At 30.7% G+C, this 72,089-nt stretch overlaps 5 protein-coding genes across 5 annotated transcripts; 1 reads left to right on the top strand and 4 right to left on the bottom strand.

Annotated features, from left to right (window-relative positions):
* Window positions 1-21,816: 21,816 nt before the first annotated feature.
* Window positions 21,817-22,605, top strand: LOC123897857 (50S ribosomal protein L7/L12-like). The gene has a single exon (XM_045948651.1). The coding sequence runs from the start codon at window positions 21,862-21,864 to the stop codon at window positions 22,327-22,329; it is 468 nt and encodes a 155-aa protein (XP_045804607.1). The 5' UTR covers window positions 21,817-21,861; the 3' UTR covers window positions 22,330-22,605.
* A 1,850-nt stretch (window positions 22,606-24,455) lies between these two features.
* Window positions 24,456-26,993, bottom strand: LOC123896227 (annexin D8-like). Its single transcript, XM_045946642.1, has 6 exons — window positions 26,921-26,993; window positions 25,687-25,832; window positions 25,337-25,555; window positions 24,999-25,211; window positions 24,751-24,840; window positions 24,456-24,656 (listed from the first exon to the last, which is right to left on the bottom strand). Exons 1-6 carry the CDS (start codon window positions 26,991-26,993, stop codon window positions 24,456-24,458), a joined length of 942 nt encoding a protein of 313 aa, XP_045802598.1.
* A 2,191-nt stretch (window positions 26,994-29,184) lies between these two features.
* On the bottom strand, window positions 29,185-33,163 carry LOC123898472 (C-factor-like). Its single transcript, XM_045949441.1, has 6 exons — window positions 32,933-33,163; window positions 32,636-32,788; window positions 30,943-31,036; window positions 30,750-30,832; window positions 30,373-30,526; window positions 29,185-29,550 (listed from the first exon to the last, which is right to left on the bottom strand). Exons 1-6 carry the CDS (start codon window positions 33,134-33,136, stop codon window positions 29,315-29,317), a joined length of 924 nt encoding a protein of 307 aa, XP_045805397.1. The 5' UTR covers window positions 33,137-33,163; the 3' UTR covers window positions 29,185-29,314.
* A 6,611-nt stretch (window positions 33,164-39,774) lies between these two features.
* LOC123898471 (C-factor-like) lies at window positions 39,775-43,899 on the bottom strand. Its single transcript, XM_045949440.1, has 7 exons — window positions 43,656-43,899; window positions 43,353-43,505; window positions 41,516-41,609; window positions 41,220-41,302; window positions 40,858-41,011; window positions 40,218-40,529; window positions 39,775-39,991 (listed from the first exon to the last, which is right to left on the bottom strand). Exons 1-6 carry the CDS (start codon window positions 43,860-43,862, stop codon window positions 40,294-40,296), a joined length of 927 nt encoding a protein of 308 aa, XP_045805396.1. The 5' UTR covers window positions 43,863-43,899; the 3' UTR covers window positions 39,775-39,991; window positions 40,218-40,293.
* Window positions 43,900-51,498: 7,599 nt separating this feature from the next.
* LOC123899744 (probable WRKY transcription factor 35) lies at window positions 51,499-56,133 on the bottom strand. The gene is made up of 3 exons (XM_045950955.1): window positions 55,052-56,133; window positions 53,865-54,005; window positions 51,499-53,015 (listed from the first exon to the last, which is right to left on the bottom strand). The coding sequence occupies exons 1-3, from the start codon at window positions 55,861-55,863 to the stop codon at window positions 52,436-52,438; spliced, it is 1,533 nt and encodes a 510-aa protein (XP_045806911.1). The 5' UTR covers window positions 55,864-56,133; the 3' UTR covers window positions 51,499-52,435.
* Window positions 56,134-72,089: the final 15,956 nt, after the last annotated feature.

Raw genomic sequence — 72,089 nt, 5'->3', positions numbered from 1 at the left:
GATCAATTTATTAATTATTAAGAATTATAATTACCTTTTATTTTGTGTGTGACTATAGATATGTTTGAGATTCCTTTCAATTGTTAGTGTAAAAGTAAAAATTGATGGGCTAGTAGGACCCTTTTGCTGTGTTTCAGGTGGTAAGGTTGCACAATCATGTCTTAGTGGGATTCATTTTTGCCCTTTTGTATGAAATCTTTCGTCGACAAAATTCCGCACATAAGATAGAGCTTCGAGACATCATCTGTTCTCTGAAAGAACGAAAGAGGACTCTCATTCGAAAACGCGAATTGTTGATTATCAGGGCGGCCTCCATCATCCATAGGACTCTCATTTAAAACATGTTATTGTGATCTCGACCCAATAGTTATTGATGTGATTACCGTTACCGCATGAATAATTTTTTTTAACCCCATGAAATTAGATTTCCTTTTGTACTTATCACAATTTCTATTAGTATTATGTTCTTTTTCTATGGTCTTATGAAAGTCAAACTCATTAAGTCCTTCATTTGGAGGAGAATATGGAATGAATTATGAATATCAAGTATGGAGGAGTGCTAGCAACACACTCTTTAACAAACACACTCCAACACACTCTCTTTTTTATTGGTTGAAATTCACATGGGTCCCATAAAAGTTATATGGGTCCACATTTTTTTATGGGTCCCATGTGAATTTCAACCAATAAAAAGAGAGTGTGTTAGAGTGTGTTTGTTAAAGAGTGTGTTGCTAGCATTATTCATCAAGTATGAACTAATAAAGGGTTCAAAGAAGATATTTTCTAGTGCTTATTAGAATCATGCCATCATGTTTACTTTACAACCATTTTGGATTTCGACCACCACAATGAGAGGTTATATCGGTCAATATTAATAAGGGCTTACAATGTAGTCTGGCTCAAGTTTAGGCCAAACTTTTATTTTAAATAGAACAGAGAATATTAAGATATTTTAGAAATTTATTTTAGCTAAAAATGTCCGATTATAAGTCATTAAAAAAAAAAACTTCTAAGTTTTGTAAATCATCATACTTAATTAAGTAAACTATTAAAATATATGTTGTATGAGTTTGTTGACTTTTATTAAATGGCGGAGCCAAGATAGGTTCGGGGATGCACAGTTGGTTTACAAGCGAAGTTTGAAGATCGTTAATATTGAATTTAGAACAATTATATTATGATACAAGTAAATTAGACACAACATCTTAATTCAAAAATTATAAAGTCTTCCACTATTAAAAAGAAACTTTAATCTTATCAACCCATTGATCCTTAGACAACATTGATGTACTAAAAATACGGTTATGTTTTCCTTCCATAAATTCCCGCAACAAGCCATCAAATCCAAAATAAATATTTCTAGGAAAATGCTAACTAGTGCCCCTGGACACTGGTTAAGGAGCTAAATAAGGTATGAATGTATTGGAAATTGTGTAATCTATTTTTTATAAGTATAAAAAATGTTCTTTTCAATGCAAAAATTACTCCTTTTGTATCCTTAACTAGTGCCCCGGGGTATTGATTAGCATGACTCATATTTCTAACATCTTTTCGAACAAAGCAGAGTCACAAAATTATGGCATGATCAATAGTTTTATTCGACAAGACAAAAGAAATTTATAGCGAATTAAGAACATCATACCAAATACTCCCTCTGTCCCAAAATATAAGGGAAAATTGGTCAACCAAAATTGATGTATTTAGTCCAAATTCTTAACCAAATACATCAACTTTCTTTGACCAATTTTCCCTTATAATTTGGGACGGAGTGAGTACTTTCAAAGAAATCACAGTAAAAAAAAAGTGATCAACAATTTCTTTTGTCCCACACCTGTTATAGAACACAAAATCGAACCTAAATTTAAGATACCATGCCGAGTTAAATTATTCTTCATCGCTAACCAATTTTAAAATTTGTTTATTTACTATACTCCCTCCGTCCCAAATTATTTTTTCTCAAATTATTAGGGAAAAACTTTAAATTTGACCAATCTAATCTATATAAGAAAATTGATTGTTCTGGAAAATCCAAAAATAACATTGCTTAAAAATCTGTCATGTGTTCAAAGTAAGGGTAATTGGTATCCAAAAATTTGATAACTGAATTGAAAATACACAATTAACCAAGTCATCTAAGCCATATTCTATCTTGTGAGTGCAAATGTTACTTTATTTGCATTTTAACCAAGCCACAGAGAAATACTTGTGTGGTCTCTTAAAATTTGGTCTCAATTTGGTTCACACACATAATAATACATATCATTTAATTATAATAAAAACATGTTATTTAATTATATTTTCTTTGTACTTTTTTCTCAACAATGTGTGTGTGACCAAATTGATGTTGTAAAAATTGGACCTAATCACAATAATAAATCACATATAAATTTAAATAATCCAATAAACATTTAACAAAATAAAATAAAATAGAGATTAGTAAAACTTATCTTATGATTGTTGTATATTGTTGTCAGCACCATAGTGAAATAAACAATCACCGAGTCTCAAATAGGGAGAATAGTAAACCATGAAATAATAATACCTGAGGCATGCTGATCGCACTGTTCTTAACGATTTATCCGCCTCATAAGCGCAAATCCCCCAGGATTCAACAGGTCCTTCTCAGATATAAATTATATCCGAGGTAACAGAACTAACAAGAATTATTAGACACCGGTGATTTAATCCAGGAAGATAACACTCAATTTTATATTTTATAAGAAAGAATAAAAGGAGCTCATGCTAAGAACTGTATTTTTCCATTGAAGGATATATATCTCTCCTCCGCTTGCTTAAGCCACGTCTATATATATATACTATCACTTAAGGTTACCAAAAAACATTTTTATCAATTAAATAATTAATCCTATTAAGTAGGAATAATTGGGTAAGATAGTAACAGAAAAAATATGTGTATTGACCAAGTAATTATAGCCACATTTAACAAATCATTATTATTAATAATAATGATAATTATATAATATTAAAATAACTTTAAAATAAATTATTAAGATCAAAATATCCAACAATTGAGACCAAATTTTAAGATGGCAATGGGTAGGGTATGGGTAGGGTACTATAGTACCCATCCCCATACCCGCGGATTGAAAAAATACCCGTACCCATCCTCATACCCGCGTGGGTAACAACTTTTGCCCCCGTCCCTATATCCTATGGGTACCTAGGTACCCATACCCGTACCTGTACCCGTTACCCGCATTTTTACTAAAATTAAATTGATCAATTATAAAATATCATATAATTTTAATAGAATTAAAAAAATTTCAAAGATTTTAATATTGACTAATGAAAATTATAAACAAAATTATTACTAACTTTATGTTAAAGTTCATATTTATGTTAAATATTCACATTATTTTTATATTATGTTATAAATAAATATTTTTATTAAAAATATGTAATAGTTTAGTAGAGTTGTATTGTTTTAAATTGATTTACATATATTATAATATTATAATATAATAATATAAATAAAATAAATAAATATATATTATGCGGGTATGGGGCGGGTTGGGTACTAAGGTACCCGTACCCGCACCCATACCCGTTCATTTTTGCGGGTAATTACCCATACCCGTGCCCGTACCCAAAATGCGGGTTTTTACCCTACCCGTTGTGGGTAATTTTTGCGGGTACCCTCTGGGTATGGATCAAATTGTCATCCCTATCACACAAGTATTTCTCCCAAGCCACAAGTCACTTAGTTACTTTTGAAAACAAATGCATGTGACAATGTCATTTATTTTGCAAGTTGTCATGAGTTATCTTTTGGGGGCAAACTATGATATTCAAATTTCAAATTAAACATATTTATATATTACTCAATCCCTCACTCAACATCATCACTTACTAATAAAAATTTCAAAAAAACTATTTTACATGGGGTAAATTCTAACTGATATATAATTTTTAACTTTCATATACGGGATAAATTATCACCGATAAAAAATTCAAAATAATTATCATATGTGAGACAAGTTCTAACTAATAAAAATTTCAAAAATACTATTTTACACGGGGTAAATTTTAACTGATATATAAATTTTAACTATCATATACGGGATAAATTATCACTGATAAAAAAAATTCAAAATAATTATCATATGTGAGACAAGTTCTTACTAATAAAAATTTCAAAAAAACAATTTTACAGGGGGTAAATTCTAACTGATATATAAATTTTAACTATCATATACAGGATAAATTATCACTGATAAAACATTCAAAATAATTATCATATGTAAGACAAGTTCTAACTAAATTTTTTTCAAAAAAACTATTTTACACGGGGTAAATTCTAATTTTGGACCAACCCTTGGTCTGATGACACTAATTTTGGAATGCAATACAACATTTATACATCTACGACAAGTATAAAGAAAGGGGAATATGAAAAGCATATCACTGATGGGTGGTACGATTTTAAGATTTGACACAGACCAGAGAACTCAATGTCCATATTGAACGTAAGGATTAATATCATCTAACATGTGCTGTGTAATATTCCTGCATCCTTTTGCTATCGAAAACTAATCTAACTTAACTTAGTTGTTTTGAATTCCTAATATTTGAAATCTCTTTTGAACTTCGTCAAAAAAACTGCTCAATATGTATAATATCGTATCTTATTGTGAAATGAACTTCTTATTATGAATGTAATGTATTTGACTATCAAGTTTGGACAATGATGGGGAACTTTTTGTCGTCTCAACAACAAAAAACAATATCGTTATCTTTTATTTTGTTCATTTTTTTAAAATTTTTTAATTAACAAAGTATAACTTCAAAAAATATCGGCGTAACGTTACATAGCACGAGTCTATTACTAGTTTAATTTTAAAATTCCAGAAATACCCTTATGTTTTCCAAAACAATTCAATTTATTACTTTCAATGGATGATTTACTGTTATCGGAATTTGAGTAATGTCAAGAACTTCTTGGTATTGAAATTGGAATGAATGGAGATATGGAGCTTCTTGGTATTGAACGAATAAATGAATTAATGGACCGTAAGTATTCCAATCGGTTCAATAACAACATTTATTTCTTTGAAAGAATAGTGATATGACACTTTTGATTGTTCATGCAAATCAGTTAATAAGTGTTTAATATAGGTCATGGGTCGATCCCAAAGTTCATTGTAAACAAAACAAACAAAAAAGTATTTTTGGAAAATAAAATAATGTTTTTGACAAATTTTAGATTATTAAATAATTTTTTTAATAAGTTTATTTTTTGTTTTTTCTCTTATAATTTAGGACGGATGAATCATATCCTGTAGTTCAGTATTTACTATTTAGTTTCTTAAATAGTGTTAATCATTTTCTATGAATAATAATATTAATCTCCTCATTATTGTCAGGGATGGAACTAAGTACTAGCGAAAAGGGGCGGCCGCCACCCTTCATATATATATATATATATATATATATATATATATATATATATATATATATATATATATATATATATATAGCACTCCTATAAGAATAATGCTAGCAACACACTCTTTAACAAACACACTCTAACACACTCTCTTTTATTGGTTGAAAACTTGAAATTCACGTGGGTCCCATAAAAAAATGTGGACCCATATAACTTTTATGGGACCCATGTGAATTTCAACCAATAAAAGAGAGTGTGTTGGAGTGTGTTTGTTAAAGAGTGTGTTGCTAGCACTCCTCCTCCTATAATATCCCTGTATACATATATATAGCCACCCCCGGTGTTAAAAAAAATATTATAGTCTGCGACCCTTATATATTTGGTCCACTCATTCTTTATAAAGATATGCTTATAAAATAATACTCCCTTAATTATTTTAAGATTAAATTGGACAATTGATCCCCTAACTTATTTATTGGTTTTACATTGGTCCCTTAACTAATTAATGTTACAAATTGATCCCTTAACTTTTATTTTGTTTGTCGTATTGATTCCTTTTCGTTAGTTTTTCTAGAAAAATGGTAACTTTATTTTCAATTATTTGTTATATGTATGCATAAATGATTTATTTATAAGTAATATTGTTAGCGTGCTAGGGAATTTGATTATGAGTAATATTATAAAGTTAGCGATTATTAAGAAAAACTAACGAAAAGAACCAATATGACAAACATAATTAAAGTTAAGTGATCAATTTGTAATGATAATTAGTTAAGGGACCAACCGATAATTAGTTAAGGGACCAATTTATAATGTTAATTAATTAATGGACCAATATGAAACCAATAAATAATTAAATGACCAATTATCTAATTTAGCCTTATTTTAATTTAACCCACTAACTAGTAAAATAAATAAATAACCAACTTTGTTCACCAAGTCTATTCATTTTCCCAATAAATCTAGTTTCTTTTACGGCAAATGCTAAATAGTGCCCCCGGAGCACTAGTTAAGAATCTAAATTTAGAAAGTTTATTTTAAGTATAGTTAACACATGAAAAGTCTAAATTTTGATTATTTCACTGCATAACTTTTCCTTTATTTCTTTTTTTAGCTCCTTAATTAGTTCCCCGGAGACACTAGTTAATTAGCAAAACCCAAACACTTATATATTCCGCCACCCCCGATGATTTTTTCTGATTTCGTCCCTGATTGTTGTAAGAAGCCGACAATATATGATCATTATGAATGAAGCATCTTGACTATACAAATAGTCAAATCTTCACAAAAAATTGATTTTTCTTTTGACGGCAAACAAAAAAATTGATCCTTTTTCTTTGACGGTAAACAAAAAATTGATCTTGTATTTAGCTTTCCAACGATGCAATTAGTGATTATGCTGACTTTGATTATTATAGTCATGCTTTCAATGAATACTCTCCTGTTATGGAATTTGACAATCTACATTTCCTGATCTCGTGAGTTAATGAAGCTTTTTTATTTGAAGAATCTCGAGTCAGTGTCTGTCTATTTTACTTTCTCGTTTTAATCATATGATTCATGAATCTTCTTTTAATCATGTTTTTTTTTTTGCTTTTGGTTACTTGTTTTAATCATGATCCATGAAGTTAAATAGTAGTATTTCTTTAGTCTAAAATAATTGATTTAATGGTCTTGTTTACCGGTGTTGTCGGACCATTCTTTAAATATTTTATTTTAAAACACGTTTAAATTTTCAATGTGTTCACTTCACACGTTTCTATAAATATTTTACCAAAATTTACTATTTAAGATGTTTAAAAAGTACTCCAAGAATATTATTTAGCATTTTAATTTATTGATTCACATATTAAAAAAAATTAATTGAAAGAAAAATAATATTACTATTAATAAATGTGTCAAAAAATATTATGTTTTATCATATGTATAAACATTTATCATAGATGTAAATCAGAAAATATTAAATCATCAAAAAACAAAAATAGAAAATATTAAAATGAGGGTGATACACAAATACTATTATTAATTAGATAGCATAATTGAAAAGAAAATTAAGATAAATTATTTTAATTTTATTTTTGCGTTAACTCTCTGATTAGATTAAGGGAGATCTGATAATTTATAGGATTTTACTGCGAAGTAAGTAAAATATAACAAAAAATTATTTTCATTGAGAACAATTTATTTAGAGAGAAATTATTAATAACTTGAGGTTAATATTTTGATTAATAGATCAATTATTTTGAGAAAGAAATAATACATGAATAATGTTAGGAACACACTCTTTAACAAACACACTCCAACACACTCTCTTTTATTGGTTGAAATTCACATGAGTCTCATAAAAAAATATGGACCCATATAATTTTTATGAGACCCATATAAATTTTAACCAATAGAAGAGAGTGTGTTAGAGTGTGTTTGTTAAAGAGTGCGTTGTTAGCACTCCTCGTAATGCATATATGTAAGGTGGTAGTCCTTCTCTAAAGTGAGAGTCCCACACCAATTAATTAACAGAAAAGCCTATGTGTGTGGGAGATATAAAGGGAATTAAATCCAAAGTTGCAAAAGGAATAGTAGCCGTGAAAAGTACAAAAGTGCACAAGAGAATAAACAAATAGTATAGCAATTAGCAGCTGTGCGAAGATGAGGAAGAAAAGAGACATTGGTCTTTATCGATAGTTAGTATCAGACACAAATAATAGGGAATTAGATTTTCTGCTGTAACTGTGTTATGAAATTATGATATTCGGTTGTCTGATTTAAAATGTGGAGATCATTTGACTGTATAATTAGATTGTATAATCTAAATTGTCGTCTGATCTGAAATCAACGATTGATATTCCATAAAGCGTGACATTGTGTGGTAACTTAACTGCAGCCAGTCTGCAGGCAATGATGATCATAAGTAATAGATTAGTTAAATCTCTTCCCTCTCATGGAGAGAGACTCATGCATAGGGATGCTAATGAATATTCATGAACGCAGATAGTTTGATATATGTGTCTACTCCATTAGATAAATATGATATCTGTATCCGCTCCATATCCGTGCGGGTATCTACTAAGTAGGTAATCTGCGAGTTTTGAGGTATCCGCGAATATTAACATATATCCATGGATGATAATTTTAAAAAAAATTTCTTTTAATTATACCTAAAATTTCTTAAAAGAAGTAAACAAACATATTTACACATAATAATATTCATACATTTTACTTTCAATTTACAATGTCACCACATTCATTTTTCTTCTTTTTACCGAAACTTAATATAATATCCATATATTTCTCTTTAAAAAAATAGTATACATACATTTCTAATTAAACTAAGGATATTTAAGTAATTTTCTTATTTATTAGCGAGTATGGATATCCGCGGGCGTGGATACCATTAAATCAATATTCATATCCATTAAATATCGGGTAATTATAATATCCATTTATTTCATCCGTGGATATCCATTAAGTTATCCGCCCCGTATCCGTGGCGGGTTTTATCCGCGAATATTTGTGGGTATGAATATTTTTCATGGGAGCACAGTTAATATATTTGATCGAATTGATTTTTTTTTTTAAAAAACGGTCGATGTTATAATGTTAGTGATTAATATTGTTAATTTCGAGGTTAGATTACCTGTCACATTCTGAACAACACAGATGATCAGAAAGTTAAAGTCGACAATTAACTCCATCATTTGGATATATATATATATATATATATATATATATATATATATATATATATATATATATATATATATATATATATATATATATATTGAAGAACTTTTTTCACCCTTTAGACTATAATTTATATACTATACCTGACAAAGGTAATCACGTGTGTGAAAGCATCAGTGTCATCAAAGAATTACTTGCACACGGGGTGGGTGGGGTAGCTCAGTTGGCACTTGCTGACTGAGCAGGTGTAGGCTGTTGGTCAGGGGTTCGATCCTTGGCAGCAGCAATTGTAGTATTTTCTTTGTAAATAAGTTGGTGGTACTTATTAACCATCAACTTTTTTTAAAAAAAAAAAAAAAGAATTACTTGCACACAAAGAATGTTTTCAAGCAACGGTCTAACAAGAAAGCCTTAATTGAAAGACATGAAATCTACTATTATACATAGATAGGGTCTTAGTGTCTTTGTAATCTATGAGATTATAGTGAAAATCTTTCAAGTGTAAAGGAATTGTACATTAACATTGTTTTATAATGTGAAGTGTGAACTATCTTTATCTTTTTACCTTAACACTTGTCCGTTATTTTTAAAAAGACTTTCAAAAATCCAAAACACAATTCAAATATTCATTTCTTGTATAGTTTTTTTTTTTTTTTTGCTTATGTTGAAGTCCTACTCAACTAAAGAGATTAGTCTCTATTATTGCAAATATAAGAATATTCAATTCACACCTAAAAAGTGAAAGTAGCATATTGCATTAATTTCGAGAAATGAAGATCACATAGAAAAATATGAAAGAGACATGGAGAACCATGATAATTGATAAGTCTCTACTTTGAACAGTATCAAACAGGATTGAATAATACCTTCGATGAAGATAAGTTTTTAAAAAGAAATGGCAGGAGACGAAACCCTCCCCACTTTACAGTGACATCGTGTCAACAAATGATAGGATTATTAAATAGGCCAATTCTAACATGAAAGAGGGAAAGAAGTGGTGTATGGTGCACAAGTTCCCAATAACACCATAATGAATACGAATTTTACAAAATCTACTGTTGGATTGAAAGATTATATCATATAGATCATCCATAATTTTTTTTAGAAAAATTGAAAATTATTTGATATGTTATTGAGACCCGTCGAGATTAACGGTTTATAAGTTTTTATTGAATACCGTTAATTTTGATGGGTCTCAATAACATATTAAATTATTTTCAATTTCTCTAAAAAAAACTATGAATGATCTATATAATATAATCTTTCAAACCAACGATAAATTTTATAAAATTCGTATTCGTTATAATATTATTCGGAACTTATGCACCATGCACCACTTTCTTCACTGTTTCATGATAGAAAATGCCTATGAAATAATGAATCTTTTGATTTGAAAGACAACTAATAATTAATTATTAGTCAACAATATCCTCGAACAAAAATGGTACTTTGTAATCACTTATATGACATGTCTTAGGCAATGAACAGGAGTGTCGATAAGGGTGAGTGTCATACGGTATCAAATTCCATAGGAGTATTGGTGGGCAAGACATGCCCTAGTGAACAAAAGAATTGGTCATGGAGCAATCAATGCTAAAGCATGGTGTGTGATCAAAGATATAGATTTTGTGGACATATGTTAACGATTTTATTTAAACTAGCGGGCCAGACAAGCGCGTTCTGCGCCTGTCTGTGTCTAACTTATGTCTAAAAAAATAAAATTTATGTTATGAAATTAAAAATCAGAGATTAATAAAGTTTTGCAATTAAAAAATGTACCTTATTTAAATTTCTGCAAGAATTGTGATAGTTGGAAGACCTTATTTTATAAAAAGAACCATTGTGTTATTTGAATTTAAAATTTGAATTTAAAATGAAGGGTAATTTGGACAATATAAAAAATTCAGCCCAAACTCACCTATTTCTTTTATATATTGTTATAGATTTTGACAATATAAAAAATTCAGCCCAAACTCACCTATTTCTTTTATATATTGTTATAGATGACTGAAGATTAATTTTAATTCCTCATATTTTTCTGACAATTCAATTTATTTATTTTTTGTTTTTACCACTGGTTTAATCTGTTTCGGGAGTCGGTTTTAATATCAAGTGGTTTCAGTCCTCTCTCGATCGCAGTTGCGGGAGATCGAACTGTGATCATCCCTACCAAATTCAAGGTCAATCACCACTGAACAAACTAAAGATTGGTATCCAATTTTTATGATGAAAATAAAATTTAAATTAGTCATTGACATTTTTAAATCAATGATAATGAATCAGAAATTAATTTGTCTTTAATATAAAAACGTTATAGAGTAATTTAAGTTTTTATTTCTGTCAACGAGTAAATTGATCCGTCAAAAGATGATAAGAGATTAATACAGTCACTACGAAATAGAAGAAAAAGAAGTAGAAAGAAATTATTTTAAATTTTAGTTGTTAGATTCTATTTTATTTTTCAAAGAGAAGAGGTGGAGAGAAAAATAACTCTTAAGCCAAGAACAATGCTATTTTGCACACAATTTTTGTTCACCGTATCGGGCAACCGATGCAATATAAGCAATTAAAATATTGTAAAAAAAATAAATCAAAGTGTTCCACCGACGGTATAAAAATACGGTGCGGTTATCATGGTTTGTGTTCTCTTATGCTTTCTCTAAGCCAATTATATCCTCCTTTGCAAAAATGAGAGGATTTGAAAACGATAGAATGTGTTGTAAATAATCTTACAACTATCAACTAAAATATTGATCTTAAATTAAATGAAATGTTCTGGGTTATAAATATTTAAGATGCAAATTAGAATCACTCGTCTCAATCGGTAAGTGCTTGGTTTAAATGCTAAGAGATTCATGTACTTTAAGAAAATTGCCAAATGTTTGACTCTAGGGTCTTGTTTATAGAAACTTTGGTTAGGAAGAGAGAACCTACACTATGGTAAACTGGTCCAACCCGATTACATGTCTCAAGTAGTTTTATGGGAGTTCATCTACTTGCCATAACCTAAAGTGACTTAGCTATTATTAAGCATATTGAACAATAAAGAAAACATGCATAAAAATAACATCGATTCCTTGAGGAGAAAGTTTGTCTCCCGATGGTGGGGGAGAGTCTCCCTCTCTTGAGAGCTCCTTAGCCCTCCTTGCCTCCTCCTCCTTTGCTCCTTAGAGAGCTTATAATTCTCTGAACTTCTGAATGAATAATTGTGAAGGAGGAGAGCTCTATTTATAGTTTTTAGTGGATTTGAGTTTTTTCCATCGTGGTGAGATGGATCCATCGTAACTACGATGTGTGTATTTCTTTGCTTGATCAGCACGCAGACTTGGTGGCCAAGTTTTCCCTTCATCGTGGCCACGATGTATCCCATCGTAGCCAAACTGGTACCGAAATTGGATCAATAATTCACCAAACTGGTACCGAAATGATCGTAATCGAGTTAGCTTTCCATATAATCAAACCCCACTAAATTTGGAGTTACAAAGAGAGAGTATTTATCGATTTAGTGAAGATCTGTCCAATTACTAATTCTGCAAAAATCTGCTTCTGACGTTCAAATTCAACATCGTCTTTCGAACGCATCGTAACTCCAAATTTGATGAAATTGAAATTCCAACAAGGTTAATTTCATTAGCTTTCCAGACATGTAAATACTATTCAAAACGGAGCTACAGGGTGAGAGACATGACGAAATACCTGTAGTAGGTCCATACGATAATTAATTTGGACAGACCTTCACTAAAATGATAATTAAAATCTCTCTGTAACTCCAAATTTAGTGGGGTTTGATTTTTTGGAAAACTAACTCGATTACGGTCAGTTCGGTATCATTTAGTGAATTATTGATCCAAATTGAGTTTTGTGAGAAACTTTGAAGTTGAGGCTCAAAAGCAGATTTTGTGCAGAATTTTGGGAGGCAAAATCCAAAAAATTATAAAACAGGGGGGTAAAATTCCGGATTTTAAAATAGGGGGTAAATTTTCGATTTATTCAAAATAGGGGGGTAAAACTGCATTTAAGCCTTAATAATTTATGTAGGACCTATATTTATATTCATATATTAATTTGAGAACCTATTTTATTTTATTTTGTGATTTATACGAGACTTATATTTTTAATCATATATTAATAAAAAAAATTATAATTTTACAAGTTATACTAGATCATATATTAATATATGGCCTAATTATTTTGTTGATTTTTACGAGACATATGTTTTTTATTAATATGTTAATAAGGTTGCTCATTCTTTCATAATTTCTACATGACATATATTTGTACTCATAATATTAATACAAGCTAATCTTTCATAATTTTTAATCATATATTAATAAAGTTATTTTATTTTTTATGATTTTACGGGTTATACTAGATCATATATATTAATACAGGGACCTAATTATTTCGTTGATTTTTTCGAGACCTATGCTTTTTATAACATTTGCGGTACCTATATTTATACTCATATATTAATATGGAAACCTATTTTTTGTGTTGTCTATTTTTTTTATAATTTTACGGATTATACTCATATTTAATATGGTGACCTAATTATTTTAATAATTTTTGTGAGACCTATATTTTCACTAACATGGTTGCCTATTTTTTAATAATTATAAGGGACTATATTTATACTCATATATTTAATGCAGGGACCTAAGTTTTTGGTGATTTTTACAAGACCTATATTTTTACTAATATATTAATAAGGTAGTCTATTTTTTCATATTTTCTATATTATCTATATTTATATTCATATATTAATACGGAGACCTAACATTTTTTGGTGATGGTTTTACCATTGTTCTTTTTCTATTTTTTACCAAATATTATATTCTCTCTATTTTTTTTAATCTTTTAATCTACTTTTCAATAAATTACTATTTCATGATATCAAGTGAAGAGCGGCAACGCTGCGACTCCCGTGGGGACGCACGAGTGTTCAGCTAGTTGTAAATAATCTTACAAGTATCAACTAAAATATTGATCTTAAATTAAATGAAATGTTCTGGGTTATAAATATTTAAGATGCAAATTAGAATCACTCGTCTCAATCGGTAAGTGCTTGGTTCAAATGCTAAGCGATTCATGTACTTTAAGAAAATTGCCAAATGTTTGACTCTATGGTCTTGTTTATAGAAATTTTGGTTAGGAAGAGAGAACCTACACTATGGTAAACTGGTCCAACCCGTCTTATTCCGTCCTGCCACTAACTCGTCTAAAATTGTGACGATTGGAATCAGACAACTAGAGGTAACCTATTGAAAATACCACCAACACCGTTCTATGGCCCGTTGGCAGCCTACCCCATCAATTTTTTTATAAATAAAAGTTATTATCTTCGTCCTTATGTCCATAAGACCCTTTTGAAAAAATCACAAAGATTAAGAAAGTTGATTGTGGTATTAAATTTGTTGATAATTGATATTATTCTTACAATTCTATACACTTCAAAAGAGAGAATGAGTTAATGTTTTCCTTCGAACATTTATAACAGATTCTAGGAAAATATGTATTATAATTATGGAAAATAAAAGTGTGTCAAAAAAAATTAAGGAAAATAAAATATGTAACTTATGAATCTATTAAAAAATATGAAAATTATCAAGGCATCTTAAATACTCCCATCGTCCCAAATTATAAGGGAAAATTGGTCAAAAAAGTTGATGTATTTAGTAAGAATTTGGACTAAATACATCAATTTTGGTTGACTAATTTTCCCTTATATTTTGGGAACGGAGGGAGTAATAAGTAACCAAGACATCTAAAATAATAAGTTCATGAGTTCACAAATTGACAAATTATTAGAAACATGGGCTAAAACCACAAAACTAAAGTGATTAAATTAAATAAACATTTTCTCTCTACTCTATGGAGGAGAAAATAGGAAAATAAATTGAGCTTGAAAATATAAAGAAGTGTAAAAGAAATTTTTATTTTATAGTAAAAATATTATTTCTTTTAACAACATCATTACATTTTTTAATATGTGTGAAACAACTTTAAAGACCATCTTTTTGAGTCGAAGGGAGTAGTAATGAGTTTAAAATCTCAACTCGACCCATCGAAAAAGATGGGCCGGTGTAGTTAGCATGATATCTCACCCACTTTGATACCCTCTTTGAACAAAACACATTCTTTTAAAGTCACTAGGTTTGATGTAGTGGTGAGAGATTTGGGCAGTATGCATTAGGTCCTAGGTTCGATCCTCATTGACAACATTATAAACAAAAAAATGCATTCTTTTAAGGAATTATTAGATAATAATTATAATTATAAATAAGAATAGTACTTTAGGAATTATTATTTGTTTGGACCTATCTAGTTAGCATCCTGACACCCAAGAATTCATGTGTCCTCTCCTTGGCACTTTTTATTTGGCTATCCTCATTTCTATGTCTCTGGGGAATCCAGCAATTATATTTTGGGAAAAAAATCTAAAAACAAACGCTTATGGTCTATGCAAATTTGGACAATATCCCACTCTAAAAGGTGAGTGCTAAACACTTGGTCTCAGCAACAAGAGCTTATCTTATCATATCATATCATATCATAAAAACAGTACATTATATTGCATGATAAATAACTATAGTTCTACGCATTACCACTGTTTGGTTCGGGGGTTTTGGAGGGGAGGTGAGGGGAGGGGAGGTAATATTTTATTTTTTTTTGTGTTTGGTTCAATTTTTAGGAGGGGAGGGGAGGTAAGCAGAATCCCTCATAAACTCAATTTTTGCTTCCCCCAAATCGGGGGGATTTGGAGGTGAGGGGAGGGAAGCTTTTTCAAAGTTTATTAAACTGACAAAATTATCCTCAATATATTTTAAAATTTCAATATTATCCTTATTACCATTTTTATTATTAGGTCTTTGTTGTCTGTATTACTTATACTTCTTGTCTGCCACCGTATTACCTATACTCCTTGTATTACAAAAATTTCATACCTCGCTGTATAGTTTTCGTGTTCATAGTAACAGATGTTAGACCGTTTGCTCTGAAGTGATTCTTCCTTTGTGTTTTTACTGTTGTTTTATCTCTATTTAGCGAACCCCTCTCTGTGTGTTTTTATTTAGTATATGATTTCCTGTATCTTAATTAGTTATTTCATTGCATCGTTGTTAATTTTTATTTTTTTTTAACAGATTAAGTTTGGAGAACCAGGCTAGAAAGAGAGGAATTATGAGGAAAACTTTTCTGCTCAAACTCCTGGAGAACTTGATGCTATATGATATTTATTAATACTTTATTTGCTATGAGTTTATTTGCTCAAACTCTTGGAAATATTTTTTTCTTTGAAAAATATGTGTTATTTGTTTTGATGTAATAATAAAGATTTTAAGGGTAAAAAAGTAAATTGCTTTTAAAATACCTCCCTTCCTCTTGTGAACCAAACATATATTTAATTAAAATACCTCACCTTCCCTCCTCTCCCCTCTTTTGAACCAAACACATATGTAATTAAAAAATTTCCCTCCCCTCCCCCTCCCTCCCCTCCCCTCTATAAAAATACTTCACCTCCCCTCCCCCTATTTTGAACCAAACAGACCGTGAATTTGGTTCGACGTGACATTGCCCATATGGCCGCCATATGGGTTTCTTTAATTTGCTTAGCCGGTTGTAGAAATGATGAAATATCTAATCATTTATTTTTTTGTGGTATTTTTCGAAGAGTTAGGATATAGTATGATATTATTGTTATTGTGTATTGCTTGATAGTTTTTGTGATAATTAAACATTGGTTTGCCAGTTTAGGCACGTAATTTGGTGCTTATTTATCATATAATATTTCTTTTGGCTTTTTAAAAAAAAAATTGAACCACTTTTATAAATAGTTTACAATAGATCAATACTTAAAAATTATAAAAAAAACTTCAAAAGTAAAAATCCACCTTTCCCTTGTCTTTATTGCTAATATCGTGAGTTGATTTATATTATTTCAGTGTGAATTACATATTTATTTATTGTTTTAATAAAACTAATATCAATTAAGTCAAAATAAAAAGAACCATATATTAATCTACTACTAAAAGACAATTGTTGTCGTTGAAGTTTTGAATATTTTTAAGTGTTGGTTTATTAAAATTTGTCTAGTGTCTATTTTTAAGATTTATACACATAATATTCCTTCAATTCCTAAAAATAAATACTCATTTGACAAAAAAAATTGATCCTAAATATAAACTCTTTTTCACTTTATAAGATACATTTCTCATTTTAACTTTTATTTTTTGGTGCACTTTTTTTACTTTAATTTAAATGTAATAATTATGAAATATATAAATATGTAGGTACCACCATATATATCTTCCAACTGGGATCCTCGATCGCACTATTGGTGCATTGATGCCCACAAGACCAAAATACATATCATAAGAAGAAGAAAAGGGTATTGTATCTTATATCATGTTCCCTAAAGTGAAAACAGAGAAGTGGTTTTACAATAGTTTAAATCCAATTAAAATATATTCTCTTCAACCTTAATCATAAATAAGCACTTTTTAAATAACAAAATTTATTCTCAAATATAAGTCATTTTTCAAGTTACTAAACACATTTATTATTTTTTTCCATACATAATCTTATTTAATACTACTTGCCAATGTAATATAAAAAATCAATTATAATTAATACATCTTTTTATAAATGACAATTAGTATTTTTTTTTGAAGCATACAATTAGTAGTTTTTTACAATTATAATACAATTATAATACACAAAAAAAAAGTTTTTTATTATATGGTGCATCTTCCATGTTAGTGATGGGAACGGCCTTCGGGCTTTCCTATTATACACCCTTGATTAAGGTTGTTCACTTCTTTGAGGTTGGATTTATAACCCTAATATATGTGAAAAATGTCAATAAAACTTATAAAATGGGACGGAAAATATATTGTTCAGTGTCACTCATTTGAACCAAACACCGGATGAGCACACACAAAAATATAATCGAACTTATGATTTGGGCAACATACCAAAACAATCAAGCCTAACTGGAAAACCAGTTAGTAACTTCTGTTGTTTATAATGGTAACAAAAAAAAATATTCTCAAGACAAATAACAAAACATTTGGCAGCCATGCAACATTGAAAATAGTTCAAACTTTCACTACAGAGTCTATAATTTAAGGGGTTGACCTCCCCCAACAAATGTTTCTCCATATGCATCGGTCGGGGATCGAACCCAGGACGAAATGATTAAGAGACCCAAGTATCTACCACTTGTGCCACACCATGTTGATAACTCATCTTTTAATTTAATGCAATTACTTTTACATTCAAAATCTTTTATATTTTTAGTACTTTTTCTCTGTTAATTTTGCTTTTAGACATCATCTCTATCATATTCGAGAATACACAAAAGGATCTAATCGAGAATTTATGTTGTAATCTTATTTACTGTATATTGGGGAAAAACTAATTCAAATTTTAAATTTATCAATTATCACTAAATTTATTTATTTGAAACTGTAAATTTCACTATCAACGGATGTACTACCTTTGTCTCGTATAATATTTGGTTAATATAAAGTTAATTTTGTATTTTAGGTAACTTATGCAGAGGATAAAAAATTATTATTGTGCAAAGGACCAATATTCTCGTAACATGTTGGAGTAAAACGAAAATGAAAATTATGAAGGGTGCTCTCAGGTCTTCCCAACACATATTCGACAGTAGGGTCCTGCTCCCCACCAAACCGAATCAGATCTCTAATACCACTTGTTATAGAATCCGCGAGAGCTGAGTGTTAGAAGCAACAATAGATCAATGATCCTCTCAGAATTGGAAATCAAGTCTAACTCAGCCTACAAAATCGGCTTGTAATTAAGGTGAGGATTGTCTCTACTTATATATACTCTTGTTCAAGTCATCTCACATCTGATGTGAAACTCTTCAACACATCCCTTCACGCCCAACATATATTATTGTACATGGTGCGTTGAAATAATTGTGTGTGGCCTGATAGTGAAAACCTGATAGCATGTGACCCAATAGATTTGGAGAAGCTCTGACACCATCTTAAATCCGGAAATTTGGTCTAACTCAACTGTACAAAATCGGCTTATAAAGTAAAAATTATCTTGACTTATAAACTCACATACATATCATCTCACATCCGATATAAAACTTTTAGATCCAAAATCATCAAGAGATCCAACACGATATCTCCATCCAAAATATTTTAACACAAATTCAAAGAAAGAGTTAAAAAAAGACATTTAGCCCGGCATGGACCACTATTAGGTGTTCAATTAAATTGACCATATATAATATTATCTAATAATACTTACTTAGTGCCTTATTACGACCACTAAAAATCCCATAGGTGCAGTAATCTTTTATGATTTGTTTGTCTATACACATTAAGATCAAATTCAAAATATTATGTTTGGTCCTTATTGAGAAGATCTGGATTTGCAATCAAAAGCATGGCATTTAGATATTCCTTTTAGTTCCTAGATAATTGGGGCATTGTGGGATATGCTTCTATATGCTTTATCTGAAAACCATGTGTTGCTTCGCTATTAAATTCTTAATATCCTTGTTAAAAAAAAATATTAATATTCTATTCAATTATTTGGTTCATAGTCTCCATCAGAATCTGAGAATGTCAATGGTTAGAGATATTGTGTGTGATAAAGCAATTACTTTAGTTAGAATTCAAGTCTTTTTTGACTACATAATATCTACATTTGAAATCTCACTCTAAAGAGTTTCGTGCCATGAGCATGAAACTTTCAATGATTTGACAAACTTCTAATTAGTGAAACATGATTTTTTTTAGGACATGGTTTTTACTTGTTTTAATTTGCATCTTATGAGGATATATGTATATATGGTTTGGTCCATGAGCACTATATATCAATATGAAACTAGGAGTCTTACGATTGTCTAAGTGGAACAATAAATTTAATCCTTATACCCAACGTCAGATACATGCATATATATGGATTTGTCTCATGGAATTACCATAGGAATATTGGTATGCCTCTATCATTAGATGAATCCATGAAAAATAGGGTGTTTGGACATAATGCTCGTATTTTAGGTGATATGGACCTTTCTAGGCGTATTTGATGAGATTATGGTCGAAAGGGATGTTACACATTCACTTTAGCGGTGGTTTTATGAACGCTTACCTGATTTTGGTTCCCACCGGAAAGTCATAGGCCACGATATCTCGGTCTTTAAGTGGTTTCACTCACCCAAAAATACTAAGAAAGATGACTGCGATAATGTGCTTAATAATGCTACAGATAAAATACATGTTGCCAAAGCCAGAGATATGGAAGTTGGAACTTCGCACCAGCAGGTCAAGCCTGATGACAATGTGATCACTGAGGTTCTTACAAATATGCACAACGCCACAAATCAAGACTAGATTTTGTCCCACTACTTATGTTGACCTCACGATGGATGTGCCTATTCATATGCTAGTGGAGGAAAACTTGATTAAAGATGACATGAAACTTAGCCCGGTTGTCTAACAAGCTATGCCTACTCTGCATAACTGATGAGTTAATCCATGGTGAAATTGCAACTACTAATTTTGTGCTACAACAGATTGATAACGCTATTCTTGAAGTGGTGGTGTCGGAATAAAAGACTGCAACGATTAATGATGCATTCTCGTGTGCTATACCCGAAACGGAAAATGTTGTGATAGTGCCGGATGTTGACCTATATGAGGTGGTCAAAGCGGACATTCAAGTTCTTAAACAAATTTGGGCTTATATGGGAGAAGGAGAGAAACTTTTCGCCTCTTATCTTACTAAAAATCAAAAGAAGAATAAGAGATTGACTAGAAGTGTTAGGCAGCCGTATAACACTTGATCTAAGGGTATCACTTCTCACATGTTCCTTTGAATCCTCTATTGGAATGTGAGGGGGATTGACAAACCCGCATCTATAGTTATTTGCGGACTCTTTGGTGGGATGGTTATTTTGTTCTCCTTTTACTTATTTTTGTTACTTTTGAGTAAGGCGTAGCTCCCTCGATGTACATATCTTTTGGGAAGATGAATTTGTTGATAATCTCCTTTTCTAAAGTGGCTTGTAAAAGAACAAGAAGATTTTTTTTTTTTGGAACAAAAAATATAATATTATTAATAATCAGATCTCTGCACAAGACGAACAAAGACCTATAAAAAAGGAATTATAAAAACAAAGGCGTTGTATATTGTTCCATTTAAGGAAGAAATAAAAATCTTGTTTATGCTAATTGGTATGCTAATCCACGTTCTTATTTTCAATGTATTTGATTTTACTCTATTATATTGATTTTACTCAATCTAATCTAATAAATTAAAATATACTATTTGCTTATATAAAAAATAAACTATTATATAAAATTTCCATTTGTTAACCTACCTATATATGGACCAATTTGTAAAAAGAAAACTATGAAAATAATATAGGTATTCCAAAGTTAAATGATCTTCCTCTTTGGATAAATAATATAGGTATTCCAAAGACTTAAAAATGTTGAAGTTCCAAATTCAAACTCAAACAAAAGAAGAAAAAAAATTAATTTAACAATTAATTACTAACTTTCGCCGTTTCAAAATAAAAAATAACACCACAAGTATAAGAGTAGTGTTTTTTATTTGCAAAGATGAGGTCTGTGAATAGTAATTTCAGTGTGTTGTTAGTAATATTCCCTTCACAAATTAAGATTCAGCCCAAACAGCCCAAAATCGTTTTCTCTGTTTTCTTCTTCTTCTTCAAAATCTGAACCCGAAAAACCTCTCTGAGTAATAACGAAGCCACAACAATGTCACGAAACTCAATAAGATTCATCAAACTAATTCGCTCATTCTCCACCGAAGCAATCAAAATCTCCAAGCCAGAACGAATCGCAGAAGAGCTTCTCAACCTCAACAGATTCGAACGCCACGATTTCACCATCCTATGGAGACTCAAAATGGGCCTAGACCGTTACGGTGCACCGGTTGCCGGACCTGGTCCATTAGGTCCGACCTCATCCGATCCTACTTCCGCAGACGCAACCGCCGCTGCGGCCGAGAAAACTGCTTTTGATATTAAGCTTGAGAAATACGATGCTGGTGCTAAGATCAAGATAATTAAAGAGGTTAGGTCTTTTACTGATTTAGGGTTGAAGGAAGCTAAGGAATTGGTTGAGAAATTTCCTTGTGTTTTGAAGAAAGGGATTACTAAGGATGAAGCTGGTCCTATTATTGAAAAGCTTAAGGAATTGGGTGCTACTGTTGTTCTTGAGTGATTTTGTTTATTTGAATTTGAATTGGTAGAATTAGTTGTTAATTGGGATTGTTGTTTTATGAGAAAATGGGAAATTTTTATTTTATGGAATTGTGTCTGCTAGGTGTTTGATGAAATGTGCAATAGTTGTTGCAGTTTTTATTATTTAGATATTGATGATTTTGAGAATAGAAACTAATATGTAGGAATGTTGATGTTAATAAATGATATGATGTGTATCAGTCTCTGCATTTTGTGAAGTGTCGTCAATGGAAAGTTTACAGATTTTAGTTATTCATTTTGGTTGTTGGGATTATATTAAGTGTGTTTGTTTAGGTTAGTGTTTATAATTATAAGCTTGAATTTGAATGATGCATATGCATGATTTTGGTAAAATTGAATTTGAAGTGAAAGTGGTTTATGTTTGGATTTTAACCACTTCAATGTACAAGCTAAGGTAGAGTTGCTTTTTGCAGAATCATGTTCAGACTTTTTAAATGATAGAGTTCCAACCGAATATTGTAAATGGTGTTACACTTACCACACCAATTGCAATAATGTTGAGTTTAAATAGTATGAGAACTTCTTGATGAAGTGGGAACTGGGAAGTTTGACAACTGTTTGGAGCATGAAATAATGAAAAACTTCAATACCAATTTGTCTTGTTGTTGCTTTTATTTAGAATAGTTTCAATATTATCAAAGAACACTTGTTTTGCGGAAATCTATTGTAATGGGAAAACTTGTGTCAATATGAACTCCAATTTTATTACTCTGTAACTTAGATAGGTTGGTTCCTTAAAAAAAACAAAACTTAGATAGGTAGGTCTTATAAGGTGAATGGTATGGACCTATTAGTTTGGTTTCCTATGTGAACAACTAATTATCAAGGTTCTTTGTCAAATTCAATTGGCAGTGATTGATTCCAACCTTGAGAGTCAAGAGAATTAGTGCAGCTTACAACTAAACAAATATTTGATACCTCTCCTATCGTAATCGAGGTGATTTAGGAGTTAAGCAAGGGGATATTCCGAGTTGCATGTTTTCATACACTCTTGTCTTGACGTGGTCTTCATCAAGAATATCATAGTTAACTTAGAGGAATTTATAATCTCCCACATTATGACCAATCATGTAGGAAGAAATAGAGAATTTTTTTCCTCATTTCTGAGATTGTACCTGGTTAAAAGGTTATATTTGACAATATTGATTTGATATGAATAAATATGGACATTCCTTTTAGTCCCAACTCCCATGCTATTTTGTTATAAGCATTTGGTTGATTAGAACAGTGTTTTGAAGTATCTGGGGTGGCTAAGATAGCAATTTTTATTGTTATTTTTTGAAAACCCGGCTTTACTATAATTCTGTATTCGGACTTGAGATGGTGTGGCCTTCGTGGTTATTAGAATTACAAGGGATTTCTTGTCAGTTTCGGGTTGTAGTGAATGCTTCTGCCTAATTCAATCTCTGCCTAATACAGTTACAGGTAATTTCTCTATCCTCATTTTTTTTTTCTGGTTTTGTTTTCCATTAACTAGTTTTCCTGCTAAATCTCTGTTTAAAATTTTGTTTAATTATTACATCTGTCATTTTTTTCTTTTCTTTACTTTCCTGAATCTTGAATTATTTAGAACCACCCAAATCTATATTAAAGTGCTGCATTTCCATGCTACTGGTATTGGGTTCATATAGAAGGTGGAATGAATCGGTAGCTTTATTTGAACTGCTTATTGCCAAAATAGTCTCTTTTTATTCTGTTAAATTGTTGCACCTTTGATATCATGTTCATCTTAGAAAATCGTTGCAACTTTGCACTGCATGCGTAACACAACTAGTAATCTACAATACAATAAATATAATATATAATATATAAACTATTATAGATATGCATAGGCTTTATGTATAAGAGGCTTCACAAAAACCAACAGGATAATTGATTGAGAGAAATAATAATAGGAGGAGATAGAGAGAAAGAAAAGAAAACATAGATGACAAGGATATGTAGATAAGCTATATTAAAAAATAAGCAAGTTTATTGGTTCAAATAACATTATTTGTTTCTGTTGAAAATTCTCTTGTATTTCTCTTAATTTTAGAGATAGTAGTAAACTTATTCTAGTGAAATTCTACTAAACTTGACACAAAGTTATTCCTTTCCCAATAATGCAAGGAGAAACGCCTTGTAATTTCCCCATGTCTTCCTATCCACAATCTCATGAATGGTGGCATTGTTTCTCTTTGCAAAAACATCTTTGATTTCCTTTAAATCCTTCTCTGCACGAGTGACGATAACACGAGTCAAAGCCTGTTCTTCATTTACCAAATCACCCAAGGCGTGACTTATCACCTAAATCAAGATATACATTTTTAATAAAAACTATAGAGCAAATAAATTACAAAATAGAGAATGGTTACTACAATAATTTCATGACTTTAGTTACCTTGGCCAAATATCTTTGGCTGTCATTGATGCAACGAACTGTAGTACGTAGAACTCCGATGTATTCATCACTTGGAGTAGCTGATAACCCCTGCAATATAATATTTAACCTTTAATTTATACAAGATTTTATTATCTCTATCATAATAACCAAAGGTCATCGTATCTTTGATTTCTATTGTCAGTGATGTATGTGTGTTTCTCTCCTTGTATTCTGTTGGAAGAACATGGTATTCAAACTCATCTTACCTTGTTAATTGTTGTGCCAAATAAGTCCGTAATGATATTGAAAGTTGCACATAGCTGCTTCTTACTTCTTGTGCTTAAAATTCTAATCATTTCATCATCATTAAAAGCTTTCTTTTCGATCAATTGATGAAGTATGTTTGCTTCAGAATGAGCCACATTCTCGTCAAATTCTTCTCCATCGTACTTGTAAGTGCTTATAACTGCAACCAACAACTGCATGAAAAATAGTAAGCCTCGCTATTTTATTGTCATTTTGTTGTTCTTGTTCAAAACATTGTCCATGCAACATAACAAAATTGTTCTTATGATAAATATATATATGGCTAAAAATCACATACTTTGCGAACATCGCCAATAGTTTGTGAAGCAACATCTTCTTCAAGGCAATGCTTGTACAAAGACTGATATGAGCGCTTTATAGCCAAAAGCTCTTCCGAGTTTCTAGTGCAAGCAATCTCAATAATCACTTTGTAATCTGGTGTTGCCTTCTTTAATGCCTCATTAATAAGTGTAGCATCTCTTTCAGCTGCATCCATAGTCCAGTGGGAAATGGCTCTCTGATTTCAATAGTATATATAAATCATATTTGGCAATTAGAATATTATTCATTCAAAACATGTAGCCAAAATATTTTATTATTATAAATTTTGAAACCTATATTCAAAGCTATGGATTGTAATATTTTTACCTCAAAGTTTCCTGAAAGTTCAGATTTGAGTTGTTCGATAAGATCTTGATGATGGATTTCTTTATAAGCTAGCCTCACAAGTTTCCTTTGAGCTTCATTTCGGTTAGCTAGTATAGATATAAGTGCGGTCTCATCTGTCCCGAATCCTGCACACAGTAAAAATAATGTTTGTCGCGTAAGTCTAGCTCATGTGGTAAATGGTTGTAGCCAATCCCTACATTTGATGTTCTGAGACACAAGTTTGAGTCTGCAATATTCATCTTCTATGTGCCTATTGTGTAAATTTCTCTGTTAGATAAAAAACAAAAAGAAAAGGGGGAAACCATGTGTTTATATTAGGAATTGAGCATATTTAGCGTGACTCTTGTAGTACAAGGTTTTATGAAGAAAAAAAAATATTATAAAGGTGAATTAGCTCAAATTTGTGAAAATAAAAAAGGTGCTAATTAATTTTTTATATGATAATAAACCATTACATATTTTGAAAATCAACGAAATTAAATATTACATTGATATATTCACTGATGTGAGTGTGACACATGAATATGTTAATACAAGTGCCCTTAAGGGCACATGTTAAGGAAGCAAATATAGAAATTATTTTTGGAAACTTGTGCAGTTTTACTTCTATGCATGAAATTTCTTACATTATTAAATGCAGTATTTCTATATTAGGATACTTTATCATGTGCCCTTAGGGCACACGTTAACATAACCCTAAATATAATTAGAAACATTTAGGGTGTGTTTGGTAAGTCCAATAAGCTAGGAGCTTATTGGACTAACTTATAAGCTTGTTTGAAAAAAATAAAAGTGTTTGGTAAAAAACTTTTCTCATGAGCTTATAGCTTTTTTTGAGATATTATTTCAAGTAGCGTTTGAGCATATAGCTTTTTACAGTTTTTTTCATTTTTAACCTTTAATTTAATTTTATTATTTTTTATAAAATAAAAAACTACACACTAAAACAAAAACTACTCAGTACATATAAATATCCTTTTATGTTTTTTTATATTTATCAATTATTTAAAAAGCTAATTTTACCAAACACTTTAATTTCAATCAGCTAGTTTTTCAGCTATAAGCTAGTTTATAGCTTAATTTTACCAAACAGAGCCTTATTTATCTGGAATTTCTGCCCTTTATTTTACCAAAAAAAAAAAACATTTATTATCCAAAAAGAGAGTATATAATTAGGAACATCAAATCTTTGATAAAATAAATTGAAGACGACCTTTGCATGCGTTCTTGATAGTTTCTGCGTCTTCAATTGGAGAGAAATCTTTTGCAGCAATTAGAGACTCCATTTTGTTTTGTTTCTTAGCTTTAGTTCAAAGAGTTTGATTATTTTTCACAAGAGTTGTTTCTCATTTTCGATTTAATAATAGAAGAGAAAGCTTAAAATAACTGTATTTTAGTAATTAAACTATTTAAAGTACTTAACATTCGTTACAACGGAATATGTTTTTATTTTTTACTCAATATAACTGAATATGTTAACAAAAACCTTCATTTTTCAATGAATAAAAATAACCGTAATGTGTCCCCATGAGCTTAGCTCAATTGGTTGGGACATCAGCATTTTATATGCAGGAGCCAGGGTTCGAACCCTGGACACTCCACTTATCCATCTTTAAAGGTGGAATTTCAAGCCACTAGGCTACCTGACCAAAAAAAAAAAAAAAAAAAAAAAAAATAACCGTAATGTATGTACCCAAAAATAAACTGTAATGTTTTGTTGTAAAAGTAAAAGTGGTTTTTTATCAAACAATATAGCGTTATTCTCGGGAACATAATTCAGTTTCTAGAGATAATATACTATGAAGTGATTAGAGTGCGAACTACATTACTTGACTAGTGTTTATTTTCATTTTAAAAGGTAAAGTTTTAGCCATTTGACTACATTACTTGACTAGTGTTTATTTTCGACTAATGTTCAACATATCCTTACAATAATATGTTTATTTTTAAATCAACTTACGATAAATATATGGAAAGTGACATAAAAGCAGAGGCCACCCAATGTACTATTTAGATCTAGGAGAATGTTAACTTGTCCCCTTAGGGCACATGTTCATAAAATATCATATGAGTATCAATAGATTAGTTATCTATACTCGGAAATATAATTCTAGTCCATTTTAATCTTTGCATAAAATTTAATCTTAGATTAAGATGTTCCTTTTTGACGTTATATACAAAGATAATTATTTTGTATTTCTTGTTCTATTTGATTTAATGCAATTGGTTTAATATTGATAATTTATATGATTACAAGAATAAAAATGATTTTTTTTATATTATATACAATTTAAATCGATAATTTTTTTTTAAAATTTTTTTTTTTATTAAGGGACCACTTTTAAATTTTGCACAGAGTCTCCTAAAACTCAGAGACGACCCTGGGTACATGGATACTATAGTAGATGAGTGAGATGACAAACTTGTTCAAGAACTCTTAAAAGTAAGTTTCCAGATTTAATTTTTTTATCAAAGGAATCAGAATTTCACCCTTAAAATAAATAAGTGAAAAGTCTAAGGTTTAAATCATAACACTTGCGTATATCAATATTTCCATCAATTGAGATAAATTTACGAGGACAATTTCTAAATTAAATCTTAGTGGGGAGAATAAATGAGCCCGTAAAAATATAAGAGAAATTTTACAAAATAAAAAGAGTAGAGAAGAAACAATGTAAAGTCCACAAGTCCTAATTTAACCGGCAAAAATATGCCGAAATTATTAGACCACATCTCTCATTTGTGTGAGTTTATGATGACTTTTTCATTTTGTATATGTAACAAAAGTATTGGGAAAAGGTATTACAAGTGCCAAAGTTCCACACTGTATCTAGTTATTTGATGCTTATCTTTTGTTGTTTGCAAAATACATCTTATTGGTATGCTATGGAAATTATTGTTGAATAGTACACTATTTCTGTTCATGTGGCCATTTGATTGATAACAAGTTGGTCAATTAGTGCAAAGTTTGCACTAGAGTCCCATCATCTAGAATCTAAACATTTTCAATTCAAGTAATTATGATCAACATTCAACACTATATATTGTTTCTCCCATATTCAACTATCACACTTATAAGTTATATGTCTCTACATGCCACAGTCGTGCAATCTCGACATTTGATCACATTTCGAGGGGAAAGAATCGATTGTTGTTAAAATTAGACGAGATATCAAACTGTCGAGACTTTTAAATCATGATTCAATTAGTTCAACCAATCACGGTTTAAATTGGTACCACCTGGTTGGATCAAGTTCTAAAAGACTATGAACCAGCTACGGTTGAGCCAATAAAAAAACTTGCCAATTCCTGGTTCAACCTGCCGGTCTGGTCTGATTTTGACATCATTGACGAGTAACTTTGGCCTTTTATTTAGTTTGAATACAAATTTTAACAAGTATTTATAGGAAATGATGGTTAACATGAAATGAGAAACATATCAAGTAGTTGTATTTCCTTTATCTTTAACAACAAATATGAATGAATCAATGAATTTTATTATGAAATATGATTCTATAGTCATTTTTTTTCGAATGGAGCTTTGAAACTTATTGTCAATATCATTTTTACATGTTATGTTGTTTAACATAAATATAACAGTAACAAGTTACCAAGGAATTTCTTGACCATCCCAAGCAAAGAATTTTCCATTGTCTTGACTCTTCACATTGTTAATGATGTGTAACAGCTTATGTACTGAGTACTCTTTGGTGAAGAGCTTTTCTTTAGGAACATTTTTTTGAAATGGCTTAGAAAGATCTGTATCAACTGTACCAGGATGCAATAGAATAGTTATTATTGGATCCTTCTTCCTCGCAAATTCCAACGAGATAGTCTTCGACACTGGTAAAACGTAAGTGGGAAAAATAAGTTCTTAATGGTTACCATTTCAAACAAAGGGTAAAACAAAAGTACTTATGCTACAAGCTATTTCTATAACAAAGAGTAAATTTCATATATGCTATAAGCTGAAAACAACTTATAAACATGTCATAAATTAGTTTCATACTCTCCTAATCCAAACAGGTTCAATACTTCAATATCAAATTGAATTTAATGTATACTTCACCAACCAATGCATCGCAATAACATTTATGAAATGTGGCTGCTGGCACAGAGTTAGCTGATGCTTATTCCGCGGATACCGTCATTGTTTCTTCTCAAGGAAAAGAAGTTCATGACCCGTAGGCCTTTTACCTCCACGTGGCATTGCTCCGTCAGGCTTTCGCCCATTGCGGAAAATTCCGCACTGCTGCCTCCCTTAGGAGTTTGGGCCTTGTCTCAGTCCCAGTGTGGCTGATCATCGTTTCGGACCAGCTAGCTACTGATCACCACCGCCTTGGTAAGCTATTACCTCACCAACTAGCTAATCAGACGTGAACCCCTCCTTGGGCGGATTCCTCCTTTCGCTCCTCAGCCTACGGGGTATTAGCAGCCGTTTCCAGCTGTTGTCCCCCTCCCAAGGGCAGGTTCTTACACGTTACTCACCCGTCAGCCACTGGAAACACCACTTCCCATCCGACTTGCATGGACATGTGCAGTGTAGTACATGACTGATAGACTATATATATGTTTCTATATAATGAGACCACAGTGCATGATCCAATGATGCATTTATGATATTGAGTATAATAGGACAGTGATCATGAAAAAAGAGAACCATACATTGATTAAGAGCAGTCTTTGAAGATCGATACGAATGCCAACCACCAAGACGATTATCGCCAATAGATGCAACCCTTGCACTCAAACTAGCTACAACTGCAGCACTTCTTTCAGTTCCAATCCCACCTCCAGCTTTTAGAAGAGGCCACATGTGCTGATTAGAATTTCACATAATTAGATAAAAAAGTTGGCTCAAATTATCGAAAATACATTCATTCATAACATTGAAGGAAAAGGAACACATACAAAATCAGACAGAAACAAGAATAGCTAAAGATAGGATCCACATACACATAAACAACTCACATTTACTTCTAAAATTATCATAAATAGATAAACGAATAAAAAATTTGTAATGAAATTCAGATTGATGTTACCTTGATAACCAAGATAGGACCGACGGCATTAACCTCATATGCAAGCATTAAAGATGACTTCTCCAATTTGTTCAATGTGGTTTCTGTATAGTATAGATAACTAATATCATTGACTATACATATAACATGGTAATAAAGTTTTAGCTCACAGTTTACATTATGTCCGTTGCCAAACAATGAAACAAATATTTACCTGGTTGCAATACTTCGGGTATTGAAAGAATTCCAGATGCATTTATGAGAAGGTTTAGATGACCATATGTCTCTTTGATTGACAATGCAGATGCCTGAAATATTATGAAACACACAAAGCTTAACAAACAAGAAATTTTCATATCTAACAGTGAACGGTCGTAATGCCTAAACAAGAATATATATCATCCTATATTCGATATCCTATAGCTGATCGTGTTGTTTGTAAATTGTAAAAAGAGCAACAATATCATGACATAACATCAGTCTTAATAAAAAAGGGTACTACATTTGTTAATTCTCCCTAGACAAACGTTCCCATTTAGCAAATGACATGTCGGTTAACTTAATCAATGTCAGTGTTGTCAAATAACAGCTATAGTGCTATAGCGTAGCGGAATTTGAAGAAACTGGTATTGTTCCGCGATATGCTATTTAGTAGAATGTGATGTCAAATAGTGGTTATAGAAGCGCTATAGCACCGCAGCATAGTAGAATTTGAATGAACTGCTATTTTCTGTGACCTGAGATTGACAACAATGAATATAGCGAGGGGAGAAGAAATTAACAAGTGATGATGTAAACTTCATAAAAATGGTTCCATTGATTCCATGGTTGAGACTCGATAAGCTCTAAGCCATCATTCCAACATCTCTTTTTCTATTCATGGGAACAAGAGTACTACAAACACACACTTTTAGTCTTTTCCCAACACAAACTCCTTTTAGTTAAAGTTCAAATAGATGTCACTATTTTTAAAATAAATTCTACTAAATCATGCGTGTTCTACATAAATTCATTGGGATCCCCTATAAATTTCAACAAACAAAAGAGAAATGTGTTACTTGCATTTCTGTTTTTGGGATTACTGCACTTGACCAAATATAACAAAATTTAGTTGGGAATAGAAATGCTAGCAACACACAGCCTCGCTTATCCAACCTAGCATTGTTGAAGTATCATTCAGTCATCTACACCAGCAGCAAATTAAATGGAAACAAAATATTTTTGCAGGGACTAACTGCATAAGGAGGCATATTTACAAGGACTAATAGCATGTTTAAGCCAATAAGTCCTTGTATGCCTAATAGGTTCTCCGGAAAAAATTAATCACTTCTAAATAGCCGTGGATACTTTGTACATATAATTTGGTAATAAAAAAATAGAAAATTTCAGCCTAAAGTTAAATGGTAGCTAAACATATTGTTAACAGCCTTATATCGGTTGCGAGATGGCTTGAATATATGTTTATAAGTGAGGGCAATCCTCACCTTACAAATGTTGATTTTGTAGGGTTGAGTTAGGCCCAACTCCCTATACTAAGATTGTATCAGAATTCATAACCTCGATCCGCTGGGCCCACCTGCTACCAGGTTTCTGATCGGTCTAGCCACTATTTATATCCGCACACTTGCAATCATCACCTTACAACACGTTTTGTAGGGTTGAGTTAAGCTCAACTCCCAATTCTAATACACATTTTATAAACCTTGCCACAAATCCCATTTCTATTGTCTAGTAAAATTTCCTATACCAAATACACCACTTTAAGTTTAATGTTTGACAAGAAATCTATCCTAAGTCCTAACATCCTAATAATTAAAAGGGTCACTTAGTATCTAAATTCATGCTTACTTATTGTAAAAATGACAGAGAAAAGAAAGAAAAACAATTATTGAGAAAAGAAAAATAACCTCAATAGAACTTTCAACTGTCAAATCCAAAGGCAAGACTTGAAGACGATCATCAAATCTATCCTTCAAATGAAGCAGCCCAGTTGATGCATTTGGATTACGACAAGTAGCAACAACATGCCCTTTATCATTGTTCTCTAACAATTGCTTCACCTACACAATGCAGAAAAAAAAAACAGTAACTAAAAAAACCAGGAAAAAAAATTCACACCCCCATGAAAAAAAGTAGTTTTTTTTACAATGTAGAAAATACCCAGAAGGAAAAAAACATTGATTTAGTAAGAGAAAGAATCTTACAAATTCAAGACCGATTCCTCTGGATGCTCCTTGAACTAAGGAAACACCATTAGCTTGAGAAGATGAAGAAAAGGCTCTTCTTGCTAGTGATAGAAGCCTAGGTGAACGTGAAGCCATGGAAGTGTTGTTCTTGTTGTGGGTTGGTGGCAATAGAAGCAATAGTGAATCATTACATGAAAGAGAAAAGAACATGAAGCGTGGCATAATAGTCACCAAGAAAGGAATGCTATTAATAGAAAAACACAGAAATATATAGTACACGGTAACATATCTCAGAATTGATTTTTGGTAGTTGCAACCGTTTAGGCAGGTGTAAATTTTTCTTCTTGAGATTAATGAACATGTATGACGGTGTAAATTAGTTTTATACGATCATTTAATAAGAAATCATCAATCTATTAAATTATTTTGTTATACTCTAACAGTGTAATTTATTTTACACGTGCATCCATTCAAATTACATCATAGTGTCACTTTTATTAGTTTGTTCTTAAAATATCTCCTCAAATATTTACGTATAATGATATTGATTGCATGTAAAGAAATTATACATAAATTATACACTATCTTTATATTGGTGTGTGTGGAGATTCACATAATGTTTATTTACTATAATGTTTACAAAAATTACACCTTAAAATTCATATATAACATTTTCTAACCTCTTTCAAATTATGTTTTCTTTGTTAGAGATGAATGTGCAATAGTAATCGAAGAACCACATTCAAATTCGAGAATTTCGTGACACTTAGTATGAAATACGTTCAATGAAGCACATACTGAGATATGGATACCAAACATAAAACTGACACATTAATATTGATAAAAATTTGAAAAAATGACATGATTCCATGTAATCAGTATCGTCGATGTAAGACATGTAGTCTCAAACACGTTCTATGAAGCACATAAACAAACAAAGATACTAAACACGACACTGTCACGTTGACATTGATAAAAATTTAAGAAAATGGTGTGATTTAACCTAATCATAAGTGTCGATGTCATCGAAACATACATTGATATATGTCTAACACCGGAACGGACATAGATGAATCTGACATCGGTAGACGCTCTATTCAAAATGTGTATGTGCTTTATAGAATGTGTTGGTAACGAACACTTTGATTTTAATAAGAAGGGAGGAGATATCTATTTTCAAGTGTCAAATGGGAGAGCTTGGTCTGCAAGGTACCTAATAAGGATGTCCTCGACAGAATGTAATATGATCTTCCAAATTCACATCTTTATAGAAATATATATATAAAGACAACACAAATTATTCAACATCTCAAAGTACGATTAATTGGTGTTTATTTTTCTTTTCAATTTTTTCTCTCTCTCATATGACAAAGAAATTTATTTGTCCATAGAATTTTCCTAAATGGAAGAAGAAGCTACTCAAAGATGAATGGATCGAATGTGAATCATCACTACAATCAAATCACTACCACTACCACCACCAAAGAGTTGTAGTTAACAGAATGATGTGCAAGTCATGAAGCGGTTCACTTTTCAATCTAATCTTTTGAATTTCTAGACATTACTTATGATATATGCTCTCTTTTGTAATGAATTATTATGTTTATTAGTCTAATATAAAATAGGGTCATGTTAAACAGTGCAGCAGGTGCACTTGTTAAGTATATCAAAAATAGAAATAAAACATAAGGTTAATGTTGATAAAAACAACTTTTTACAGTTTCAGTGCATTGAATGTACGAGTTTCAAGACAAAATTTCCTTATTTATGTGTTTAACTATTGCACCGGCTGCACTATTTAACATTTTCCTATAAAATATTAACCCCTTGAGAATTTTTTTTTTTTTTTTATCTTAGTTATGTAGATTTTGATGATTAAAATAGTAATTCGTCATATACTCTTGCACTATAAAATATCATCATAAATATAAGGCAAATGCTAACATGTGGCTAAAGGGCACATGTTAAAGTGCATTTAATTAACTAGTATCACACTTACTGTATTTCAAAAATAGTAATAATAACTTCATTAATTAAAATATATGGTTCAATTTGAAAGGCAGGTTATGATACTCTTACCAAAGATCACGATTATGATACACACGCTGGTCAAATGATTTTGGTACAAAGCTATCATCTTTGCTTTTAGTCCTTTCAATGAATTTTACACCTCCATTTTACACAAGTTGGAAATGTTACTGATTTTGTAGATGGTATACAAACTTTGATTTTGAAGATGATTTAAGAGATGATTATGTATACCATCTCAAAGTCAGCATCACGTTTTTGTGAAGGAAAAAAAATGGGTTGATTGTTAACAAACAAAAATAAATTGGATGCATATAATTAGTCAGCATCACGTTTTTGTGTATCATCATTATCTTTGGCAAGAGCGTCTTCCAAATTGATTTAAATAATTAATAAATATAGTGGATCATATCTTTTAATTAATAAAGTTGATTATTACTATTTTTGAAATACATTAAGTGAAATACTAGTTAATTTAATGCACCTTAAAATGTGCCCTTAGGGCACATATTAGCGGAACCCAAATATAACTATAAATTTTAGAACTCAAATAACTATCCATTAATTCGACATGAGAATAAAATGCAACCACATAAAAAGTACCGGTAATTACTTCTCAAACATAACCAAAAAAATTACTCCCTCCGTCCCACAATGAGGACCCATTTTGAAAATGTATACTATTTATATATTTTGGTTTGACCATATTTTTCTACTAATAAATAAAAATAAATATTATCATATAAGATGTTGTTTGATTTGTCTCGATGAGTATTTTTAAAATATCAAATTTTTATAATTTTTATTATTATACAATTAAAAATATTAATCGTCATGCATCGGCAAACGTGATGAAACAGTCAACTAGGACAATCTTTTTGGGATGGAGGGAGTAGGAGTTTTACATTTAATATATTAATCAATTATTCCTTATGATCAATTGGACATGATGAATTCAAGTATCAAGAGAATATTAAAACAATTCGATGCATGCATGAATTTCATGTTGATTGCATTTCTAAATGGTTGATGATGAAAAACGAGTGTCCTATTTGCAAATCAGAAGTTGTAACTCCAACAAAAAGATTGATAAGAATCCATAAGTTTTTTAAGATATGAATATCTTTTTCTTTCTTAATATGTAATTTTTTTAACAATATGATTTTAACAACAACTATTTTGTTATGGTATTTCTAAACATACCATAACAAAATATGAATTGTGTCCATAATCAAATTACGAAAAATAAATTACATATTAAGAAAGAACTTATGGATTCTTATCAATCTTTTTTTTGTTGGAGTTACAACTTCTGATTTGCAAATAGGACACTCGTTTTTCATCATCAACCATTTAGAAATGCAATCAACATGAAATTCATGTATGCATCGAATTGTTTTAATATTCTCTTGATACTTGAATTCATCATGTCCAATTGATAAGGAAAAATTGATTAGTACTCCTTTCATCCTTAATTATAAGCAAATGTTTTCTTTTCAGATTCGTTGAATAATTAATGTATTTGGTCTATATTATAGACCAAATTCATCAGTTATTGAATGAATCTGAAATGTTGACTTTGAAATATCAAGTGTAAGGAATCATGTTGCTAAAAGATCATACCTGGCATATAAGGCAGTTGTCTGTTTCTCGATCATCCGGATGTAACACATTCAAAACAATACTAAGGGACTAAGGGAACATGTGTATATATATTTATTAAATTGAGATGAAAATCAAATTTTTCTGTATGCTTACCATGCTGCTCAGATCTAATCAAAGAAATCACAATTGCTGAAGATTTATTGTGATATATCGGAGAAAGAGTAGAGATATAAGACAACGGTAATGGTTTTCATTTGATAAAGACCGAAACAATAATCCATAAACCTGGTTTTGTTTCCTCCCTTATGGATCTAGAGAGTGGGGTGGGGGAGAGATGAATGGTATTATGGGATGCGCCGCTACTCGTATCATCAAAGCGATTCAAGCACACATTTTATAAGCAGTCAAAAGCATATTGATATTAGGGTTAAGATTCTGTTATTTATTGTAAAATAAATAAATTATAGATGATAAAATTATATTTAATTGATTTCTCCAAAATAAATTTCACGGTAAAAATTTGAATAGTATATTTTCTTATTTAGTTTAATTTTTGTATACACTAAGAGCATAATGACATTAAAAAGAATAATAGACATCTCAACTTTGTTGACTCCCTAGTAAGCTCTAATTCTATGTCAAATGGTCATATATATTAACTAAAAAAAAATGAAAATTATATACAATGATAAGAGAAAAAACCTTACCCAAAATTCAAATTAAAAATAAATAAATAAAATCTAAAGAAAAGGAACACAAGCAAAAAGACAAAAATTAATTTATAATGTTTTTTTATCATTGTAATACGAGTCTTTGGACTTTTTAAGCTTGTGGTCATGAAAGTTCTATCATTGGCTCTTGTATTTAGAGAAAATTAGGTCAATTGAAAGGGAAAAACCACCTTGTATATTCAATAGGTTCTCCGATAAAAATTAATCACCCTTAAATGATACCTTTAAAATATGCATAGTTTTAGTACCTATTTTCCTTATAATAATCTTGCTTGTTTGCAAAGTTTTTAGTACTTTCTTACTATTTTCCTTATAATAATCTTGCTTGTTTGCAAAGTTTCTAGTTTTCTTACTACATTTTGCTTGTTTTCTATTTTGTAGGCCCAAAAGCATCGATAAAGTATCCACCTTTTGGCCCATTTTCATGACTTCATGGTTAAGGCTTGCAATGATGATGTGGATAAGGATGTTTTCTCTCCCCACCCTCCGCGATTCTTTTATACCCCCAATATTTCAATTGTGCCCTCGGAAAAAACTTCGGTTCGTAGAAACCGAATTTTTTTTAGTACAAATTCAGGGTAAATTTCGGTTTTCATAAACCGAAATTTGTTTTCAAGGCAAAAAAAAACTTCGGTTTCTATAAACCGAAGTTTTTTGCAAGGGTAAAATTTGAAAGTTAGGGGATAAAAGAATCACAAAGGGTGGGGAGAGAAAACATCGTGGATAAGTGTTTGTTTAATGAAAATCAAGTGGAAATTATGAAGGAAAGAGTTACAATTTCGTGGAAGTAGCTATTAATCACATTAAGGATCATAAAAACCCACTAAAGATCAAATGTTGCACCAATCTGAAGGCTGTAGCGGCAGTAGCAAGCTTCACACGGCCGTGATAGAGACTGGTGATGAAAATATCAGTTTTCTTATCTCTTTTCCCTCTTCATGACCACAGACCACTTATCATTATATAACTCATCCTGTTGAAAGCCACCAAATTTACTTCACATATGGCTATATAAGGAGCGTTAGTCTCTTTTGTAATAAATTGTGATGAAAGAAATTACTATGATGTTTTTAGGGTAGTTTTAAGATTATTTTTATGTAATTTTATTCGTTTTAAGTAGTCAATCATGGAAAATACCTAAAGATTTAGTTTACTTGAAGAATAAGCAAGAGTTAGAAGAAATTACATAAATAGAGCAAAAATTGAAGAAAATCTGCACATCATGCATCGTGCCACGATGAAGATTTACTGAAGGATCGTGCCACGATGGGGCGCGTTCCAATGCACGAAAATCACTACAAATAGAGGTCCAGGCCACCATATTTTGACACACTGAAATTGAGAGAGTTCAAGAAAGCAAGGCAATCTCTCACCAATGGGAGTAGTTTTTCTAGCGCTTTAATGAGGTTATTTTGTATTTGTAATTTTTTAAACTCTTTGTTATGTTGATTATGCATATGAGTAACCAAGTTCCTTAGGTTAGATTGAGTAGATGAACTCCCCTTATTAAACTATTTGAATCCATGTAATAGGTTCGAAAAAGACTACATTCATTGCAATTCAGTTTATTATTTCATTTAATTATCTTTATTCTTCATGCTAGTATATTCATAAGTAGACGTATTTATGAATTGTTAACAAGAATTAATTGACCAGTGACATAGCTTTTAAATCTCAACCTGAGATAATTATTTAAACCAACGCCAGGAATAGTACGTAACATTGAACTTGAGGTTTGTGACAAAACGAATGGCATAATACAATACTATGCTTAAGTTTCACCGAATTAATGTTCACCAAGTTAATGCGTTCATGATTTCCATACTCATCTACAAAAGTAGTGGGTGTTATTAATTGAATACGATAATTTTAGTATCCAAAAGCACATTTTACTACTTTTTGGTTAATTCGTCATGGTATTAAAAGGAATTACAAGGAAATATAACGCCATATTATCCCTTTTGTTATTAAAGATAGCTTTGAAACTAACAGGCTTGGTAAACCCTTCTATAGGGTTGTACTTAGTTAGGGAGGTTTTGGTCTAGTCCCCCTCCTTTTTTTTTTGTATCTCTATCCTCTTCTATCTATATATATATATATATATATATATATATATATCTTTTGAGGCAGTAGCGCTTTGCTACTCTTTTTTTTTTAAAAAAAAAAAAAAAAAAAAATAGGGGAGGAATTAAAACAACTTAACCACATCTTTCTAAACTTGAATTTCTCAAAACAAATTCTTAAAAACCAAAATTTACTTTCAGTTTTATTTCCTAAATTCATTCTAACTACTTTGTTAAACAATCCATGTAGAGACGAACTTATATAAATATTATTCTCTTATTGTCTTTAGACGATGGCAATTTTTTATCTTCATTTTTAGATTTTCTTCTGTTTTGAGCATTTAATTTATCTCCTTTATATGTACTGAAAACATGTGTTGGAGAGATAATAGTCCAATAGTACTTAAGAGATAAATGTGTCAATGAAAAACTATAAGGTAAATCATTTTTGAATTTTGTTAAATAGGATTCTTTACAAAGGCAATTTGGTTGCATTCTAAATAATAACTTATTTCTTAACTATTTATATTTAAGCTGTTTCTATCATTGTCTCCGGTGCAAGCTATCATTCTGTTCATTCTATTCATCGCCTGCAAATTCTTTCTCATATGATGTCCTTTTTTCTTCGGAGTTGTCTCCATTTTAACAACCTGAACAATCAAACAAAAGAGACTAAGATCAAACTCTTGATAGTGTGTGAGTGTGTGTGTGTGTGTGTAAGGTGTGAAGCGTCTTTTACTTATAAACGATTTTTTCATGTCATATCATTTCAATATAATCTCTCTGATTACAACTCTTCGTGCTCATAACTTGACATATATAGATTATAGGGAATGGTAATCAATCAAATGAATTGAAAGCAATTTTGTTAATTACCTCGTTTGAGTAGTCTGCGTTCTCTGATTCAGATGCCGCACTTTCATGCTATGTTGTTTAACATAAATATAACAGATTACCAAGGAATTTCTTGACCATCCCAAGCAAAGAACTTTCCATTGTCCTGACTCTTCACATTGTTAATGATGTGTAACAGCTTTTGAACTGAGTACTCTTTGGTTAAGAGCTTTTCTTTAGGAATATTTTTTTGAAATGGCTTAGTAAGATCTGTATCAACTGTACCAGGATGCAATAAAATACTTATTATTGGATCCTTCTTCCTTGCAAATTCCAACGAGATAGTCTTCGACACTGATAGAACGTAAGTGGAAAAATAAGCTCTTAATGATGACAATTTCAAATAATTTATCATATAAGTGCTTACGTATAACAAAAGGTAAATTAAAGTCAAACGATTTTCATATCAGATATAAGTTGTTTTCATAACTAGCTACATACGAAAATAAGTGGAAAACAACTTATGAACCATGTCAGAAATTGTTATCATAAACTCTCCCAACAGTTTCATAAGCGTTTATGCCAGTAGATAAGCTCAAATGAGACCACAATGCATGATCCAATGATGCATTTAACATACTGAGTATAACAAGACAATTATGATGAAAAAAGAGGATCACACGTTGATTAAGAGCAGTTTTTGAAGATCGATACGAATGCCAATCACCGAGACGATTATTTCCAATAGATGCAACCCTTGAACTTAAACTAGCAACAACTGCAGAACTTCTTTCAGTCCCAATGCCACCCCCAACTTTTAGAAGAGGCCACATGTGCTGATTTAGAAATTCACAGAATTAGATAAACATGTTGACTCATATTATCATCGAAAACACATTGATTCATAACATTGAAGGAAAAGAAACACATACAAAATCAGATAGAAACAACAATATATAAAGATAGAACCCGCATTTACTTCACAAATTATCTTAAATAGATAGATAAATTAAAAAATTGTAATGAAATTCAGATTGATGTTACCTTGATAACCAAGATAGGTCCAACGGCATTAACTTCATACGCAAGCATTAAAGACGACTTCTCCAATTTGTTCAATGTGGTTTCTGTATAGCATATGTTAACTAATATAATTAACTAACGCAGTTCGAAAGAAACTTAGATATGGTAAGAGAGTTTTAGCGCATAGTTACACATAACTAGCCTCCGTTACACACTCCTATCTTTACAGGGGGCAAGCTCTTAAACCTGCCTGTAAATGACAATAGGCGGTGGATATTCTATTATAGCCATTACCAAAGAATGAAACAAATCTTTACCTGGTTGTAATACTCCAGGTATTGAAAAAATTCCAGATACATTTATGAGAAGGTTTAGATGGCCATATGTCTCTTTTATTGACAATGCAGATTCCTGAAATATTATGAAAAACACAAAGCTTAACAAACTAATACTCCCTCTGGCTCCGCGACAAAATATAAGCAAAAGTTACTTTTTAGGTTCATTGTATTTTTTTTAACGGCTTTTAGGTTCATTGTATGATTAATGTATCTGGTTTATATTATAGACCAGATACATTAATCATACAATGAACCTAATAAGTAATTTTTTCTTATAGTTTATCACGGAGGGAGTAGGTTTTTGGAATCTTTTAAATCTAACAGTTAACTGTCTTATCTTAAGTATTAAATAAGAATATATCAACCTATATTCAATAGCCTATAGCTAATCATGTTGTTTAATAGAAAAGGCTGCTACATTTGTTAATTCTCCCTAGTCAAAAGTTTTCATTTTGGAACTGACAAGTTGGTTAACATAATAAGGGTAGTAGTGGAATTTGAACAAACTGCTATTTTTTGCGATCTATGATTGAAAACACAGATCAGAGTAATATATAAGGATGAATATGTGCAATGTCCTTTTTGCTCAAGACTTATATAAGAAATCATTCCCCATTTTGATGACTTAGCATTAGCGGAGTCGATACTGAAGGGCCTGTTATGTGCTGATAGACCAAAGGGTGGCAATAGATATAGCGAGGCCAGAAGAAACTCTAATACCAAGGGATTAAGTAAGTAAAAAACATGCTTCAATTGATTCAATGGCTGAGACTCAACAATCTCTAAGCCATTATTCCAGCATTTCTTTTTTAATTGTTATTAAGGTTGACTTTGAATATATTGATGGAGAAATAGTACTAGGTGTTAAACGGGATTGAATCTTGCTCCCAAAAGCTAACTTAAAGGATGAGGGTGCCCAAGCGCATATATACATCCAACAGTCCAACAGCTTGTCAATGTGGGGCTCCAATACAACTTCAATACTCACTCTCACGCCTAGTGCAGTTTGTGGGTCAATTTTTTACATTGTCATCCTTAACCTGACTCTGATAACATATATAATGAGCTTGGATATCCAAGCCCATTTAACACTAGAAAAGCACGCTTTTATTCTTTTTCCAACATAGCTAAAGTTCAAATATACCTCATTATTTTGGAAATAAATTCTACTAATTCATGCAGGTTCCACAAAAATATAGTGGAATCCTTGTGAATTTAAACCTAACAGAAGAAACTGTCTTGCTAGCATTTCGTTTCTTTTTTTTATCTAGTAGTCAAGTGGCTAAACTCACACACTTTAAGTGTGGGGAATCTGGGGTTCGAACCTCGATCCCTTCAATAATGTCCCTTGTAGTTGTAGCTACCAACTGAGCTATACACTTACAGTACGATGCTACCATTTCTCTTTTTTATTTTTGGTCAAGTAGCCTAGTGGCTATACTTAAACATTTAAGTGTGGAGAAGTGGGGAATCCGACCTGACCCCTCCAATAATGTCTCTGGTAGTTAACAATTGAACTACACTCTAGCATTTCTATTACTAGGAATATGTACAAAGGACTAATAGCATATATAAGCCTACAGTTAAATCGAAGCTAAACATATTTTATAAACCATGCCACAAATCCCATTTCTATTGTCTAGTAAAATTTCCTATACCAAATACACCACTTAAAGTTTAATGTTTGACAAGAAATCTATAATAAGTCCCAACACCCTAATAATTAAAAGGGTCACTTGGTATCTAAATTCATGCTTACTGTATGTAAAAATGACAGAAAATAAAGTAAAACAATAAATAGGAACAGAAGCAAAACCTCAATAGAACTTTCAATAGTCAAATCCAATGGCAAAATTTGAAGACAATCATCAAATCTATCCTTCAAATGGAGAAGCCCAGTTGATGCATTTGGATTACGACAAGTAGCAATAACATGCCCTTTATCATTGTTCTCTAACAATTGCTTCACCTACACAATGCAGAAACACAAAACTGTAACTAAAAAAACAGAGAGGAAAAAAAAATCACACCCCATGAAGAAAAAGTAGATTTTTTTGACAATGTATGAAATACCCATGAGGAAAAAAACATTGATTTTGTAGGAAAAAAAGAATCTTACGAATTCAAGACCGATTCCTCTGGAAGCTCCTTGAACTAAGGAAACAGCATTAGGTTGAGAAGATGATGATGATGATGATGAAGAAAAGGCTCTTCTTGCTAGTGATAGAAGCCTAGGTGAACGTGAAGCCATGGAAGTGTTGTTCTTGTTGTGGGTTGGTGGCAATAGAAGCAATAGTGAATCATTACATGAAAGAGAAAAGAACATGAAGCGTGGCTGAATAGTGACCAAAAAAGGAATGCTATCAACAGAAAAACACGGAAATAGAGTACTAAGGGCAAGTTCTACCATCTAGAAGTGCATGTCAATGGTGCACAAGTCACCGATTTCATTATAACGAATATGAATTTTATAAAATTTATCGTTGAATTGAAAGTTTATATCATATAGACTATTTATATTTTTTTTGGAAAAAAATTGAAAATCATATGATATGTTATTGAGACCAGTTAAAATTAACGGTTTATGAATTTTTGTTAAAATTAACGGTTTATGAATTTTTATTAAATACTGTTAATCTTTATGAGATTTAATAACATATCAAATAGTTTTTAATTTTTTTTATGGATAATCTATATAATATAAACTTTTAATTCAACGGTAAATTTTATAAAATTCGTATTCGTTATAATAAAATCGGTGACTTGTGCACCATGCACCATATGGTGCATTTTGTGCATGTTAGCCATAGCCAATACTAATATAGTACTAACACAGAAAATTACACTTCATCAAAATAAATTAAAATAATTTTTTTATGAGAGAAAGAACAAAAACAACATGTAACATGTTGTGAATTCGAGTCGAAAACCACACCAATAATATTTTTTTTTTTTTTTTTGGGAGAGACACACCAATAATATTTAATGTGTGGGGCAAATGAATTGAAGCAATCAAATCAATAAATGGATGAGCAATAATCACAACAAAAGCTAGAACCACCAAAACGATAGAGAGAGACCCTCCAATCCACTATCAAACTTTCTTCTTCATTACAAAAGAGTTGCAAGAATTAGACTTCAACCATAATTCTACCATTTTCCCAAATCTCTTCCCGTGACCAAGAGATTTCAATGATACGTGATTACAAGGTGTTAGAAACACTTCTCCAACCCTAGAATATACCCAAAAGGAACCCCCTTTGATCCTAGATTGATGTTGGATGAAGAACCCTAAAAAACCTCACATTTTCTCTCTCTTACAGCTGCAGAAACGTGACACGTATATATAACTGCGCGATTTTCGCCCATGGCACAGGAATTTTTGCCTGGGGCAGAAAAAAGTAAGTCAGCTCATGCTCTACTGAAAATGTTCGCCTGAGGCACCGTTTTTTCCCTTGGGGCGAAAAAACCAATTTTCTACTTCAATTTAAAGGCAAATTCCAACGTAACATTCATGTTTATTTATTGTAGACTCTAACATACTGTGATTATATTATAATTAGAATAAAATCTTTTCACAAAAATTCATATATAACATTTTATAACCTCTTCCAAACTATGTTTTCTTTGTTAGTGATAAATGTACAATACTAATCGACCAACTACATTCAAATTCGAGAATTTAGTGACACGTTGTCTAAAATACGTTCAATGAAGCACATACAGAAATACAAATATTGAACATAAAATTGACACATTGATATTGATAATTTTTTTTAAATGACATGATTCAATGAGGCCATTATCGTTGGTGTCAGACGTATAGTCTCAATTACGTTTTATGAAGTACATACACAAACATAGATACTAAACACAACACTGACACGTTGACATTGATAAAAATTTGATAAAATAATGTGATTTAATATACTCATAAGTGTTGGTATCATCGAAACGGACATTTATAATAGTTTATAATATTAATAATTGGTCATACACTCTTGCGCTATAAAATAACATAAATGTAACTTTAAATTTTAGAACTCAAATACAACTATCCATTAATACAAGATCAGAATAAAATGCAACCATATAAAAAGTTCTCAAACATAACAAAATCTAGACATGCTTATAGAGCTCTGAAATACCATAACAAAATATGAATTGTGCCTAAAATCAAATTGTTGAAAATTACATATATATTAAGAAAATGTTGATATCCTTGAAGAATCAATGGATTCTTATCAATCTTTTTTTTTGTTGGAGTTACAACTTCTGATTTGTAGATATGACATTCATTTTTCATCATCAACCATTTAGAAATGCAATCAACATGAAATTCTTGAAAGAAAGAGATATTCATATCCTTGAAGAACTTATATAAGGATTCTTATCAATCTTTTTTTGTTGGAGTTACAACTTCTGATTTGCAAATAAACACTCATTTTTCATCATCAACCATTTAAAAATGCTAATCAACATGAAAATTCATGTGGATGCATTGAATTGTTCCAATATTCTCTTGATACCTTGAATTCATCCTGTCGAATTGATAAGGAATAATTGATTAGTATATTAAATGAAAAACTCTGATAAAATATTTGACATTGAAATATTAAGTGTAAGGAATCATGTTGATAAAAGATCATAAAGATCATACCTGCCATATAATGCAAGTGTTTGTTGCTTGATCATCTGGAGGTAACTCATTCAAATCAATAAGTGAGCCATTAGTGTATATACAGATATTATTTTAATTTCACAATTATTAAATTGAGATGAAAATTTCGACAAAAAAAAATTGAGATGAAAATTTAGTTTTTAGGTATGCTTACCATGATGCTCACATCTAATCAAAGAAATCACAGTTGTTAAATATTTATTTTGATATGTCAGAGAAAGAGTAGAGATAGACAACGGTAATGATTTCCATTTGATAAAGACTAGAACAATAGTTCGTAAACCTGGTTTTGTTTTCTCCCTCATGGATCTAGCTAGAGAGTAGGGTGGGGGAGAGATGAATGGTATTGGGATGCGCCGCTACTCGTATGATCAAAGAAATCTAGGCACACATTTATAAGAAGTCGAAAACATTGATATTAGGGTTAAGATTTTGCTTATTTATTGTAAAATAAATAAATTAATTATAGATGATAAAATTATATTTAATTAATTTCTCCAAAATAAATTCTCCAAAAATCGAATAATATATTTTATTATTTGTTTTTTTTTTTGGTGTACACTAATTAGAGCATAATGGTATCAAAAGGAATAGTAGACATCCCAACTATGTTGACCCCTTACTATGTCCTAAGTCCCTAATCTTATGTCAAATGCTCATATTTATTAATCAAAAAAAGAGGAAATTATATACAATGATAGGGGAAATAATCTTATTGAAAATCAAAAGAAACGGAAACAAAAGCAAAACGAAGAAAATTAATTTATAGCGTTTCTTTTACCATTGTAATTAATATGAGCCTTTGGACTTCTTAACCACTATGAAGTTCTATCAATTGAGAGGGGAGAAACCACCTCGTGTACTCAACGGGTTCTTCGACATAAATTAATCACTGTTAAACAATGGCGAAAATTTTGTACTTATAACACACAAATCCAATTTCTTTTCCAGCTAATCCAGTTTTAGCCTATGCTAGTTCTGTGAAGGCAAACTAATAGATCATTACACAAATCAGAGAAAATAAAAGATTAAGATTTTCTATACGTCCTATAAGCAAAAACTACAAAATAAAAACAATCTTATCCACTAAGAAAGACATATTAGCTACAACTCCTCCAAATTAAATGACGACCTTTAGCATTTTTCTTATTCATCACCAAAGCACCAAAACTATTGAAATGACTTCATACCTCCTAAAAATGAATAAAATCCACAGTCAATCACTTATAAATTTTTTTCCACACTTGTAATACTTCATCTGTCTCAAAATAAGTGACCTAATATTTTTTTTGAAAAAGATAAATGACCTAATATTAAATTTGTGTACTATTCATATGATCTACTTTGACCATATTTTTCTACTAATATATAGATGCAAATATAAGTATATGAGATGTTGTTTGATCTGTCTTGATGAGTATTTTCAAAATATATAATTTTTATAATTTTTAATAATAGATAACTTAATATATTAATTTTATTAAAATTGTACATTGACAAACGTGAATGAAGTCAACTAAGTCATTTATTTTGGAACAGAGAGAATAAGAAAAAACAACTAGAAAAATAAATTAAACATGAGAAAAAAAATTAAAGAAAAATGGTTAAATGACGTGACAATATTAATTTTATTTTAACTTTTCTTCATTTATTATGAATGTGTGCCTAAATAATTTTTTCTCAGAGATATGCCAAACTAAGTACAGTATTTCTCATTTCTTCCTCTTCTTTAAAACAGAGTGCACACACAGTTTTATAAAGTTCCTGCAAAAATAATTCTCAGGAATATTTCAGCTTGAGAAGTAAAGAAGCCAAAGACGAGAAATACTTGCATGGACAAAAAAATTTAGATCCAATTTGGTCACACTCACATAACAACACATATAATTTAATTATTTTAAAATACACATTATTTAATTACTTTCTCTTTTTATCTTTTTCTCAATCATGTGTATCTGATCAAATTGGACCTAAATTTTTTGGTCCATGTAAGTATTTCTCGCCAAAGACAATGTACATTTTCCAAAATGATTTAAATTTTGACAAAATTACTTTTTCCTTTTCTTAATTATAAATTTTTGACCAATTTATAAACGATTTGATGTTTGATAAGCAAATCATACTAAGATTGATAGAGATTAAAAGAAATTAACTCTCCCATCAAAAGACTAAAAGCAATTATATTCATATGATCAAACATTTGAAAAAATAAAAAGAACCCATATAGAAATGATGAAGCTTTATGTGTGTCATCACTTCAAAATCATGAACTACAGTAACTCCCACAAGAACAAGTTGCATTATTAATTATATTTTTCTTAAAAACCAAGATAACTCCGCATGCAACGGTGGAAACCATTTTTCAAGTAACTGAGATTCGTTTAAAAGTTTATTTTTTTCAATATATATTTTGTCATAAGTTTCATAAGTATCGATTAAAAAATAAACACTGAATCAAATAATTAAGAGATTTTCAATAAAAAAAATAATTAAGAGATTTAAATATTTATCATTTGTATCTGATATCATTGATTATATATTCATTCAAATGCATATAATGATTCTTGCCCGTCAATCAAATAGGAGACGATAAAAACCCATATGGGCAAAACCAATAACCAAACTGTTGTTTTCTCTCTGCCCATTGAAGTGACTTCATTTGTAGGGAAGTGAGAACGGAATTCACTAAAGTTTATGGATTTGACAAGACCATATCCAATAACTTTGGCTTCACCAGAATTAATAAAGTTGTCTCCATTACAAATTGGAATGGAGATATGTGGTTTAAATGTGCTATGGCCAATTTGTAACATTTTAGAAATATAAAAGAGGAGCATCCACTAATACTAGGTGTAGTCGTTTAGAGATGTATCTTATGATAGCTAATAATAACATGAATTTGACATTAACATGCACATGATCCTGTTTATTCAAATTATTAAAACAAGGTAAAATGAGATAGGAAAAATATTATTAATAAAAGTGATACTAAAGATGGAAGTAGATTTTGATATGAAAGCAAGACAAAAAGTTTTTTGTATTTGAAAGTAGCGTATGATGAGGATTTTTTTTAGCTATTTTTATCGACGGGTTAGGCCAACACATGCATGTTTCTACTGGAGTATCATATTATTCTTAGGTACTGCCTCACGATCTCGTTATTCTCTCTTGATATGGTTTGTCCGGTTTATCGTAAGACGTACCTAGATACTTCTGGTAGCCGCAACTCGTTGTAGGGAACTCCTAAAATTCAAATACAGGCATGATCTGGTTAGAGATGTTCTTTTAATTTGTTATTTTTAGGTGTGCGGAAATATCTGTGAAGAAAGAGACACCTGTGAACTTCTTGACTAACCCACATGAGGGGAGATCGACACTTCCGTCGGCGGATGTTTTGGTGTATGGATGCGTAAGAGGCAAACATGTTTCTATGGACTTGACTGAAATTTCTTCGCTATTGAGACTTAGGATTTGAGATTTTACTGTTAGATAGACAATCCTTAAAGTCACTACAAGCAAAGTGGCAAAACATGAGAAAATGTGTTCTGACAATCAACATGTTTTTATCTTATTTGCGTTCAACATTTTTTGCTTCATAGCACCAGAGACCGTGGATCTCCTTAAAATAGTTCAAACCGTTATGCATAGTAATATTGTCTCCTAGGTTAAAGGTTTAATTAGCGGTTCAGCTTGTTGCTATGATGTGGATCACCTTACAAGACAAGACAAAATTGTACATGATATATATATATATATATATATATATATATATATATATATATATATATATATATATATATATATATATATATATAATATTTTGTATATTTAGAAGAAAAAAAATTATTTTCGTGTTTTCTTTATAATTGTATCATAAACAAAAAGTTGTCTGTGATTTAGTGACGGACAAAAACTATTATTTTTTTTAGGTTCTTATTATCTATTTACCCGATCCCATAATCAATTTCTAAATCAAACATAAACATAGTACAAAATTATGTTGTCTAAAATTTATTGGAGAGTGTTCTTGGATAGGATACCCATTAACCGTTAGGCGACAGAGGTAGTAGATCTTGAGACCCACACATCTTACAGTTGGGCCCACCCAATCCCATGGCAGTAAAAAAGTTCCTGGAACAACAAAACATATATCTTCTCTTGCTCTGAAAAATCTCCCATAAATAAGAAAAGGGATAAAGCTGCACCAAAAACCTTCCTAATCTCTTGATAAAAAGGAACTACATCATATATGCATGGACGTTGGATTGGATCCCATGGCCTGTATGGTCGATTTTTAGGTGAGAGGTGGGGAATTTGTCATGGGTGGTTGGTTCCTCTTGCGCATAGTTAAACTATGCGCAATTAGATAGTTAACTATGCGCAAGTAGTGGTGTACAAGCCTCTTAAGTAATGATGCACGAGTAGTAAATAACATTATAATAAATACGAATTTTATAAAATTTATCATTGGATTGAAAGTTTATATCATATAGATCGTCTATTATTTATTTTTTAAAGAAATTGAAAATTATTTTATATGTTAATGAAACTCATCAAGATTAACAAATTTATGAGTTTTTATTGAATGTCGTTAATTTTGATGAGTCTCATTAATATATCAAATGATTTTTAATTTTTTTAAAAAAATTATGGATGACCTATATAATATGCACTTTCGTTTCAACTATTGATTTTGTAAAGTTTATATTCGTTACAATGGATGATCTATATTACATAGATTATTTATAAAAAAAATTAAAATTTAAAATAATTTAATATGTTATTGAGAATTATATATCAAAAAGTGTATAATAAAAATGCATAAATGGTGTATATATATGTTTACATTTTCCATACTATTATATCAAGTATCAACACATGATCATGATCATAATCATGAATTGTACTAAAATTATAAAGAAACATGCACAAATAGGTGAGCATGCACATGCTAAATGATTAAAAGTGCCAACCTCGTTTTGCTGGCTGGATTTTGTTATCTTAAACACAAACTGCCCATACCATATACTACTAACAATTCTATAATCATTTTCTCTGTGATAAAAATAAAACATAAACACTAAAATAAATAAAATAACTAAGAAATAGTATATATAGACAAAAATATAATTTCATTCTAAAATTCAAATCAATGAACACAAACAAGTCGGTGGATAATAATAAAAAAACACAAAGCCAAGGAACCAAAGCATGCATTTCACCTCTCATGTCACACATCTCAAGATTAGAGGTGACTGATATGAAAAGTCAAGCTTTATATATATATTATAAATAAATTAAAATATATATAAATTTATTTTTGTCTTCTTCCATAAATTTCATATCTCATCAAACAAATCTTGGAATCCAAATTTTTCTCTTTTTCACTCATACACTTTGGAATTAGAATAATGATAATTAACCCTCACATGCACCAAAATAAATAATTTTAATTTTTTCCACTTGAAAAAGATGAAAGGGCTAGTCTTATCTTTTTTATCATCAATCTACTCACAATACTGAGCTTTCAAGTCTTCTGCTGAAATATAGTAAAATGTACTTGTTTCAACTATTGCTACCTTCTGTTCCTCAGCTTTCTGTCCCATCCACCAATATTCCAAAAGGAATGTGGGACTCAGTTTGGTTTGCTTCCAATCAACCAACCATAGCACTCTTTCTCTTTTACACTCTTCTTGTAAATAAATACCAAGAGAAAATAAAGTAGGTTTTCTATTGTCTGCAATTATCTCACGCATTCATGCGGTCAATAAATCGTCACTCGAACAAATTCAAGAATTTATGTAAATTGGTTGTTTTGTATTGAAAGCAAACAATATGAAATTCAAAAAATATAACTATCAGAGAAAGTTGAAATAACGACATAAATGAGATATAAAAAAATATATATGATTGGTCACTAAATTTTGAAATCTCTAACACTTAGCGACAAAATGAGAGACATATTTCACATTTTTCTGTCTGTAAATTTTTGTCGCTATTTCAACTTTTTCTGTGGTAATAAGTAAAAAAAAAAAAAAAGGAAATTTCTTAAATCTTCCCTCACATGACACACTTCAAATGAGACGATAAGAAAGAGCCAAATATGACTTTGAATAGTATTGCACTTGCACCACCACCAAATAATACTAAGCAAGATTGAAAATTAGGTCTTTTTTGTAAGGTGCATGGCTTTAAATTCTAGGTCTTGTAACCTTCTCTTATTTGTTGGTATTGTTGTTGTCCACTGACCAGTCAAAGAGGTGAAATGGATCTAAACCCTTGGATTGATCTCTTTGATGAACATCATTAGTACTTGAATTACCACTAAAACCTTGATTAAACAATAGGTTTAATGGATCAGCTTCAATTTCACCTAACTCAGCAAAAAAATCTTCATGACTTTGATTATTTTCAATCATAGAAGATTTATAAGAAAGTCCATCATTAAATTCTCCTTCAACTTCATCCATCTCAATCTGTAGCTTCTCTATATCTTCCATATTCTCTTCCTTCACATTGTTAACAATTGGAGAATCATTTTCATCACTGTTATTGTTCTCTTGATTTTCTTCTTTTGGTTTTGATGTGTCATTTTGAGTCAAAGAAGCTTCTGAATTTTTCATATTGGTTTTGGATGGTTGAGATCTTGTTGAACCTGCTAAAGCATTTCTTTGTGTTGGCCATGGATGATTGTGTTCTGAAGTGTAAGTGATAACTAACATGTTTGGATCTGTTCTGCTTCTCTCAACTTGTTTCCTTGCAGAACATCCCTTTGAACTGCTGCATCTATAGTAACCCCTAATAGTACACCAAAAAATTGATTAAGTAACATTAATATGTTATATCTTCGGTATATATTAATTATTCAATGTATTTAAAAAGTAAATTTTCTCTTATCATAAAGACCAAAAAGAGCAATATACAAATGAGAAATTCTGTAATACAATCATACACCATCAAACATATAACTTAAGCAATCCGTAACACAATATAAGCAAATAATTTTACTAGCAGGGAAAAACATAAAGGAGGTTTTCTATTGTCCGCAATCAACTCGCGCATTCATGTAGTCAATTAATCTAGACACTTGAATTTTTTTCGACACTCGAACGAATTCAAGGATTTATGTAAATTGGTTGTTCGAATGTATTTTGGATTGAAAGCAAAAAAAAAAATTGACCGACTGCATATACTTCTTTACTAATATTTTGTTACATATGAAATACATCAAGAACATTATACCAAAACAAAATTGCTTAATGCAATAAATTCTTATAATAAAATATAAAACAACAAATCAAAATGACAAGACTAAATCTCAGTGAATTGTGACAGCAAGATTACTCTGACACTTACAATACCATGTTGCGTAAAATAATAGCAACTAGAGAGAGAGCTTTCTTAATTGCAAAAGCTAAGTAGCTAGTCTAGTTGTTTTTAAAATAACAATGTGTGACAAGTAACAATATACAATGGTCAAGCTAGAAATATGGAAGGAACACAATAGTACATTACAAGGAAATGATTTTAGGTAAAGTCAAGTCAACATGATGATGAATTAATAATATATTAAGCTTTGCATCAATGTATTTATTTAATTGATAAATTATGTACTTGTTGTTAATCAGAAACTACTAACTAACTTACCTTGGATAAGGTGAACCTTTAATGGGTTTCTGACCATATTTTCTCCAAGCCCACAAGTCTGAAGGAACTACTTCTCCAGTTTGTCTACTATTTGCAGCTGCTGGTGCAGGAATACAAACAACCTTTTTTGCCTGATTCTTCCTGTTCAATAATCATTACACAAAAATAATATTTTTTTTATTTTTTTTCATAATCTGCTAATATATAGATAAACTCTAATATAAGCACAAGAAATGCCTATAAAATCATTTCAATAATAAAAAACACACTCTTATTGTGATTAATTAATCAAACACATTTTAGTATACTCCATCCGTCCTAAAATATAATAAAAATAAGTCAACAAAAATTATTGTATGATCTGGTCTAAAATTTACACCAAATACATATCTTATGCCGATCATTTTTTGCTTATTTATTTTGGAATGGAGGGAGTAATTAATATAAATAACAAGAATATGATCATATGTATATAAAGAGAAATAAAAACTAAGAAAAAACTATTATATTAGACTATAGGTGTTTAATTTGGTTAATTTCAATTAAAATTGCACGTATGTTTATTATTTTGTATGATGATCAAATTCAAAAGAATAGGAAACTTCAGGTGATTATAGAAGAGTAGTTTAAGATAAGTAAGTTGCTTGAAAGGTCATTTTTACAATTATTTGTGACAAGAAGCTAACTCAACTTTTCAGGTGAATTTAATTTAAAGCTTATGAAAAGCATCAAAAGAAATTAAACCACATGTTATATAGTCTTCTTGATATTATCATGATTGAAACTTAATATATATTTTCATTCTCAGTCCAAAATTCATTAATGTTGACACGTGTATATAGTCAAAGCAAGAGATGATATTTTGTAAATTAGCACTAGAAAAGGAAAAATAATAAAAGTACCTAATTCATGCCAAACCCTACTTTCTCTCTACAGTATTTGTTCCAAAAATTCACCAAAAAATTTCAACTTCAAAATTAAAACAAAATAGTACTAATAGTATTTGAATTATGATACCATACTATACCATACCATCATGAAATTAATGATAGTAACATGCACAAACATAAATTAATTTGATTCTTTTCTATCCCATGACATTAATTATTATATATAATTTATAAATATAACATATATTATATAAAATTAATCATATAAATATAATTAATAATGATGTCTCATCTTACCTTCTTTTAAGACCAGATGAATTTCTTGAAGATGAGATCTGAACTCCTGTGTTATCTAGAAGAGAATCCTTTGAGATATTAGCATTAATATTGATATTGGTTGAAACAACTTGTTTAATTTGTCTTGGAGAAGGTGCCATAGTTGAAGAAGATTCATAATTACTTGGTAACTTTGGATTAGGAGAGATCTGAATCATGTTTGAGAATATATTCTTACATGGTCTTGAATTTGATCTAATCTCATGATTATGATTATGATCAAGTGCAAAAATAGAATTACTCACATCAGAAACATTAATTATTGAAGTTGAAGCCGGCGATGCAGTAGTAGTAGTAGCCGCAGTAGTAGTAGTAGTATTTGTTGTGATGTTGAAGTAAGAAGATGATGGTATATGATCAAGTTCTTGTAGAAATGGATCTCTTAAAGTTGAGAATAATGGATCACCAAACATGTTATTCATGTTGGTTCCTTCGAGAACCGAATTAATAAAACTCATATTTTGTTGTTGCTGTTGCTGGTGCTGGTGCTGGTGATGATGCTGACGATGAAGATGATCAGAAGAAGAGAATAATTGATGATTATGATTATGATGATGCCATTGATTATCATGAAGATGTTGTAAAACATATTCAGATGATGATGAAGAAGTTCCTGTTGTACTATATGCTCCGGCAGTAGTAGTGGCTGTAGCAGTAGTAGTACCGGGAGCTCTGATTATGTCAGTTAAATCACCTTGATAATTGTCCATAGTTTTTGATGATGATGATGTTGATGATGATATTGTTGATGAGACAAAGATGCTACTACACATGCTTAGTGAAAAAACAAGACATGCATGGTTGAATTGAGAAGAGAAGAAAGAACAAAAAGAGTGGTATTAATATATATGATGTGTGTGAGATTTTTTGGGGATTAAGAAGGAAGTAAAAGGAAATAATTGAGGGAACAGGTTTATGGGAGGTTGGAAACTGAAACTGATTGTTCTCTTTTTCTCTTTGTGTTGTTAATAACAAACAAACAAAAGAAGGAAAGAAAGATGAGTTTATAGAAAGAGAAAGAGAGACGCTGACTTTTTACAGCTCTTTTCCATACGCAACATCAGAGATACAGAGAGAGAGAGTTGTTTTTTTTAATTAAGATAAATTAGTAGGACTAATTAAATAAACACAACTGCAGAGTTGGGAAATTTGTCTATAGTATATATTATGAGTTTAATTATTATGCACCGTCGGTGTAAATTTTTTTTACACATACATTCAATGACGCATTGCCACATCATTTAATAAATGTGACACATCATGTGTTTTTAATTATCATACATGATGTGTCTGTATATTATTGGACGCGTGTGCAAAATAACTTTACACTGACGGTGCATATAAATTAAATTCATATATTATTATCAATTTTATAAATAAAATATATCATACGTATTGTGCAACTACCAACATTTTGTTTGTTTTTGAATGGTAAAAGAGTTAAGCATTTTAAGTTAATCTATACAGTTGCGAATAAAAGATATCTTATTTATGTCAAAAAAAAATTAGTAGTGAGCATTTGTATACATGGACGGATCCGGACCGAATATATTGGTGTGGCTAAAAAAATTATGTTCACAAACTTTATAGTTAAAAAAAAATGTTTGCAGATTAGTTGAAGAAATAGTTTTATCTCTAGAAAACACATTAAAAAATAACAAAATAACAAACAAAAAAAATCATATTTGTAGTTGTAGAGTTGAGAGGAAAGTAAAAGAATAAAATTTAATATGTTATTGAGATCGATTAAAATTAACAGTATTATCAATAAAAGTGTATAAACCTTTAATGATAAATTTTAAATTATCCGATAAATTTAAAATTAAAACTTTAATGTTGGTGAATTTCAATAACATATCAAATTATTTTAAATTTCTGTAAAATTTTACATGAATTATCTAGATGATATGAATTTTAAATTTAACGATAAATTTTATAAATTTTATATTCGTTAAAATGTTACCGGTATAATTTAATTTCTCTAATATATATATATATATATATATATATATATATATTGATCACTTCTTTATAAAAAAAATTACCACAACTATTATTCTTGATTCTTTTTAGTTAACTAGCAACAAAGCAGCAATTTCTTTGTAAGAAAAAGAAATTAAAAGCCAAAAAGCAACCTATATAGGACTTGAACTCAAGACCCTTGAGTAAATGGGGGATACATAACCACTAAGCCAAAAGAATAACTGTGATAATATTAGTAGTTATACATATATATACAATAATTCTGGTGTGGCTATAGCCACAGCCAGCCCCTACATGCATCCGTCCCTGTTTGTATATGGAGAAAATTTGACTGAAATGAAAACATAGTGTAATAGATTTTTGACAGAGACTAATTTCATTCTTTTGGTGAAGTTCCAGTTCCATTTCTGGTTCAGGTTATGGTTTGAGTGGAGAAGCAGATAAAGATGACAATGGCGGACTCAGCTATTGAGTTAGCCATTTTTGTTATAATTTTCCGTTACATTGTGAAAAATACCTCATATTTATAATATGGTTATCAAAAATTTATTGTGCAATTGTGAAGACTAATTGTTGGAGTCTGATTGCATCTTGATACTCTGTCTCAAGAGTAATCAAGTATAATTACATAAACGGCAAATTGTCCTACACATTTATCTCAGTTGATGAGTTAAAGGATACATGAGTAGTTTTAAGAAGATCTAGAGTCCAATCTCTAAAACCCTTTGTATAAAAAAATTATAGACGATAAATTAAGTCGGCGTCTGGCTTCTTCAAAAAAAAATTAAGTCGGCGTCTAATATGGATCAAGTGCAAAGTTGGAACATATTATTTTTAGTACATTTTAATAAAATATTATACATATTTTCTCAATTTTATTGTTATAAAATTTATTTCTCACTAAAAACAATAATGATCTATATTTAACTCTAAAGATTTGGTCTAGTGATAAAAAACCAAAACAAGTGTTGAATTTGAAAGATCTCGTGTTCGAGTCCCTCTAGTATCTTTGGAGGGAGGTAAATATAATTATTTTTGTAAGCGTTCTTTGAACTTTAAGATTTTCCTTGCCTTGTAAGTGCGCTCTGGTGCTCGCACTATTCAGTGCTGCCGATGGGGTGCTCTTCATCGGGAGCGTGATTCCTCATTCAATAAACCAAAACAAAATTTAGATTTTATTTCAAAAAATTTAAAGGTGATGCATTTTTAGGGTTAGTATTCAAATTCACTCTTTAAATTTGGGTTGAATTTAATTTAATTATACAAAATCGACTTGTAAAGTGAAGATTTATTCTACTTATAAATATATTTTCAGTTCTTGTTTCAACTAATGTGACACTTTTAGCACATCCACTCACGCCTAATATTATTGAGTTTGGTACCTGGACATATAATTGATGGGTGATCGATGACATGAGTTATTATGCATAAGGAATAAATTTATGCATGGTGCATAAACAAATCTCCACCATCAAATTGAATCTAACAAATCTCCAAACGCACCATTTCTCACCCCCAAATCAATAACAACAACCTCTGAACGTCATCAAATTGCTTCGTAGTTAGTTTTAAACTAAAATGTCAAAACTATTTTTACTATGGAATGGTTTCACATTAGATATACTCAAACTAAAATCATGCCGAAACTAATTTTGGTTAAATCTAATTAATTCAAGCCTATAAAACTAATTTATAAATTAAATATTACTCTCAGTGCACTTAGATACATATTGTCGGATGATCTATCAATCAATGTAAAACTAAAAATAGAGTTTTATCATTTGATGATACAACCATTTTTATATTGTGGACCACTATATATTATCTTTAAGGGTCAAAATGTTGCCAAGTCATTTTCAAGGTAAAAGTAAATAACGTTAGAAACTATTCATCTTGCATGTGTATGAATGAAGTGATTAACGAAATCAAATCAACTGTTTTGATATGATAATACATTAAAATTACAAATAAAACAATATGAGTCTATGTAGAAAGATAAAGATGTGTAAGTAGTAGTAACATTTTTTTCTATCTAAGAGAGGGAAAGGAATGAAGAAAGGTCATTTCTACAAAATAAGTGACAAGAAACAAAAGAGGCGGCAAGTAGCCGCATTTTGCGGAGAAACGTTTCGAACCATTCAATAATTAATCTCAATCTCACTCTCCTAATTATATATATTTTTCAATTAGCAAAGCAAAGCAAAGAATGTTTTAACGTGGCATGCCACCTATCTATATATGTCTGCTGTTCCTTCACAACAATCATGTACCACTATATATATGCCGCTCAACAAATTTCCCTTAAAAAATAATCAACAGCATAAATGTATCTCAGTTATTTCGAGATCGGTTATGGGAGAAATTAGTCTTTGAATGTGCGGAGGATATTTTATGTTCGGTTACACTATATTTTGATAGGGTCGGATGTACAAATGATGGGTGTGCTAAGAAGCCGAGCCTCCCTTTTTTGGGGTCTCAAACAAAATGGATAGTTATTAGTAGGTCTCTAAAAAATGAAGAGGTTGATTTAAAAAAATCAAAATAGTAGCCAACTTCGATTTTAAGTTTTACTTCTGGTCTATGTATGTTATAAAAAAGAGTTAAAGACTTAGTATTGATAGCAATTGAGAATGATCACTTGAAAAATATACAAGAAAAAGACTTGATGGACAAATTTGCTTCAAAAACTACTATAATCTTAAAGAAATTGTTACCAAATACTCCATCCGTCCCAAATTATAAGGGAAAATAAAAAAATCACACTTATTAAGAAAAAGTAAAACATGAGAATTTGAAGTATGTTTTTGTGGGTTTTTCTTGGAATAAGTTCCATAGAAAGATGTAAAAACAATTTTTATTGGTTGTTGTTTATTAAGAAAATGAGAGAGAGAATAAATTAAATGCAATTTGCATTTAATTTTATGAAAATAAGAAAAAAAACATTCTTGAAAATGATTTTTTCTCTTATAATTTGGGACAAAAAAAATGGCATTTTTTCCCTTATAATTTGGGACGGAGGGAGTAGAGCGTTTAGCTTGTAAGCTATAAGCTAGCTTATTTGTCTTCCCAAACAGAGCCTAAGTAGTTCATTTTTAACTTTTGGGGTCGGACCTTTAAATAGTCAGGACAGACCCTGCATTTTGAGATGTCTATTTTTGGCACTCCCTCATTATTTTTGTTGGGAAAAACAGGCATAGAGAAAATAAAAGAATGCAATCAACAACACAACAATATAACGTGGAAACTCCAAAACCGGAGAAAAAACCACGGTCGTTATCTAAACCGACAACCAGATAATAAATACTATATGAAAATTGTTACAACATATAGACTTCACTCTCAACTACCCTATGACCCAAGTACACCCACACTCTACAAAGTAAATATTTGAACTACATCTCGAATACTCTTAAACAAGAGCATAAGAGAAAAAAAAAGACACGAATATAAACTTAAAGTGTTTACAAGTGCTACTGCTTGGTGTGTTGAAACAAGGAACTTGAGGTCTCTATATATAGCCTTGAGCTCCTTCACTCTTCACTTTTCTAAGCAATGTGGGACTTCTCAAATATAATTTCCTTGACTTTTCTTCTTCATTAGCAATGTGGGACTTTCATTGCAATCAACCCCAACAATCTCCACCTTGATTGTAATGGTCTTCAATCTTCATTGTCTACAACGAAAATCATTATCTTCTGCTTCCATTGTCTATACCGACAATCATAATTCTCATTGTCTATACTGACAAATTAAATTATCATACTCCACCATAAAGAGTACACTCCGCTTGGAACTAAATCATCCCAAGAATTTTCTTCACTTGGAACTAAACCATTCCAAGAATTTGCTTCACTTGGAACCAAGTCATCCCAAAAATTTCATCTCGAAACCTTGCTGAAAATTTATGGTGCAACTTCCATGTTGGCTTTCTCCGGAAGTTCATCAGCCATCGAGATAACCGCGTACCTTGCATCAATGCCAACCAATGTCCGCACGCTATCATCACACACCTTGCATCCATGTCAACCAATGCCCATGTGTCACTTGAACAACTTCAAACTGCTCTGAAACTACCTTCAGGCCATTGTTAGGCTCCAACAATTCCAGTTTAGTTACATCACCTAGTAAACACGGTTTCACTAGTCCAACTAAACTCATGTCACTAACAAGTACCCACCCGAAGATCCACAACTTAACCAAAACATGAGAATTACCACTAGTAACCGATGAATAACCAATAATAGTAGAACTATCTAACAAGTATCTACCTACTATCTATGCATCAAAGTTCAAGAAAATACCTCCCATCGTGTTAAAAGAAATTCACCCATACCTTGAACCTTACAAGCTTTCCCGTCTCCATGATAAACAACTCCACCTTCAACTAGCTCTAGGGATTCAAAAGTATTTCTTCTTCAAACACATGTGATAGGAGCTTCCAAAGCCCATGACTCAACACACCACTGATTCCCAACTTCCACTAGCACCTCCGCATCCTTATAATAAGTTGTTTCAGACGTAATCCGAGTATTCTTAGCACTGCCTCTCCAGATTGATGTCGAGTATTATTACCACTGCCTCTCCAGGCTGACCTTGGGTAACCCAAATTGCATCAGCACATCCTTGACTTAATTTTCCACAAGCCAAACATGATTCTTCCATCAATTTTCTCTAGCCTAAACTTCACAGCGGACTCCTCCTCATGAATCAAATCAAGAGCTCTGATATCAGTTGTTGGGAAAACCAGGCATAGAGAAAATAAAAAAACGCAATCAACAACACAATAATATAACGTGGAAACTCCAAAACCGGAGAAAAAACCACGATCGTTGTCTAAACCGACAACCAGAGAATAAACACTATATGAAAATTGTTACAACATATAGACTTCACTCTCAACTACTCCATGACTCAAGTACACCCACACTATACAAAGTAAATATTTGAACTACATCTCGAATACTCTTAAACAAGAGCATAAGAGAAAAAAAGAAAAAAGACTCAAATATAAACTTAAAGTATTTACAAGTGCTACTGCTTGTTGTGTTGAAACAAGGAACTTGAGGTCTCTATATAGAGCCTTCAGCTCCTCCACTCTTCACTTTTCTAAGCAATGTGAGACTTCTCAAATATAATTTTCTTAACTTTTTTTTCCTTCATTAGCAATGTGGAACTTTCTTTGCAATCAACCCTAACAATTTTTTCTTTTGTAAAAGGCACATCCGCAGATTGAAGAGTAAACTAAAAACTAAGAAGGCAAACTAAAAACTAAACAGTAAACATCTGTAACCCACTAACACTAATTAGCTAAGCATAATAGTCACTTGAACACCAAATTTTGCACGACAACAATATTATCTAATTAATTAATTTCAAGCTAACAAATGTAAATTTATATATTTTGCCATGTAGATACCTAGTCATGCTGATCCAGGTTGAATCATTTTACACGTCAAAAATAAATTTGATTAGTTAATATTGAATTAATGTTATCTAAGCTTGTAGCAAAAGACAATGGAATGAGAAAATTTTATTTCGATCTTAAATAGAAATACATCTTATGTGTGTGTCATGTGTGCTTGAGAACATCCAGGTCCACTTACTCCATTCAAAGTCAAAATGAGCTGACTTTACATAACACGTGGCATTTTGATTTTCAATTTTCTCTTGGTTTTGCATTATTCTTTCTTTTCAAATAAACTATTTAAGCTAATGGAAATTGACCTTATTATTCATCATCTTTTGAGGTCACACTTGAAAGCAAGAAAATATCTAAATAGGTAATTAATTAGAAATAGAATTCTTCTTCAAAAAAATTAGAAATAGAATTAAAAGCCAAATTTAACACTTAGCTGCTTAAGGACGGCTTTTAGCGGATAATTAATTAATTAATAATCAAATTTCCAAAAGTAATTATGATGAGATTGTGAGATGCAATTAACTACTAACTAGGAACTAATTATAAAGTATGTCGGAATGATATGGACAGTGATTATAAAATTAATAAAAACTTAACCTAAGTTATATAAATATTAATTAGGGTTTAGTTCCAAAAGTTTATTCTTATAAAGAGATTAGATTAGATTAACGTCTTTACCGTTTGTTTAGTTCCAAAAGTTAATTCTTGGTTAAGTTTAGTCTTGTGACACGTTCAAAGATGATGCTAAAAGAATCATATCTTATAAATGAAATGATACAAGCATGATAAGACACTTTTGAAGGCTCTGATTTTTATTACTTTTTTGACAAAGAAATTTGGAAACGTTTTCTTCAACTTTCCCACTACTATAGTATTATTTTTCCTTGTGTGTATAATCAAGCATGATGTGGGGACAAAGAAGGACCTTAACTTTGTTTATTATTTTAGAATAATTATTTGGTATATTATAGTTTTGTTGTTAGATATCAGCACTCTCAAGCATGTGTTTAGATCCGTTATTGTGTATCCATAATTCTTGAATTATTTGTTAAGGGTTTGAATACCCTTTTATTTTATAATATAATATCGTTTGCTTATAAAAATAAAAAAATAAAAAAAAAGGTTTGAATGGTTCATGTTTTTAATGCGCCAATGATGATGGAGATAATCACCGTCCCTTGTGTTTGATGAGACATTTTGAGAATCTATCATCAACTATGTAAGACAACTATTACCGTCTCGTCACTATATTTTTTGTCACTATGAATTTCATTTTCATATCGTAAAATATATGCTCCAAAAGAGACACTATTGCCAATTACATCTACAACTATTCATCATCCCCCAACCTCTTAAACTAGTCGATTTTGGCTTCAAATCAAATCGTGTAATTAAGATTTGAGTCCTCGCAACAATCATGAGGAGACAACATTTGTGATATTATCGTTGTCATAGAATTATGAGAATATGGAAAGAAATTATTCTAATTATATCAATTTTCATGTTTTTTTTTCTAAGCAAATAAATTTAAGGCATTTCTTTCATAATAATAGTTGTAATACAATTTTGAATAATTTCAAAAGTAATACGAGAAACATAAGTAGTTAAAGTTGTCCATGTTAGAGCATAATAAAGTTCTATAATCATCAATAAATAAATCATACTCATAGACATTGGTTTTTTATTGTGCATATCATCAATTCTTCATGTTAAATACAGTATATATTTTTTTGGTACAAAAGAGGGCCGAAGCCTAAATGCAGTATCTTTTTTATTTATGCAGGCATTTAATATATATGAAAGTTGTCCTGTGAATTTAACTCAATTGGTAGGGACTTCGCATTAGGAGAAGAAGTTCAAACTTCGGACATTCTACTTATAAACCTTAAGGGTGGAATTTATACCCACCAGATTACCGAACAAAAAAAATGCAAGTTTGTAGATACTCCGTAAAAAGATAAAACTAAATACTCCCTCCGTCCCATAATATAAACCAAAAAAAATATTTTCACACTTATTAATAAAAGTAAAATATGATAATTTCAATGATGACTTTTTGTGTTTTTGTTGAAATAAGTTTTATGGAAAGATGTAAAAAGAGTTTTTATTGGTTATTGATTATGAAAAAAATAAGAGAGAGAATAACTTAGGTAAAAATTTATCTTAAAAATAATAAAAGTGGTTTTTTTTTTTCCTATAATTTGGGACATAAAAATGTGATTTATTTTTCTTATAATATGGGACGGGGGAGTACATATTTTATAAAATAAATAAAAAATACATAATGTGTTGTATAGTCGGGGGCGGAACCAAGAATCAAGCATAGTGGGGCTAAGTTTAAAAAGTAAAATTTAGTATATATAAAATATATTTTTTTTATATAAAAACTACTACATATATAAAAAATTTAAGAACATGTAAGTAATATTCAGAGTCAATATATATGTATAGTCAAAATGCACAACCTGTTTTATGCTCCATAATAAAAACCAATACAAAATTCATTTTGCCACCATAAATTAGTTCTAACACTACGAACAAAACAACGCAGAGGCTTCACACACCAAAACGGCCAACAAAGACAAATGACCACAATTACAAACATAAACACATTAATTCAAGAGCCACAAGCCCAAAAAGTGCCTATAACAAATTTCACTTCAAACATACTCCTTGCTTGCACACTTTTTTTTACCATAAAAGACAAAGGTCCAATAGTCAATAGATATATAGTACCCAATCTGACAATTGAGTCAACAAAAAAAATATCTATCTCCGAAGGTATTATAATACATCAAATTTTATTGACTCAATTATCACTTATAAAAAGGATCGAAGATATTATAATTTCAATACTATAAATAAATAAAAAATCAAGAAGGTCGGAGGGCCCGTAGCCACTCCTAGTCCCCTGGTGGCTCCACCACTGTGTTCATATTTTGATCTTCAAATAAAATTAAACCTTGAATTTTATTTAGAAGATATATACTATTTATAAACTTAATATTTTTTTACAAAAAAAATAATTTAATTCATTTCATTAATCAAATAATACTCAATACAACGAGGAATAAACTCTTAATAAGAATCATAACAACCGAAAATCATCAAAACCTATTTATAATAGAGTTATCCAATGGCTTGACTTCCAATAACATTAAGGGAAGTTTTTGGTGATATGATCCTCGCCACTAACAAGTGCCAATTATCTTAGGTTATGGTGACCTTGGCTGCTTATAACGACATTATCTAATTGACGATTTTGATCGTCAAAAAATATGTGCAAAGATTGAAAGTTCACTTTTGTTCTTGCTCCAATAGTCATAGCCAAAAAAATGCTTACATATATCGGCAATCAACCCCTTGAAAATGGAAAATTTTACTAATTTCGATGGCCAAGGTTGGAATTTCGCATTGTCTCATGACATATTAAGATATTCATTTTATAAAAAGGTTAATGGTTATACGCGAATATTTTCACTTTTACAAATTATCTTTTTTTTATCACTATTAATTTAATTTCTAATGTTCATTTCATGTGCATTAAATATTCTTTTTACTCTAAGATAAGATAGTTTATCCTTCGAAATAAAACATGAAGTTATACACTCGTGAGAAAGAGTGAATCTCTATCCAAGTGATCATTTGAGTTTGCGTAAAAAAACAAGAAGATCCTTTTGTCAAAGCTAAGTCAAAATCAACGAATTATCCTCTATATTAATTATCCCTTGAGTATTCTGTCTTCGAGAAAAGTTGAACAACATCCTCAATGTTGCATCAAAAGTTAGAGAATCATCATCTTACGAGTTATTATTTAAGCACTACGTCTTCAAGATCCTTTGGTCAACACAACATCAAAAGTCAATATTTTTAACCTCTAAGTAAGATCAAGCATTGTCCTCTTATAGTTCATCATAAGTTATAAACCTCTGAATGATTATCCCATCTATGTCAAGTCTCTAATAAGGGTGTGTTTTATTGGATGGATGGAAAGGGGAATTAAGGAAAACACGGAAATCGACGAACGAATTTGGAGTAAACTTTAGTATAAGTTCATTCATCAATTTCCAAGTTTAATGACTTGAAATTCATCTCTTAAAGTGAATAAGTAGAAGATTCCAAGTTCGAACTTCGATTCCTGCATATAAATATAATATTAACCTATACATATCCCACTCATTCACTTGGATAATAAGCATTCATTTTGAACCAATTCAAAATATTTGTTGAATTCCTCGCCAACTCTTGCAAATTAAACAACCAATTTAATATAAGATTCTTAAAACTATAGGGATCAATATAGTATATTGTATATAGTATATAGTATATTATACAAATCCCACAAAACCCGAGCTAGCTAAGCATAATAAGTACACAACACATACAAGTGGTATCTTGTAAAATCAAAATTAAGGATTGAGTTCAGACAAACACTTGCCTCACGTTCCAAGCATGACAAACCAATCACACTTCCCACAAACGAACAAATTTAAACTGGGATTCTTTCAACATTACTCTAACAAGGTTTTTGTCTTTAATTATCACCCTACCATGTGAAGCAGGCCTCTAAATTATAATTATTACATTATTACATGATGATCAAATTTAATGTACCATATGTTCATGTATAAATTATAATACATACCACCTCATAGGGGTCTTAAAATGACAACCCTTCACACTCGCTTATCACTGTATTTTCCATATTAAACTAATCATATGTTTAATCCCCAAATGCATTGATTAAAATATTGTTTCTGGTACTGCCTGTGACATTGGTGTTTATGGGCACGCGGGACACTTGGCAAAGTCCGTGACGTAAGGTTTTGTTTGGTAAAAATAACTTATAAGTTAGCTGATAGCTGACAAGTTAATTATATTATTAGATTAAATACATTAGTTATTCAATCAACCTAAAAAATTGACAGTTTCTTATAAAAATGATCAGAGAGTATAATAAGTAATTTTTACTAAGGATAAATTGTATTTTTGACCCTCTAACTTTCATAAAAGGCTAAAGTTAGAAGTCCGAAAATGCTATTATATAAAAGTTAGGGGTTAAAATTGCAAGTTTGTAAAAATTAGGTGCCAAAGATACAATTTAGTCTTTTAGTTACTCTTTAGTTAGTGTATAAATAGACTTTATTCTATTCAATCTTTCTCATTTATAATATTCTATTTTGATCGATACAAAGAGTTTGAAGTTTTTATCTTATTTCTTTCATGCATGTCATCGTTTCATAACATGATATTTCTAAGATTCATTTTGGACCACCTACTATTAGGTTTTCGCTATCGGTTCACTCATTCTTATATATATGTATCAAGTTCAATAGTGCTAGGCGTGATGAACATTGGATTAGAAATGGTCTGAATATGTGTTTACAAGTAGAGACTAGAGACAATCATTAGCTTACAAGTCAGTTTTGTAAGGTTGATTTAGGTTTAACTTAAAATTCTATAAGATGGTATGAAATTCTAGTTAAAGATCTGTCAGGCCACCTACTATCAATTTTCCGCTATTCGGCCATCCATCATTTAGAGTCTGACTTTGAATGTGATGTAACCTAAACATAGAAGAAATAAGATAAAGTCTTCAAACTCTTTGTATTGATAAAAAATTGAGTACAAATGACTAGAATAAAGCCTATTTATTACTTCAATTTTGAATGCAAAAAATCACTTTTTTACATTCATCGAATGAATAAATGTAAGAAAACAACTTTTTAGTTGATAAATAATAAGTCGTGAGTGAATAAGTTAGTAGTCCGTTTGGCCATATTATTTTTCTACTTTTTTTCTTCTCATTAAAAGTAGTAGAGATAAAAAATTGTGTTTGACTCAATTTATTCTTATTTTTTACTTCTTTACTTTATTTAAGGATAAATATGGTCAAATACAATTTTCTACTTCTCTATTTCTTTTAAGGAGAAGTAGAAAAGTAGAAAATAAATAGCGTCAAATGAGATCTAAATGTATAATGTTTAATAAAATAAATAACAAGACTCTCTATATATAGCCCTTAAAATGGTTCTCACTTATGGACGGCTTTGATCATGCATGCCACCATATTAATTATACAAGTTTTGAAGAAGTGATGAACACATTCTAATCTAAGTGATGAACCGTTTAAACAAGGTCAAAGTAGGGGTCCACTTCCAAATTATGAATCTATTTTTCCATTTTCTATTGGCTGGATTTGTGCAATTTGCTAGCTAGATCAAGATAATGTAGGAGCTGTTTGATTCATCCTATATTTAGCACTTTAGAATTAGTGAGTACATTTTTTATAAGAAACAGACCAATAGGAAAAGGACAAAGTAACATTAAATCGGGTAGTGTGGGGTTCTTGCACCCGACCACCAACCACAGTGCCTACTTAATAGGCTTAGCTGTAGAATTTTATGCAGGCTATGGACCATCATCACTCACACGTAGTAGTAGTACATTAATTCCACCAAATTGCAAACCTAAAATATTTAGTACATGAGTAAAATATTTTTGGTACAAAAAAATATTTAGTATATTTAGTACATTAATTCCACCCTAAATTATTTAGTACATAATATACTATACACGGCAATAGTTAATATGCATAACCTTTTTCTTATGTATGGTGCATAAGTCATTCACAGCCATCAGATGATTTTACAGGTGTAATAATCATAACTGAAGAACTTTCTATTTTTGCTTGCTCAATTTCGGCCACATTTTATATGCGATTCGATCACCGATTTTGAAAACTAATACCGGAAACATTCATAAAATCGAACGACGATCAAAACCGTATAAAGAACGTCGAGTTTCGTTGATTGTTGAGGGAGAATGAATCGGGTCGACGAACCGGGTCGTCGCGACCCGTTTCTTCAGAAAATGGGTGAGGAAGATGATGAACAGTGACGCGCCTCCACGCCCACTCCCACTAGCGGCGCGTGGGGGCGCGTGCGGTGCCAAGGAGACTCCAAATTTTTTTATTGTTTTTACAGAAAAATAGTAAATACTTTTCTGGGAATTTTGGGACCAGTTAGGTATTTTTCTGAGACCTATTTTTAGTTAATTAAATGAGGTAAATATGCTTTTATAAATATCAGGTATTAATAAAATTTTCCCAAAATTTTATTTAGGGTATTTTGAATTATTTGGAATGGTTGGGGATACCTCACTCTCTCCGGTTTTATATCGTCTTAAAAATTTAAATTTATTTCACAATTTTTATTAAGGGTTAAATATGTTTTTGGAGAATAACTCTTTGAAACCATTCCACAGCAAAAATGGTTTCATACCGTTATACACTGAAACTATTAGTCTAGTTAAATGGTTTCATGGCGTTATACACCGAAACCATTATTATAGTTAAATGGTTTTATATGAGCATTAGTGCCAAGATGTTATACACTGAAACCATTAGTCCATTTAATTGGTTTCAAGATGTTATACACTGAAACCATTTGTCTAGTTAAATGGTTTCATACTGTTATACACTGAAACCATTATTCTAGTTAAATGGTTTCATAGCGTTATACACTGAAACCATTATTTTAGTTAAATGGTTTCATATGGGCATTAATGCCAAGATGTTATACACTGAAACCATTGTTATTAAGTAAAACATCACATAACTATTTTACAAAACCATGCTACATAAAGCAAAAAAATCATATAAAGCAATTAGGGTTAGTTTAGTTGAGAAAAATTTGGATAGTATGCATGAGATAATGGATTCGATCATTTTTTTATTGTATATATATATATGTGTGTGTGTGTGTGTGTGTGTGTGTGTGTGTAATTAATGTATGATATTTTATTTGATAAAACTTAAAATTAAATTGTATGTTTGACAAATATGATTTATATATACATGAACCATTGGTTATTATGTTGGGCTTTGAGGTGGTGTATGACGAAAATTTAAAAATGGATTCTTATAATATATACTTCAAAGGAACAAAAGTTATTATTTAATTGGAAACGGGGGGCGCACTAGAAATTTGGGGGGGTGCGCTAGAAGTTTGGAGGAGGAAAAAAATTGGGGGCGCGCAAGAAATCTGGGGGAGGAAAAAAAATTGGGGGGCTCACAAGAAATCTAGAGGAAAAGGAAAAAAAATTGGGGGTGTGCTAAGCAAATGGGGGGCGCACAAGTAATGTGGTAGTATATGGAGGGTGCGCGAGTAATGGTTTGCCTAATTTTGGGCTTGAGCTGACTTTTGGTGTATGAAGCAAGTTTATGCATGGTGCATAAGTTTGGGCTTATGCACCATAACCACACCCGTACTCCAACATCCAACTAAACCAAAATCAATTGGAACAAAGATATTTCCAATGTTCACTCTAATGTTCTTTTCCCCGATCATAAGCTAGTGAACTATACAATCAAAAGATTCGATATACCATTCATAAAATAAACACGACGAGGAAACTTTTTTAGCCATTATAACCATTTCGATCCAAGAGACAATTTGTATTTGATCAAAAATCTCCTCCAGTCCAATGACTAAACCCCTAAAAATCCTTTCGTTTTGCGCCTTCCAGAGCACCCAAGTAACTGCATGTCAAACCATTAACACCCCCTTTGAAGCATATTCTTCCTAAGGCGAGTAGACACAAGAAAACTCCAAAATAAAGTGTCAATTGAATCCTACAATACCGCTGTCAAACCAAACCACCGATGAATCTTGGACCAACCCACCTATGTAAAACTATGTAATAGGATTTAACTTATATAAACCTGTAAAACTTTCTTCAATTATATATAAAAAAGATATATGCAATATAGAAATTTGTCTGATATATTTTAAAAACTTATCTATAAAAGTATTTTAACGTGACTTAACGGAGAGCTTATTTTGCTTCAATATTGGATTAAGAGTAAAACTACTCGTAGACATTATATTTTCACTCAAAATTTTAAAGCAATAAATTTAAGAGTTTTTACTTATATGTTATTTAATTTCAACTCTTTCAACTAATGTGAGACTTTAACTCATATTTAATATATCACGTAGATTTTCATAACACATTTTCCACATTGACATCATATATATACTATATTTTGAAAGAATTACACTCCATATTATTTGTCTTTGGTTATTCAGTTTTCATTTTTTTGGTCTATAGGGAATTCAAAAATGAATGTTTTTTTAAAAAAAATTAAAAAGGGTCTATATATATAGTCCTATATAGTGTGGTTACGGTAGGGCGAAAAAAGTAATATTTTGGTTCGGTCCAAATGGTTTCATTATTTGTCATATCATATGAATCGTGTCAAAATTTCCATGAATTGTACTAGCAGGTCCATTCAAAAAATTCAACTGGTACGAATCAGGAGTTTGTGTCAGGCCCCTCATCCTTATTAGTGATATCTTTATACTAATATAGAGTTTCGTTGCAATATAAATAAAATTTGTTACACTTGAAATCCGAACTCATATTTTTTTAATAATTCGGTTTTTTAAATGATGTTCGTTAATACTTCACCTTAATCACTTGATTTTGCTTTAAAAAAAAAATAGTGTTTATGACACTTTTTTTTGTGAAGTAACTTAGTTGCTAAAAATTTCACCTTTAAAGTAAATAAATGAGTTACTCAAAATTCGAGTT

Source organism: Trifolium pratense, linkage group LG7 (assembly GCF_020283565.1).
Source record: "Trifolium pratense cultivar HEN17-A07 linkage group LG7, ARS_RC_1.1, whole genome shotgun sequence".
In the NCBI taxonomy this organism is placed as follows: domain Eukaryota; kingdom Viridiplantae; phylum Streptophyta; class Magnoliopsida; order Fabales; family Fabaceae; genus Trifolium; species Trifolium pratense.
This window is presented reverse-complemented; position numbering and strand designations above follow the sequence as displayed.

What these genes read in the sequence shown, in the direction of transcription:
- LOC123896227 (XM_045946642.1), bottom strand. Translation starts at nt 26,993, where the DNA reads ATGGAGTCTCTAATTGCTGCAAAAGATTTCTCTCCAATTGAAGACGCA. An exon ending in CTATTGGCGATGTTCGCAAA is followed by an intron (nt 25,212 to 25,336) that starts GTATGTGATTTT and finishes TTTTTCATGCAG; the next exon opens with TTGTTGGTTGCAGTTATAAG. An exon ending in TTGGCACAACAATTAACAAG is followed by an intron (nt 24,841 to 24,998) that starts GTAAGATGAGTT and finishes ATTATATTGCAG; the next exon opens with GGGTTATCAGCTACTCCAAG.
- LOC123898472 (XM_045949441.1), bottom strand. Translation starts at nt 33,136, where the DNA reads ATGCCACGCTTCATGTTCTTTTCTCTTTCATGTAATGATTCACTATTG. An exon ending in CAGTTGAAAGTTCTATTGAG is followed by an intron (nt 31,037 to 32,635) that starts GTTATTTTTCTT and finishes ATAATATTTCAG; the next exon opens with GCATCTGCATTGTCAATCAA. An exon ending in GTCCTATCTTGGTTATCAAG is followed by an intron (nt 30,527 to 30,749) that starts GTAACATCAATC and finishes AATTCTAATCAG; the next exon opens with CACATGTGGCCTCTTCTAAA.
- LOC123899744 (XM_045950955.1), bottom strand. Translation starts at nt 55,863, where the DNA reads ATGTGTAGTAGCATCTTTGTCTCATCAACAATATCATCATCAACATCA. An exon ending in TCATCTGGTCTTAAAAGAAG is followed by an intron (nt 54,006 to 55,051) that starts GTAAGATGAGAC and finishes ATTATTGAACAG; the next exon opens with GAAGAATCAGGCAAAAAAGG. An exon ending in AAAGGTTCACCTTATCCAAG is followed by an intron (nt 53,016 to 53,864) that starts GTAAGTTAGTTA and finishes GTGTACTATTAG; the next exon opens with GGGTTACTATAGATGCAGCA.
- LOC123897857 (XM_045948651.1), top strand. Translation starts at nt 21,862, where the DNA reads ATGTCACGAAACTCAATAAGATTCATCAAACTAATTCGCTCATTCTCC.
- LOC123898471 (XM_045949440.1), bottom strand. Translation starts at nt 43,862, where the DNA reads ATGTTCTTTTCTCTTTCATGTAATGATTCACTATTGCTTCTATTGCCA. An exon ending in ACCTGGAGTATTACAACCAG is followed by an intron (nt 41,303 to 41,515) that starts GTAAAGATTTGT and finishes TATGCTATACAG; the next exon opens with AAACCACATTGAACAAATTG. An exon ending in AAAAACTGCTCTTAATCAAC is followed by an intron (nt 40,530 to 40,857) that starts GTGTGATCCTCT and finishes ACGTTCTATCAG; the next exon opens with TGTCGAAGACTATCTCGTTG.